The sequence below is a fragment of the Pituophis catenifer genome, unplaced genomic scaffold, assembly GCF_029215685.1.
Source record: "Pituophis catenifer annectens isolate HBS135680 unplaced genomic scaffold, rPitCat1.0.hap2 SCAF_8, whole genome shotgun sequence".
NCBI lineage: Eukaryota > Metazoa > Chordata > Lepidosauria > Squamata > Colubridae > Pituophis > Pituophis catenifer.
The window spans coordinates 83,037,785-83,107,367 of NW_027256888.1; the positions used below are offsets into that span (position 1 = coordinate 83,037,785).

The window sequence follows — 69,583 nt, forward strand, 5'->3', positions numbered from 1 at the left end:
CCTGGAGGAGACGGGACCAAGGACCCAGCCTCCCCATCCTCCCACCGGCCTTCTCCCCCTACAGAGAAGGCCAGGAGGTCTAGTCCAGCCCCCCACTCAAGCAGGAGACCCTGTGCCATTTCAGACAGGTGGCTGTCCAGGCTTTTCTTGAAAACCTCCAGTGATGGAGCCACCAAAACTTCTGGAGACAAGCCCTTAATTCTTCTCACCGTTAGGAAGTATAAGGAAATATTTGTATAGTTCTTGGAAATTTTGTATATGCCTGTTATGTACTCTGCTGTATATTACGGAAGGAAGGGAAGGAGAAAACAGAGAGAGAGGGGGAGAGAGAGAGGGGGGGAGAAGAAAGGGATGAGGGAAGGAAGGAAGGAAGGAAGGAAGGAAGGAAGGAAGGAAGGAAGGAAAGGAAGGAAAGGAAGGAAGGAAAGAAAGGAAAGAAAGAAAGAAAAAGCCTGGATAGATCTGCAGACAAGGCACTGTAATTTAACACCAGCTGTCTGCAATTAAAGTAAGTTCGAATCTCACCAGGCTCAAGGTTGACTCAGCCTTCCATCCTTTCTAAGGTAGGTAAATTGAGGACCCAGTTTGTGGGGGCAATAAGCTGACTTTGTATAAATATACAAAAGGATGAAGGCTATTGCTTAAAGCACATTGTAAGCCGCCCTGAGTCTCCGGAGAAGGGCGGCATATAAATCAAATTAAAAAAAAAATTTAAAAAAGGAAGGAAGGGAAGGAAGGAAAGAAAGAAAAAGGAAGGAAGGAAGGAAAGGAAGGAAAGAAAGGAAAGAAAAAGGAAGAAAGGAAAGAAAGGAAAGAAAGAAAAAGGAAGGAAAGGAAAGAAAGAAAAAGGAAGGAAAGGAAGGAAAGAAAGAAAAAGGAAGGAAAGGAAGGAAAGAAAGAAAAAGGAAGGAAAGGAAGGAAAGAAAGAAAAAGGAAGGAAGGAAGGAAGGAAGGAAGGAAGGAAGGAAGGAAGGAAGGAAGGAAGGAAGGAAGGAAGGATCAGCCCTCTGGAGTCAAAACATGAAGATGACCAGCCACCACGAAATCAAAATTCTGCCCTTTGTATGTAGACATCAGAGAATGAAGGGGGGACTTAATCAGGCAGGGTGTTTGGCTGCCTCTTGACCCTTTTAAACCCAACTCTTGTGGACATCCCTTTTATGGGTCTCCCTCCTCCCCAGGAGGTGGTAGGAAACTTCTCCAAAACAATTCAAGGACATCGGCCTTCACACCTTGTCGAGTCTAAATACCTGGAGGGAGCCCTTTTTCCACGCTCTGAAAATGATTGAAAGTATCTCCCCGCCTTCAACCATTCCCACCACACAGGAAGATGTGGCCAAGCCCCAACAGGGCAGCCCCAGAACCTGATGGAGAAGACCTAGAGCAGCCCAGAGAGGAGATACGAGCAGGGTCTCCGTTCTGTCCCAAGCAAGCGAGAAGGTTGTGGGACAGGAGCTTCCTGGTCCTGCTGGCTGCCCTGAGGCAAAGCCAGGCAGGAAAGTTGGTAGTGTAGGCCACAAGGTCATCTCAACAGACCTTGACTAGACAAATCCAATCGGCTTGTGGGACATCAAGGTCGCGTAAGGCTTGGAGACCAAGACACCCAGACTGGAGACACCAGAAGCAACCCAGACTGAAGTCAAAGCTGCTAGTCCAAGAATGTCTCATCTTTCTTGGGGCTTAAACTGGAAAGCTGCTTTTTAAGGATGAGGTCCTTCAAGATACAACATCAAAAACCCTTGGAAATAAGATTAACCAGTGGAACAGCTCGCCTCCAGAAGTTGTGGGTGCTCCATCACGGGAGGCTTTTAGGAAGAGACCGGACAGCCACTTCTCTGAAAATAGGTTCTCCTGCTTGAGTAGGAGACTAGAAGACCTCCAAGGTCCCTTCCAGCTCTATTCTATTGTAAGACATAATTTAAAGAAAAACAAGCTGCCCAATTTTGTACCTGCTACTTGTGATTTCTGTTAAAAGTCCAACGCTATTGTTCACTTATGTTTACTGTCTTCTTCTCCTATGTTGCTGAATCTTGAGCAAGTTCTTATTGGATATTTTCATTGCTCTCCCCTGCTTTTTCCACCTGCTTGGTCTTCTTGATAATCCTAACTGGGGACATCCAGCAGCAATGGGAGTCGGTCCGCTTGCTGATTGGCTGCTGGGGGCCCTCAGCAAAGCATTCACAATCCCCAGCACATCTGCAAGGTGAAGGGAAGGTGAGATTGTGACATCATGGGATGGGATGGGAGGAGGAGGACACAGACTGGGCCTTGCAAGCAACTTTGGTCACCATGAGATGATGGATGGATGGATGGATGGATGGATGGATGGATGGATGGACGGACAGACAGAGATGGACAGACAGACAAAGATGTTGAGACTCTACTCTCAACATCTCATGGAGATGTTGAGATCATTGAGATCTCAACACTCATTGAGAGTGCAGAGAAGAGCAACAAAGATGATTAGGGAGCTGGAGGCCAAAACATATGATGAACAGTTGCAGGAACTGAGCCATGGCTAGTCTAGTGAAAAGAAGGACTAGGGGGGATCTGATAGCTATCTTCCACTATTGGAGGGGCTGCCACAGAGAAGAGGGAGTCAACCTATTCTCCAAAGCACCTAAAGGCAGGACAAGGAGCAATGGGTGGAAACTACTCAAGGAGAGAAGCAACCTGGACCTAAGGAGAACGTTTCTGACAGTGAGAACAATTAACCAGTGGAACAGCCTGCCTCCAGAAGTTGTGAGTGCTCCAACACTGGAGGTTTTTAAAGAAAAGAATGGACAGCCTTTTGTCTGAAATGGTATAGGACCTCCTGCTTGAGCTCCAAGGTCCCTTCCAATGCTGTTATTCTGTATCAGGACTAGAGGGGTGACATAATGGCAGTCTTCCAATATTTGAGGGTCTGCCCCAAAGAAGAGGAAGGAGTCCACCTCTTCTCCAAAGCCCCTGAAGGCAGGACAAGAATCAACGGATGGAAACTAATCAAGGCAAGAAGCAACTTAGAACTAAGGAGGAATTTCCTGACAGTGAGAACAACTAAATAATGGAACAATTTGCCTCCAGAAATTGTGGGTGCTCCATCACTGGAGGTCTTCAAGAAGAGATTGGATAGCCAATGGTGCAGAATGATATAGTCTCCTGCTTGAACAGGGGGCTGGACTAGAAGATATCCAGGGTCCCTCCCAACTCCGTTATTCTGTTATGTAGGTCCTATTTCTTTAGAAAGTGTGTTGTATTTTACCACATCACTGGTTCACGGTGATCCTACGACTTGTGTTTGGAGAGGAGCATCCTCAACTCATAAAGGACAGGTGAACTTTTAACCCTGCAGACTACGCATCCCTCCCAGCTTCTCTTAACCTGCCCGGGTGCTCAGCACATCCATGTGTGCTCTGAAGGATCCCACCCACATCTCCGCAACATCCTTCCGTCACCAACAGGAATTGTTTTTGATGGGGTTGGTTGACCACAGTTGGTAGAAGAGCCATGGTGGCGCAGTGGTGAGACTGCAGTATTGCAGGTTAACTCTGCCAACTGCCAGCAGCTCGATCCTGACCGGCTCAAGATTGACTCAGGTTTCCATCCTTCTGAGGTCATGAGGATCCAGATTGTTGGGGGCAAGAGGCTGACTCTGTAAATCGCTGAGAGAGGGCTGTGAAGTGGTATATAAGTCTAAGTGCTATTGCTATTACTGTTGACATTCTGTAGATTGGTCTGACAGAGCCCATGGCTCACATCGCAGCTCTTAACTCACTTCGGCTGATCTCCAAATGCTAAACTGGGACGGACCAGGTTCGGACCAGATGATGCAGCTTTGACCTGTGGAGACCCACATTTTCTCCTCCAAAGAGAGGGACTCTGATGGACTCATCTCCCGGAATCAGGATGCTACACCACTCTTGACCAAAACAAACATTTTACTAAGTTCTTAGAGGGGGGGGGGAAACCCTGACGAAAAACAGTAGATGAAAATGCTGATCTTATTCAAACAGCCTGATTGAAAGAAAAACTTCCTAACATTTTACAAGCAGATAAGCCACTTTTTTACACCTCGCCCACAATTTCTCAAGTATGCAAAAGAAGAAGAGGAAGTTCGAGTCCATCTTGGAAAGCCGGAAGCCCCCTCCTCCTCCTCTTCCTCCTTCTCCTCCTCCTCCTCCTCCTCCTCCTCCGATAGCCTTTCATTTGCCAAGATGGACGCTCAGCTCTCTCTCCAGCCCCACCACAAACTGGTCGTTCAGGAAGAGCAGCTGTCCGTGAGGCAGGAACTTCTCCAGGACGGCCTCCGTCCGGTCGGCCTTCAGGAGCACATCGCTCCCCGTGGACAGAAGCTTGAGGTGCTCCAGCAAAGCGTTGCCCAAGAGTCTCAGGGTGCCCTCCGCAAGCATCAGGTTTTCATCGGGGTCACAGACCAGAGCAAACGCCAAGCCCTGGAGCCCCAACCAGAGCACCGTTTTGTCTTCAGAGAAGGGGTCTCCTGCGGGGAGGCGGAAGACCCCAAAGGGGGTCTCCTGGAGAGAAGCAGCTTCCTCGGGCAGCGGCTGGTGAAGGTGCTCGGAAGGACGCTTCCCCGAGAGGCTCAGCTGCAGCCTGCATGCCGTCTCCACCTGTCTGTGGACACAGAGGAAGACGGCGGTCACCATTTTGTTGTGGGAGGGGGCTTCCCTCTTACAGTTGCTATTTCAGAAGTGGGGAGGAAGAAGAGTTCAGAGGCAAGGACGTGAAAGCCCCTTCCTTCCTTGGTGGGAGGGGGGCATTTCTCACAGGAGACACCCACCCACCCACCCACCCCCACTTTGGAGAGCCGTGCCCTCCGAGGCTTGTCAACATTTTTATTAAAATCTTGCCCAGTTTTCAGGCTAAGCTGTTCTGTTCCAAGCAGTTGGGAACCCTGTCGCCCAGGTGCTTGAAGAAGGGAGAGGAGAAAAAGGGAAAGGAAGGGGGGGAGGAGAAGAAAGAGGGAAGGGAAGGGGAGAGAAAAGAGGGAGGGGAGAGGAAGGGAAGGAGGAGAGAGGATGAAGGAAGGAAAAATGGAAGGGAAGGAGGGAGGGAAAAATAAGAGAATAGAGGAAGGAGGGAGGGAAAATAAAGAAGGAAGAAGGAAGGAAAAAATAGAGAAGGAAAGAAAGATGAAGGAGGGAGGGAGGGAAAAATAAGAGAATAAAGGAAAGAGGAAGGAGGGAGGGAAAATAAAGAAGGAAGAAGGAAGGAAAAAATAGAGAAGGAAAGAAAGCTGGAGGAGGGAGGGAGGGAAAAATAAGAGAATAAAGGAAAAAGGAAAGAGGGCGGGAAAATAAAGAAGGAAGAAGGAAGGAAAAAATAGAAAAGGAAAGAAAGATGAAGGAGGGAGGGAGGGAGGAAAAAAAATACAGAATGAAGGATGAGGGAGGGAGAGAGGGAGGGAAAAATAGCGAAGGAAAGATGCTGCTACTTCAGAGTTAAGAGAAGCCGAAATCAGCCTTGGGACCACCATCCTCTTCCTCTTCCTCTTCCTCCTCCTCCCTGCAAACCCCACACTCTTCTAGCACTGATGATATTACCTAGTTGGGTCATGAAATGTATGCAAGAAAACCAGCAAGCTCAAAGAGCTCTAAGCGCAGTGTTTCTCAACCTTGGAAGCTTGAAGATGGGGGGACTTCAACTCCCAGAATCTGGGAGTTGAAGTCCCCCCATCTTCAAGCTTCCAAGGTTGAGAAACACTGCTCCAGGGAGACGATGGGGCGCAGCATCAGCTGCCTTTTGGCCAACAGCCTTGGGACCCCCAAAGGAAGGAGACCCCCCCCACGACCCCCGCCCGCCTTCACCTAGCCACCGTCCGCAGGCGCTCCTTCTCCTTCTCCTTCTCCTTCTCCTTCTGCGGGTGCGGGGCGTCTGTCGCCCCTCCGGCCGCGAAGACCCTGCAGAAGAGGAGCTCGGCATCCTCCCCGGGGCGGCCGCGCAACGAGTGGATCAAGAAGGCGCGGACCATGGTGGGAGCAGGGTGGGCACTAAGTGGGGGAGGGGGGGTTGGAGGAGCAGGGGAGGGGGCTGCAAGGCAAGAGAGGAGGAGGGGGTTACAGTCTGGCTGGGGCAGCACCTTAGACGCCCCCTCCCCTTAGAGGCGGGGGTGCAAAGCTGGAGGGGGGGGAAGGCAGAGGCAGCCCACCCCCCAAAGCAGAGTTTCAGGGAGGGGGGGGTTGCAGGGGGCGCCCCCTCCTCTCTGGCTCCCTCTCCCCCCTCCCCGATGCAGGACCCTCCCTGCTGGCCCCCGACGTGCAAGGGGGTCCCCTGTTGCGTGGGGTGGGGGCCGCAGCGGACTCTGCCGGAACGACCGTCGCTTTCCGCGGAGACCCGGAAGCCGAGACTACATTTCCCGACGCTCTACGCGCTTTGACCGGAAGTGGAGTTAGATCAGCTGGGAAAGCCCACGAGGAGGGCGGAGGGGGGGGTGAAAGTCTTTATCCGCGCATGCGTTGAACCTCTCAGCGAAAAGGGCGCGGCCAGGCGAAGGGGCGGGCCTGATTTCAAACGAGTGCCGGGGAATCTCCTCCAATGGGAGCAGAGTGGGCGGGGGAATACATCCGAAGGTTGGGACTGGCAAAGGCAGACCGACGCGGATTGGCCCGCCTCGCAGAGGGGGCGTGGCGCGGAGCCACTTCTTCTTTGGCAGGCGCAGGGGCCAAGAAAGGCGATATAGTCCTCGCTTTACGACCACAAGGGAGCCCAACGTTTCCGGTCTTAAGCGAGGCATTTAAGTGAATTTTGCCCATTTTACGACCTTTCTGGCTGCGGTTGTTAAGTGAATCGCCAGTTAAATTAGTGTTGTTAAGTGAATCCCTGCAGTTTAGTCAGCCACCCGGTTGTTAAGTGAATCCCATTGACTTTGCTTGTCAGAAGGTCACAGAAGGGGATCAGGCAGCGGTAAAAATCCGATTGGATCTATCCGGCTCGCGCGAACCAACAGGGCCGGTGGTGGGAGGCTCTGATCACCCACCAGGAGGTCATTACATCCGTTTTTGACCCTCTGCCTAAGTGCATTTCACCCCTGGGATCAGGTGACCTCAGGACACTGCGACCGTCATAAACACGAACCAGTATCCTAACAGTGAAAACAATGAACCAGCGGAACAGCTTGCCACCAGGAGTTGTGGCTGCTCCATCACTGGAAGTTTTTTAAAAAAGAGACTGGACAGCCACTTGTCCAGAAGGGATTAGGGTTTCCTGGCTGAGCAGGGGGTTGGACTAGAAGACCTCCAGGGTCCCTCTCAAGTCCATTGGAAAGGGGGAGGTGGCAGCCAACGGTGGAACATGGCTACCCCTGTTTTTTTCCCACTCCCCCTTGCAAAGGAAACGAGGCCAGTCCCCAATCTGTTCCATAACCTAGCAATTTATTCAACTCTCCGATTGCATCGGGCAACTCAGCAAGGAGGCATTTTTACAAGGAAATTCACATTGGGAGGTGGGGAGGGGGAGTTTACAAGTACATTTAGCAAGGGTCAGAAAGAGTCCCAGCAACAACCAGCAGTCCAATCTCTCAACCCCCCCCCAAGCAACCACCTCAATCCCTAATTGGGTTAAGTATCTGGCCTTTTTTCTACAAATCTGATCTGATTTCGGGCACTTGCGTGCTGAAATAATTAAGCCACCATTCAGATGGGGGGGGGCAGAGATTGCCACCATGTCCCTGGAGAGAGGGGGTGGGTGGGTGAAATCCTGGACACGTGGAGGATGCTGGGTTGAGGGGCTGGAAAAAGCTTTCCCCCCTGAAGTAAGATTGCTCATTTGCTCCATCGTGCCAACTGCTTTCTCCCACGAAACAACGGTGGAAACTCTCCAGGGCAAGAAAATAAGAGGCCTGATCCATGGAAAATGTCACACGGTCATGTGCCCGGAGACACTCCCCCTCCAAACAGCCACCCTGGCAGGCCTCGGTGCCATCACCTCCAAAGGAAAAACCAGGAACAGCTTCCCATGTTGGGTTGCATCGAACGGAGAGCACCCAACAGGCCTTCCTTGCAAGGAGTCAGAAAGCGCTTCAGCCCCTTCCACGGATTATGATGGCAACCCTCCTATGAAGCTCCAGAATTTTGACTATGCAAAAGAATCAGAGGGGTCTACAGCCATCTGGGCCCAGTTGACGCTTTCCAGATGTGCGAGCAAGGGCTCTGGAACGTCTCTGCAGCACATCTGGAAGGCCTGAATTGCTGGAGGCCCTCAACCCGATAGCAAAGGGGGAACTTCTCGGTGCAAGGCAAATATTTAGGAATTTGGGTTCACCCACTCCAGAATTATCCCCCTACCCCAAATTCCTTGCCTATTCTTCATGGACGCCCCCTCTTCCCACTCCAAAGACTAATGTATCCAGCCATTTTCTCTGCCCTCTCCTCAACCCTGCGATCTAGAATTCCTGACCCTTCCCTCATTGCAAATGAGTTTCACCTCTGAGATAAAATACTTTGCTTTTTTTCTCTCTCTCCCCCTTTCCATCCCTTCTGCCATGATTTCAAGCTTACCATAAATGAAACTCACACAGGCACATCTGGACCTGGATTGGAAAGGAAAAAAAAGAGAGAGAGAAACAAACAACCACCAAGAAACTAGCGTTGATTACCACCAGCCTGGTACTAAAATAGTGGTTTTCTTTTTGTCGGTCAATATTAAGAATCTTCCTTAAATAGGAAAAAAAAAATTATATTCTTCACTGTACGTTAACGGGAGCACCGAGTTCAAACTTGCCTCGAGATTTATTTATTTTTTTTAACATGAAATGCTGCACATTGAAAAAGGCTTTGAGGATTTAACTGTACTGGAATTCCGCTTCCAGTTAAAACGGCGACTCTCAAACTGGACCGCTTTGAGATGGGTGGACTTTTAACTCCCAGAATTCTTAAAAGTGGCCCATCTTGAGAAAAAAATCCAAACTAAAGACCCCGAGATGAAGATGGATGCACCGAAATTCACCGTAACTTGCATTTCAACGCCTATCAAAATAAAATGCCCGATTTCTCTCCCCGCCCTTACCTTAAATCCCCATCCAACTGACCTCCCCGCTACCCACACAACTGCAGAGACCGCAGGTTAAAAGAAACAAAACGAACCGGTCAGCTTCAAATAAACCGGACTATCCCCCCAAAAAGCTTTAAAGAGTTCGATCATTTGCAGGAATCGAGCCCTTCCTGTACAAATTCAGGTTTTGTTTTGTTTTTTAAATGTGGTGGCTCCTGTCTGGAAGCGTGCAACTGGGGGGGAGGGAGGTGGGGAGAAGCCAGCTTTGTGTTTGCCAGGGAATCATGGTTTATTTCTTTTGAGAAGTTCGATTCATTGTTTGTTTGAGCTTTGCAAAGGCTGGCGGTGAAAGGTCAGATTTGCTGGGAGGTCCTCTTTAGCAAATGGGAGGTTGCTTTGATGCCAAGGGTGGCAAACTTTTAAGCAAACTCGGCTAGTTGCCTTGCTGTTTTCCTTAAAAGCTAGCTGGACTCAACATGGAACCCAGCACAGATTCTCGCTTCTTCCGACTCTTCTCCGCTGGATGGGTGTTTCTTCTTCTTCCCCGCACAATTTTTCCAAGGGAAGCCACGCAGCGTTAGCCGTGCCACGGAAGCGTTTGTTAGCAACCCGGGAAAAACCACGCAAAACATTTTTGCACGGTCAAAAAAAGAGGTATAAAAAATGTCCCTTACCCCAACCAAACTCTTCCCTCCCCCACCCCCCCAAGGATGAATTGAGTCCCTCTCTTCCGATCTGAAGAAGTTTCTCTCTGAAACCAACTTGTACATCAACTTTGCTGCTTTGTGGGGGGTGGGGTCTGTTTTCAAGGAAGCCCACTCCTCACCCTAAATCTGGAATAAAGCTGAATAATCCCAGCTAGAGTCTTGGGGGGTGGGGGGGAGAAGCTCTCTTCCAAGTGGTAAACTGGGCGGATGGGGAGATTGAGCAAGAGAGGAAAAGACAATGTTTCTTCCATATTTTGGCACATTTTCAGCCTTTTTGAGTTCGACGGATTGAGGCAAAAGGATCCGAACGTTTGAAATCGAGGCTCGTTGGTTCTTGCTTCCAACGTGGATGCCGAGAGTGGAGGAAAGTTTGCTTCCAACTTATAATGGACAACTTTAAAACAATGGAGAGTCTCCAGGATCAAGGCTTGTCCTCCCAGCCCTGCCTCGGAGGCCAAAATAAAAATTACCAATATTAAAAACGCGTCCTTTCTTTCCAAACTGGCTCAGTTCCAGCAAATTATAGAAAACCAAGCTAGCTGACAGCTTTGGCTCCTCTTAATTCTTTAAAACTGGTCTGCGCTACTGTTTTGCCGTGGTTAGGTGGGGGGTGTGGTGTCTCTCAGTTCTTCCCCCCATCCATCCCGAGGCCTGCAAAGATCCCATGGCCTCCCCCGTCTGCATGCAAGCTAACACAGAGTTTCTCCCCACTGATCTGCCCCAATGAAAAGTGTCCCCCTCCGATGCTAAAGAAGCACTTAGTGAGATACTCAGGAATCTCCTTCCGTTTTAAGCAATCTGTACTGGCACAAAGGTTCCACAACCAGCCACAAACACACACACAAACACACATCTCCGGAGACACGTGGGAAAGATTGCACGCCCGCTGGCTCCCGCCTTCGTTCTTCCTTCGCTCGCCCTCAAGGAAGATGGGGCGAAAACCCAACGGGGGCACGTTCACGTCTGCTCACAACCGGGGTCCGCAACGCTGCGTCGCGAGGAAAGACGTTTCCCCGCAGCTGTGTCCTTTGTTCTTCCTAAAAGACACCCGAAGTTGATCGGAGGGAGGCGCGGATGGAGTCTCCGATTCAAGAAAAATTCCTGCTCAATTTTGCCGGAACCGAAACTCGCAGAGCGTTATTCGCAAAACTTTGCTGGCTTCCGGCGTGCTGGATGGAGCAGAACGACGCCATCGTAAGATAAGATAATTTACATCCTGCTCTTCGACCGGTTGCAAAAAATGGCGCTTGCCAAAAGGGACCAGTTCAACGTGGGGAGAGAAAAGATACTTCTTTAACCTTGCAGACATCCGTCCTGGGTAGGTGCAAGCCAGGATATGCTCTGCCCTGGACACACGACGAAGATGCCCCATCCAAACTTCCTGCCCCCCTCCCCCACCAATGCAAACTATTCCCCCACCCCACCCCCTGCTTCTTCCGCCCTTCAGCAGTTCTGCAGACGATTGTAGAGTTCTCGTTTGCTCTTCTCTCCGGCCCAGGTGCGGCTTTTCAGACGAAAAGTGCGCAGGTCCTCCTTGAAATCCTTGTGGTGCATCGGACGATAGTTCTGTGGGTCGCAGTGACTCTGGGAAAGGAGGAGAAGCAGACCAAAACATCAGGGGGGGGGGGCTGAAAACAGCAATACCACTTAAGACCGCTTCACGGTGCTCTACAGCCCTCTGTAAGCAGTTTACAGTTGCCCCCAACAATCTAGGTCCTCATTTTACCGACCTTGGAAGGCCGAGTCAACCTTGAGCTAGTCAGGATCGAACTGCTGGCAGTGGGCACAGTTAGCCTGCCATGCTGCATTCTAACCACTGGGCCACCATGGCTCTATCTGTCTGTCTGTCTGTCTGTCTGTCTACCTAACTAATCTATCTATCTAATCCAGGGGTGGGCAACTGTGGCCCTTTTACAACCTGTGGACTTCAACTCCCAGAATTCCTGAGACAGCTTGGCCAAGCTGTCAAGGAATTCTGGGAGTTGAAGTCCACAGGTTGTAAAAGGGCCACAGTTGCCCACCCATGATCTAATCTAGCATTTATCTATAGCGATATTATTTAGACTTATCTACCGCTTCACAGTGCTTTACAGCCCACTCTTAAATGGTTTACAGAATCAGCCTCTTGCCCCCAACAATCTGGGTCTTCATTTGATCAACCTCGGAAGGATGAGTCAACCTTGAGCCCATCAAGATTGAACTCCTGGCTCTGGGTAGAGTCAGTCTGCAATGCTGCATTCTAACCACTGTGCCACCACGGCCTATATCTCTACCTACCTACCTAATGTATCTAATCTAATCTATTTACCGTGTTTCCCCGAAAATAAGACAGGGTGTTTGTGACACTCATCACGCCGATGCCTCATGGAGCAGGACTCTGCCAGACTTGTGCCGTTAAACGCACGCACGGCAACACTGCCACGGGGTGCAGCCGCGAGCAGCAGGACGCCAGCTGTGTCGGTATGAGGAAGCTTGCAACAGTGCTGCTGTTCGTGCACGCAATGGCACAACAAACCTTGCAGAGTCCTGCTCCACGAGGCGGTGGCAGTGGCGGGACTCATCAGGCAGTGGCGGTCAGCCATTCGGTCGCCACAAAGAACAGGGAGGGGAGGGCATGTCCACCCCTCTTCCCCCCCCCAGCCTCACCTTCTCACCTCATGCTGTTTGCGCAGCCAGCAGAGGGAATAGCGGGATCGGCTGCGCAAGCATGTAAGTAATTGGGGGGAGGGGTTATTGGGGGGGGGTTATTTTAACGCATGCGCTGAAAAGCCCAATTGGGCTTATTATCCGGAGAGGTCTTAGTTTCTGAGAAACACGGTACAGTAATAGCACTTAGACTTATATACCGCTTCCCAGTGCTCTACAGCCCACTCTAAGCACTTACAGTCTATTGCCCCAACAATCTGGGTCCTCATTTTACTGACCTCAAAGGACACAAGGCCGAGACAACCTTGAGGCGGTCAGGATCAAACTAGTTGTAAGTTATAAACTGATTGAAAATGTCAACCCTACGGTCAACCTTCTTAGGAAAACCAGAGAAGGAATACAGGTACCATATTTCCCCGAAAATAAGACAAAGTCTTATATTAATTTTTGCTCCAAATGACACATTAGGGCTTATTTTCCAGTTAGGTCTTATTTTCAGGGAAATACGGCACTAAATAAATCCGTCTGGCTGACGATCTTAGCTGGGGTTTATTTTTGGGGTAGGGCTTATATCACGAGCATTTTGAAAACTCATGCTAGGACTAATTTTCCAGTTGGGTTTTATTTTGGGGGGGAAATTGTAGTCCTTGACTTACAACAGTTCATTTAATGACTGTTCGAAGTCACAACAGCACTCAAAAATGTAACTTATGACTGCTTATCACACTTACGACCATCCAGGGGTCACGTGATCACTTTTTGCGACCATCTGACAAGCAAAGTCAACCGGGGAGCCAGATTCACTTAACAACCATGCAACTAACTCATCAACTGCAGTGATTCACTAAGCAACCGTGGCAAGAAAGGTCGTAAAGTGGAGCAAAATTCACTGAACATCTGTCTTGCTTAACCACAGACATTTGGGGCTCCATTGTGGTCATAAATCGAGGACTACCTAAGGCCAAGCTGTCCCTTCTCCTGGCTTTTCAGATTCCCCCTTTTAAAGCTGCCACGGAGGGAAAATGAAGGTTAAAAACAAAAACTGATATACCAATGCGGGGAGCAGAAATTACCCTTGCAAGAAACTCACCTAATATTGGGGTCAGATTCATATTTTAATGCAGAAGATTCTTCAAATTAATATAACATTGAAAACAAAACCTTTATTTTTAAGACTAATGGACAAGGAATGTGGAGGGAAAAAATCTGGAACTTTGTTATTGAGAATTCTTTAGAATTCTTTACAAGCAAGACTGGAAAGAACAACGGAAAAACGGATAGCAAAAGCAGCGGAAATGGGAAAAGAAACTGTTTTAAGTAAAGGACAATAAGCAATAAACAATAAATATAACCAGTTGTGTTTGTTTCTGCTTGGCTTCTGACTTCGTGCTCAAGACGCAAAAACATGAAATTTTGACTTTGGGATTTACTGACCAGTTTAGCCGTTTGTTATAGAAATGGCTACTACTAAGTACGTAAAAGTAAAAAGTATGTAAAAAATAAAAATGCGATTTTACTTTGCATTTTATGGCCCTGAAAAAAAGATGGAAGTCAATGTTTTTTCCCCCTTGTTCCATTCTCTTCTCTTACCCTTCCTTTCCCTTTCCCATTTCCTTACCCTTCTCGTTTTAATTTGTATTTTATGTTATGATCATCTCAATGCATTTTTTTTTAAAAAAAAACCCAGCTCACCTGATATTGGGGAAAAAATTCCTTATAACCCCCTTTCAAAATGTAGAGCTCCGGGTAGTGGAGAGAGGGATACGCATTGCGACCGCGGTCCTTCTCCCGAACAAAACGGCACCTTTGGGGATAAAAGACAAGGAGGAATAGCCACAAAATACGCACAACACAACACAACACAACCTCATCACATCTCACACACACCCAGCCTTGTCCTCTGTTTCCCTGCAGCAGCCAGGGGAGGTTGGCAAAATACAGGCAGTCTTCGACTTACAACAGTTCACAGTGACCTTTCAAAGTTACGACGACACTGAAAAAAGGGACTTATGACTTGTTCACACTTATGACTTTTGTGGCATCCCTGTGGTCACGTGATCAAAATTCAGCTGACTCGTATTTACGACCGTTGCAATGTCCCGGGGTCACGTGATCCCCCTCTGCAGCCTTCTGACGAGCAAAGTCAATGAGGACGCCGGATTCACTTAACGACGTGGCACTAATTTAAGAACGAACGGTGATTCGTTTAACAACGGCAGCAAGAAAGGTGTGGTAAAACGGAGCCAAATTCACATGTCTCACTTAACAACAGACATTTGGGGCTCCATTGCAGTCGTTAAGACTTATAAGTTTGTTTAGTGACCGTTCAAAGTTTACAACGGCACTGAAAAAAGTGACTTAGGGCCGTTTTTCACACTTAACGACCGTTGCGGCTATCCCCGCGGTCACGGTGATAAAAAATCCAGATGCTTGGCAACTGGTTCGTGTTTACGACGGTTCTGGTGTCCCAGAGTGGGTCACACGAGCCCCTTGGGCGACCCAGAAAAGCGAATAGGGAAGCTGGGTACCGCTATGCGCCACGTTGCTAACTTGAGAGCTGCAAGCATGCACTTAACAGAGGCGCAAAACGGTCGCAAAATGGGGCGAAACTCACTTAAGAACCGCTGTCTCGCTTAGCAACAGAAATCTGGGGAGCTCAAGGATGATCGTGTGGTCAACATGACGGACGGAACAGTGCAATGCCATCTCTCAGCTTTTGCCATGTAGGGTGACAGAGCATGGATGGCACCGGGGACTGCGAACGCTCTGGGGAGACCCCCGGGCCGCAGTCGCTCTTCCCAGCGGCTTGTTAGCCTTTGAACCTTGGGGGTGCAACTGGGGCGATGCGCTGGGCCCCCCAAAACCAGCGGGGGGGAGGGAAGACTTACATCCGGGGCCCTCTTTCCGACGAGAACTCGCAGTGGAAAACCACAATGACCCGTTTGGCAGCATCCGAGGGCACAATGGGCTTCTTGAGAAGGAAGTCTTCCACGTCTTTCTCCAGGGGGAGGTTGACGGCACCCTGCGAAACCAAGCAGAAAAAAAGGGGGCCCTCATTTCGGAAGCTGCTCCCCAAATAGACCAGGGGTGGGGGCGGGGGGGGAAGGGAACGGCAGGGACTCTTAATGCCTCGTGGAGGACTGCAACTCCCAGAATTTTAAATTACTTTTTTTCTTGCCCAAATAAGGGAAGGGGAGGATTGTGGCTGAACAGTATCGCAAACAGGATTCAGGAGGGTAAATCTACGTAAACACCAGCACGGCAGGTTGGTTTTTTCTCTCCCTTTCCCCACCAGGACAATTTCAAAACAAAAATAAAAAAATAAAAAAAGCTCAACTCAAAATGTCCCAAAGGTGCTTTTTCAAGAGGCAACTGGACTTTCTGGTGAGTAGAGTAGAGTAGAATAGAGTGGAGTGGAGTGGAGTGGAATGTGGAGTAGTGTGTGGAGAGTAGAGTAGAGTAGAGTAGAGTGAATAGAGTGGAGTAGAGTAGACTGTGGACTGTACAGTGTGCAGTGTGGAGAGTAGAGTAGAGTAGAGCGTGGAAAGAAGAGTAGAGTGTAGAGTAGAGTAGAGTAGAGTAGAGTAGAGTAGAGTAGAGTAGAGTAGAGTAGAGTAGAGTAGAGTGTGGAGAGTAGAGTGTGGAGTGAGTAGAGTGTAGAGAGTAGAGTAGTGTGGAGTGAGTAGAGTAGAGTAGAATAGAGTGGAGTGTGGAGTGTGGAGAGTAGAGTGTGGCGAGAAGAGTAGAGTAGAGTAGAGTGTGGAGTGAGTAGAGTAGAGCTGGAAAGGACCTTGGAGGTCTTCTAGTCCAGCCCCCTGCACAAGCAGGAGACCCTCTACCATCTCAGACAAGTGACTGCCCAGTCTCTTCTTAAAAACCTCCAGTGATGGAGCACCCATAATTTCTGGTGGCAAGCTGTTCCACTGGTTAATTTTCTTTGAAGACGTTTCACGTCTCTCCGTCCTTCGAGGTAAACCAGACCAGGAAAGGAAAGTCACATAGGCCAAAAAAAAAAAACCGTTTTAGGGATCAGCATCTTGCAAATGCATTTCTCCCACCGACAAACCCTCCCCCCTTATCTTCATGTGACGTAAGGGGAGGATTATTGGTCAGCTCAGGAGTTAGGCTTCTTTTACAGGGAGTCCTCGACTTACGACCACCGCTGAACTGAGCCCAAACTTTTCATCACTAAGCGAGACAGTGGTTCGGTGAGTTTGGCCCCATTCTGCGACCTTTCTTGCCACAGTCGTACATAGTCGCCCTGAGTCTCCGGAGAGGGGCGGCGTATAAATTTAATAAATAATAATAATAAAAGTTATGAAGCTAGCAACGCGGTGGCTGAACGGATCCAGCTTGATCCATTGATTCTGCGTGTCCGGAGGTCGCAAAAGGGAAACCGCATGATCCCGTCATAAACGTGAGTCGGGTGCCAAGAGTCGAAAATTTTGATCACGTGACCAAGGGGATGCTGTAAGTGTGAAAAAGGGGCCATAAAACCCTTTTTTCAGCGCCGTTTGTAACTTCGGACGGTCACTAAACGGACTGTTGTAAGTCAAGGACTGCCTGTATCGGATCAATCTTGGTAGTGGATTTTCCTCCTGTCCTTCAAGGCCCTTCCTTTTGCCTCAGACACGAGGAGGGGGCATTTAGTCCCCTCTGGAACAAGTGTAACGGTTTTTTTTTTACGCTTCTCCTGCCCCGACCCAACTGGCTGGGAATGATAGGTCCTGAAGTCCAGTTTATCTCAAGAACCCCAGAGCAGTGTTTCTCTACCTTGGAAGCTTGAAGATGGGTGGACTTCAACTCCCAGAATCCCCCAGCCAGCGAAGCTGGCTGGGGGATTCTGGGAGTTGAAGTCCACCCATCTTCAAGCTACCAAGGTTGAAAAACACTGCCCCAGAGGAAGGCGGCGGAGGGGGGGGGGGTTGTGCCCATTTCTGGACCAGGTGCCAACCCGCCCAGAGGTGACCATCTTCTCTTCTGCCTCGTTCATGCCAACCTGCTCATTTGCGTTAAGAAGCCGCAGTTGGAGAACTAACCTTGATGTGGCCGCCTTCGTATTCATACGGGTATCGACAATCCACGATCACACAGTTTTCAATCAGGCTGTTGAACTGGCCATTAAGTACCGCCACCATCTGCGGGCAAAGGCAAGGTTTGAAAGAAGGCCACGTCTCAGATCTGTTTTGCAATAGGGGATTCTGGGAGTTGAAGTCCACCCATCTTAAAGCAGGCTGGCTGGGGGACGGGCGGACTTCAACTCCCAGAATCCCCCAGCCAGCATGCTTTAAGACGGGTGGACTTCAACTCCCAGGATCCCCCAGCCAGCATGCTTTAAGACGGGTGGACTTCAACTCCCAGAATCCCCCAGCCAGCATGCTTTAAGACGGGTGGACTTCAACTCCCAGGATCCCCCAGCCAGCATGCTTTAAGACGGGTGGACTTCAACTCCCAGAATCCCCCAGCCAGCATGCTTTAAGACGGGTGGACTTCAACTCCCAGGATCCCCCAGCCAGCATGCTTTAAGACGGGTGGACTTCAACTCCCAGAATCCCCCAGCCAGCATGCTTTAAGACGGGCGGACTACAACTCCCATAATCCCCCAGCCAGCATGCTTTAAGACGGGTGGACTTCAACTCCCAGGATCCCCCATCCAGCATGCTTTAAGACGGGTGGACTTCAACTCCCAGGATCCCCCAGCCAGCATGCTTTAAGACGGGCGGACTACAACTCCCATAATCCCCCAGCCAGCATGCTTTAAGACGGGTGGACTTCAACTCCCAGGATCCCCCAGCCAGCATGCTTTAAGACGGGTGGACTTCAACTCCCAGGATCCCCCAGCCAGCATGCTTTAAGACGGGTGGACTTCAACTCCCAGAATTCCCCAGCCAGCATGCTTTAAAACGGGTGGACTTCAACTCCCAGAATCCCCCAGCCAGCATGCTTTAAGACGGGTGGACTACAACTCCCAGAATCCCCCAGCCAGCATGCTTTAAGACAGGTGGACTTCAACTCCCAGAATCCCCCAGCCAGCATGCTTTAAGATGGGCAGACTACAACTCCCAGAATCCCCCAGCCAGCATGTCTTAAATTGTGGGGACTTCAACTCCCAGAATCCCCCAGCCAGCCTGCTTTCAGATGGACGTTCTCGAGAAGAACAGAACTTGATGGTCTCTCCTTACCATTTCTGGAGAAATGTACTTGAGATCTTGGTGTTTCCCTTCCACCGTTTGGAGGACGTAAGCCTAAGAGAGGAGAGCAAATGTGGCCATCGGTTGCCATGGCTACCCTGAGCCACCACAGAAGCCCCACCCGGATCCATAACTTGCTCCAGGGAGGAGACGTCGAGAGGGACCTTCTTCTCTGCCAATACCTTGGAGAAGTCGCCGATCAGCTCGCGCTGGTCTTGGTCCAAGATGTTGGCAATCTCCAAGGGACAGCAAGAACGAGACCGGACCAGCCGGGGCATCTAGAAGAACGGGACACGGGGACATCAGAGGTCCACTCTCCACCCAGCCCGAGATCCTCCACGTTGGAAGACCGAAAGGGTCCTTGCGACTTTCCCTGCCAAGGCTGACCCCCTGCCCTGATGGGGACCCCCGTTGGACAGCTCTCTTTGGAGAACCTCAAGCATTCCTCTTCAGTGGTCCTATTAAGGGTGTCCTACCCAGACGATGGAGATGACCCAAAAAAGGAGGTCATCTTAAAATCGTTCAACTAACTCCGGCTGCCAAAGGATTTGGAGATCTTTTAGCAAGATCCTCCTGGAAACAGAACTGGGATCCTGAAAGTCATGGCCTCCATGTTCCTTCTTGGAAGCCACCCACCCACCCCTTACCGGTTCCTCCGGCTTCTCCACAATAGGATTCCCGTTGAGGCTCTTCCGTCGCTTGGTGCTCACGGGGGTGTTATCTCTCTCCTGGGCCCGCTCTAGCCGCTTGAGGATGGGCCGGATGACAGTGCTCGGCATGGAGGGCGACCGGAAGAGTCGCTGGCACCTGGACCTCCCCTGCACAAAGGTTGGAGGAGGGAGGCAAGCAGATGAGGTGGAGGGCTCCAGTAGACGAAGGAGAAGGAAGAAGAAGAAAATTATGGTTCCCTGCACCCTCCTTCCACGTCTCTACACACCTGACTGAGTTCAACGTTTGTTTTCACCAGAGGCGCCGTTAGCAGGTTCTCCATGCCTGAAGGGAGGTCACCATCACCCTGGAAGAGGAAGGACAAAGAGGTCACGCCAGCAAGTAAAGGACATTGGGAAGGTCACGGCAGCCGAGGGGGACCCCGTCTCTTCATTCCCACGCCGTTTCTTGCTTGCAACGGGCGAGGAGGGTCCATCCATCCCCAGATGTTTACCACCACGTTCAAAATATTGACTTGCAACCGTTCGTTTTGGTGACCGCTCTAAGTTACAACGGCACGGAAAAAAGGGACCTGAGAACCGTTTCCCACAGTTACGACCGCTGCAGCCTCCCCGTGGTCACGTGATCGAAGACACTCGGCAACTGACTCCTATTTATGACGGCTGCAATGCCCCGAGGTCACGTGATCCTCTTTTGCGACCTTCCAGCCAGCGAAATCGATGGGGAAGCCAGATTCACTAAGCCACCTCACTTAGTGACGGAAGGCCCAGGGTCCCAATTACGGTTGCAAGTCGAAGGCTTTGTGGTGTATTTCAAGAGCCAGCCCATGTCCGCACAACGCCGCCCCACCTGCAGTCCACCAGGTGTCCTTCTGAGCAGAACCTTTACCTTCTGCTCCTCTTCGTCGAGGACTTCCAGAAACCCATCATCATCTTCATCGTTCATGAAGGAGGTCAAGGAGGAACGGCGGAGGTAGATCGGGCTCTCGGGATTGACATTCTCCTTCTGAGGGCTGCGGAACTGAAGAGCAAAGATCCATAAACATGGCTTTCCTTGGCTATTTCCCAGGCAATCACGTCGTCCTAAGAATGACTCAGCTGGAGCTCCACCATCTCTTACTGGCTGCAAAATCAAGGTGATTCAGCTGCGAGCTGCAGCCAAACCATGTCCCAGGAAGTGTTCCCAAAGGGGCTTTTTTCAAAAGGCAACTGGACTTCCTTTGTTTTTTCCTTGAAGAGGTTTCGCTTCTCATCCAAGAAGCTTCTTCAGTTCTGACTGAATGGACCTGGATGGGCCAGAACTGAAGAAGCTGTTTGGATGAGAAGTGAAACGTCTTCCAGAAAAATCAAGAAAGCACCTTTGGGATAACCGTGACCTGGATGATGGAGAATCTCCACAGATAGGTTCGAGGATGGTTGTGCCACGCTGCCTTGCGAATAGCCCCCCTCTCCCGACCACCCCTCTAAACAATCCTCTTCCTTTCTGGTAGATCTAGGGGGGGCTGGCCTGTTTGGGGGGTCCTGTCACACTCGCAATATATCCCGGGATAGGACCCAGGAAGTGGGTCTTCTCTGATGCTGCCCCCCCCTCTGAAATCTGGTGACCCCCCCCCCCAACACGTCTTCCACAACAGGTGAGGTTTTGAATAGCTTGCCTTCAGAAGTTGCGGGTTGCGTCATCACAAAAAGAGGCCGGACAAGGCTTTGTGTGAAGTGCTACGGGGGCTCCTGCGTCAGCCGGGCGCTGGACTGTTCTCTACGCTACAGTCTGTGTGTAACTTTGAGGCTTAAACCTGATTTTGCCGCCTGTTTTTCCATTCTCATCTTTAACAAGGCTCACTGTGCATCGTAACAGCAACCACGTTAATTTTCCGTGGTTGACTTGCCACTGTTAGGCCCGTGAGGAGTTTTGCGGAGAGTCCCATGGATGAAATGGGCCGTAAAGCCAGGAAGGCCTCTGCAGCATGGACGCATGCACGCACAAGCCACCCTGCCTGCCCCCAAAACCCCCTTCCTCTTGGACGGCCCACACTCACCATCAGCTGCGGGGCAGAATTTGGTCTCTGGGCGAAGGGAGCCCTCTCTCCCTGCCCCCCGGAGAACCTGCTGGTAGGTCGGGAGGGCTTCTTGAAAATGGCCCCTTCCTGTCCGAAAGAGGAAAAGGTCAGCGGCTCCAATTTTAGGAAGCCAGAAAATGTGGGGAGGGGCGAGGGAAAGGAGGGGAAAGGCCAGGGAGAGGAAGGGAGGGAGGAAAATGACGGAAGGAAGCAAGGGGGGGAGGGAGGGGGGGAAGGAAGGAGGGAGGGAGGAAAGGGAAAAGGTAGGAAGAAAAGAAGGAGGGAGGGAGGGATGAAAATGAAGGAAGCAAGGGGGGAGGGAGGGAGGGAAGGAAGGAAGGAAGGAGGGAGGAAAGGAAAAAGGGAGGAAGGAAAGAAGGAAGGAGGGAGAGATGGATGGATGAAAATGAAGGAAGCAAGGGGGGAGGGAGGGAAGGAAGAAGGGAGGGAGGAAAGGGAAAAGGGAGGAAGGAAAGAAGGAAGGAGGGAGGGTGGGATGAAAATGAAGGAAGCAAGGGAGGAGGGAGGGAAGGAAGGAAGGGAGGGAGGAAGGAAGGAAAGAAGGAAGGAGGGAGGGAGGAGAAAAGGAGGGAGGGAGGAAGGAAAGAAGGAAGGAGGGAGGGAGGGATGAAAATGAAGGAAGCAAGGGGGGAGGGAGGGAGGGAAGGAAGGAATGAAGGAGGGAGGGAGGGAGGAAGGAGAAAATGATGGAGGGAGGGAGGGAAGGAAGAAGGGAAGATAGGAAGGAAGGAAAGAAGGAAGGAGGGAGGGAGAAGAAAGGGAGAAAGGGAAGAGAAGGTAAAAGAGGAAGAAGACAAAGTAAGGTGAAGAGAAGCAGGGAAGCGGGGGGGACGGGACAGAGGAGGAGGGGGGAAGGGAAGGAAGAGGGGAGGGGAGGGGGAGGGCCCAGGCACAGGGCCTTCCCCCCACTTACATTCTCCATGCTGTTTGGGGCAGCCGAGTTGTTCTGGCCAGGGCCGTTGCATTGTTTGCAGTGTGAAATGTTCCTGAGGACAGGACTGGAGCCCAGCAGCCTCACCTGAGAAGGGAAGACCGGCAGGTGAGGGAGGCAGAGATGCAGCAGGAGACAGAATTGGGCAAAGGGATCAAGGGGAGGCCTCCAGAGCAGCAAATTTGGGGGCCCCCCCCCGTTGCTTTCTTTTTCTCTGCAATTCCAACAGGGAAGTCTCCAGAGACCGGATTCACTTCTCCAGCCAGGAAAATTTGCCTCGTCACCGATCAATATTACAGGTAGTCCTCCACTTACATCAGTTCGTTCAGTGACCGCTCAAAGTTACAACGTCACTGAAAAAAAAGGGACTTACGGCCGTTTTTCTCACACTTACGACTTTTGCAGCATCCCCAAAAACATGCGATCAAAATTCAGATGCTTGGTCCTAACTGGTTCCTATTTATGACGGCCGCAGCATCCCGTTTTGTGACCTTCTGTCAAGCAAAGTCCACGGGGAAGCCAGATTCGCTTAACAAACCGGGTTACTAATTTATCTGTTTCAGAAATTCACTTAACAACTGTGGCAAGAAAGGTAACAAATCACTTAACAAATGTCTCCCTGAACAACAGAAGCGTTGGGCTCAGTTGCGGTCATAAGCCGAGGACTACCTCGGCAACATTTCCTGCCACAAATAAAGCGAGGGGCTGCTGCAAACTCCCCGTTGCCGACAATTCAGCAACCCGGTTCTCCTTCCTGGAACCCACAACCCACAAGGGTTTCCACCAAGTTCCCAGAGACGCAGAGATCGAGTACAGGACTCTCCAACCTTGGCAACTTGAAGCCTGGAGGACTTCAACTCCCAGAATTCCCCGACTGGGGAATTCTGGGAGTTGAAGTCCTCCAGGCTTCAAGTTGCCAAGGTTGGAGAGCCCTGATCTAGTAGACATCACAAAGACATCAAAGGCACGATGACGGCGTCGTAAAGATGGTGTCACCTGCCGGGACATTTTGGGCACCAGGTACCAGTTCCGTGGAAGGAGTGTTTTGTGTGGTGCCTGCATCCCACGGATGTGGCTCTGTTTGTTTCCATGGACCGGTTTCGGGCATGCCACGGGCTGGGAATTGGGGACCCTCAGGGTAAAGGATCAAGCCCACCCCTCATATTGAGGCCTCTTTCCCCAGGTACCCCCGTTTTCAAATTAATTGGGAGATCGGTGTCACCCCGATTGCTGCCCAACCTTCTGCCCAACCCTTTGCAGAGGAAACATCAACCCTGTTTCCTCTGCAAAGCCCACCCAAAGCCCACCCAAGGGACCCGACCAAGAGGACTCAACCAAGGCCCAAAGAGAAGCAGCATTTACCGGCAAGGACTTGATTCTCCGAAGGGGAAGCGATTCCCTGCAGAGGAAAACAGACAAGAATTAGTATTTCCGATTCTCACCTGACCTCACCGGACCTCAGAAGGACACCCCCGTCCCCCCCAAAAAATCCTTCTGCAAGGACCACGGGATGATGGCTTGCTTCCCAGGTAGGTCAAGACTTGCGAGACCCTCAGCCGCAACCCTAATGATTTCCCCACCCCACTTCCAATAGATTAGGGGTCTGCAACCTTAAACACTCAAAGAGCCATTTGGACCTGTTTCCCACAGAAAAGAAAACACCAGGAGCCACAAAAACCTTCCTGTGCCTGACTATTTCTTGAGCGGCCACAAAACTAGCATCTGTAGTTGAATTAAACGTTCTGTTTTCTTCTGAAACTTTTCTTTTCTTGGATTTATCCGTGGTTGGCCTGCCGGGGGTTGAAAAGCTCAATAAATCATGTGCTGACAGGTGTCGCACATTGGCGGTTGTGACGCATATTTTGAGTGACAGGGAGCCGCAGCAAAGGAGCAAAGGCCTCAAGCTGGCCTGGCCTAAATCTTCTCCCCTTTTAAATATAAATTTTAAATACAAATTTTAATCTGTTTAAATTATGGGGTATTTTAAATTCAGCCAAATTATTTAATTCGTTTTTAATCTATTTTAAATTTTTGTATTTCTGTGTTTTATCTTCTGGCTGTTCACCGCCCTGAGTCCTTCGGGAGAAGGGCGGTATAGAAATTTAATAAAATAAATAAATAAATAAATAAAAGAGCCACATGCAGCTCCAGAGCCGCAGGTTGCTGACCCCTGCAACAGATCATACAAAGCCTGCTGGAAAGAAGACAAGGCCTTCGTGGGCTCACGTGTGTCATGTCGTGTTATGGTGGCGTTCTTTCCCCCCACCCCTTCCTTCTCTCGCTAAAGCGAAACTGAAACCGGGGCTTTTGAAAGGAAGAACAAAAAACCCCCTTTCGGTTTTAGGCAGCGAGCAAAAACGCTGAGGGATCGTCCGGTTGCAAACCACAGGCGCCAAATTTGAATTTTGAACAGTTTTGTGTCACACCCGACACCCTTCACAGCTCTCAGCTGGGGGAAAAATTAGTCATCCTCTCCTTGCAGAAAAAAATATTACATTTCTGGAGAAAATCTGTGTCTATTCCCAATCGCTTCCATCCCAAAATAGTGTCATCCAGAATACAGAATGAAGAGAGTCGGAAGGGACCTTGAAGGTCTTCCAGTCCAACCCCCTGGCTCAAACAGGAGACCCCAAACCATTCCCAGACAAATGGTTGACCAATCTCTTCTGAAAAACCTTCAGTATTGCAGCACCTGCAACTTCTGGTGGCTTCAGGAGCCTTGGTGGTGCAGCGGACTAAAGCGCTGTTAAGTAACACCAGCTGCCTGCAATTACTGTGAGTTCGAATGTCACCAGGCTCAAGGTTGACTCAGCCTCCCATCCTTTCGAGGTAAGTAAAATGAGGACCCGGATTGTGGGGGCAATAAGCTGACTTTGTATTTTAAAAAAACACCGCGGGGGGGGGGGGGGAAGCCCTACTAAGCAGGTATATACAAAAAGTATGAAGGCTATTGCTTAACGCATTGTAAGCCGCCCTGAGTCTCCGGAGAAGGGCGGCATATAAATCGAACCAATAAATAAATAAATAAACAAACAAACTGTTCCACTGGTTAATTGTTCTGTCAGGGAAACCTCTCCTTAGTTCAAGGTTACGAACATGCGAATGATTTTTTAAATGTTATCTAATTCTGGGTTTTATTTAATTGACAAAACTAAGTAATAATTTTAATTAGCAATTTTATGATGTTTGTGTGTCTATATTTTTCTTGACTGTACACCGCCTTGAGTCCTACGGGAGAAAGGCGGTATAGAAATATAATAAATAAATAAATAAATAAATAAATAAATAAATAAATAAATAAATAAATAAATAAATAAATAAGGTTGCTTCTCTCCTTGATTAGTTTCCATCCATTGCAGCACACAGCTGGCTCATATTTAAGGGATTGTCCACTAGGACTCTAGGAATATCTGTACCAGGGGATTGTGCTTTTTCCATAAACGGCTCCCCTTTGCACCCCCCTACCCACCACACACAAAAACACACACACGGCCCCCTCCCCACGTGCCTTCTGCTTGAAACTGGACGCAAGTAACTTCCTGGCCACCCCAAGCCTTGTTGATGCGAGCTCCCTCAGAAGGGCCTCCAACATCTGGAGATCATTACGGCATTTCTGAGACGTGACCCATGGAGATACGTACAAAATTACAACAGAGAGAAGGAAAAAAACAACCCTACGCTTGTGCAGGATCAGAAAAGTCACGAAGGACGCAAAAGTTTTGCAAGGGAGGAGCCTCGTGAACCTGGGGCGGGGAAAATGCCCCTTCGGTGTCCTAAGGCAGGGGTCTCCAACCTTGCCAACTTTAAGACATGTAGACCAGCGGTGGATTTCCAATATTCTTACCACCGGTTCGCCCCACGCGCATGCCTTCCACACATGCCACTTTGCTCGCTTGCGCACTTCCCGCACATGCGCCCAGCCTCAAAAATGTGCCTAAATAGGACGGCACAGATTGGGGGTGAGTGAGATTTCCGCTACCAGTTCGCTTGAACTGGTACGAACCGGCTCTGTCCTAAGGAGTCCTTACTGACCTGCTGGCCTCCATCTTTAAGAAACCACTGCAGTTCATGTCCCTTCCTGATGCCAACCCTCCTCCACCAAGGAGCTGAATGACTGCAGGCAGTCCTCGACATTCAACAGCTCACTTAGCGACTGTTCAAAGTTACGACGTCACTGGAAAAAAAGGGACTTCTTCCTCTATCCGCTCTCTTCAAGCTCTCCCGGGGCTGGGCCTCATGTGCCCCCCACCCTTAAGAGGCCTCTTTTCCTCTTGAGAACCTGCAGCTTAGAAAGTGGGGAGGGGGCTTCCGCCATCCCCCCACCTTCCCCCCAGCATGCTTCGCTGGGTCAATTCAATTCCAAAGAGCCACAACAAAGGCAGGAGTTCAAAAGGGGCCTCCATGGCCATTGCCCCCACCTGCATGCAAATGAGGGGAATGGGGGGGGTCCAGCCAGGCGCCATCTGTCAGATATAAGCCCCCTTGCATTCACCCCCAACCAACCATCCTGCCTCTCCCCCCACACACACAGCGAGAAGGGGAGCATGTGCACAAAACTCTCCCCAACCCTCTCCACTACTCAAAAATCAAAGTCACCGGGAGAAGCCCAATTCGTTTTAACGGCCACATGCTTCACTTAACAACGTGCAGGGAATCGCTTAACAACCAGGGCAAACATGTTGGCAAAAAAACAAACAAACGAGGCCCGCTTCACGAGAGACACAACTCGCTTAAAAGAACTTGTCTCGCTTAGCCACAGAGTTTCGGGGGTTCTCACTTGCGGTCATAAATCAAGGACCTCCTGTGGAAACCTTGGATTTGCCCTCCGGGCCGTCCCGTTTGCAAGGATGAAACGCAAAGGCCCCGGATTGCTCAAACTTCTTGGAAACGGGTTGTGCAAAGGATTTAAGCCCCCAAATCCCATCACAGCGGACAACAAAGCACCCTTAAGCCAGGAGCAATAAATAGATTAGGATCTCACATCCGAAACCCGACAAAAGGAAAAAAAAACTCTCCAAACAAGAAAAATTCCCACGAACTTCTCCCCACCAGCCTCACACCAACAACTCTGCCCATTTGGCTTCGGTTTCATCCCCTTCTTTGGCCCAGTTTGATTTCACCCTCCCAAACGAGCCATTTAAAACTACAGGCGGTCCTCGCTTTACGACCAAAGTTGAGTGCACTGAAACGAAGCAACTTACGACCGTTGAGCACACTTACGACCATCCCGATGCTCGGCAACTGACTCATATTTATGACGGTCACAGTGTCCCGGGATCGTGTGATCCGCTTTTGTGACCTTCTGAAAGGCAAAGTCAACGGGGAAGCCATATTCACTTAACAACTGTGTGACTAACTTAACAGCTGCAGGGATTCGCTTAACAACAGGGGCAAGAAAGGTTGCAAGATTGGGTCGGTCAGGTGAGGGTCTCGACTCACAGCGATCGTAATATTCTGGGTTCCGTTACCGTCATAAATCAAGGATCCTCTTTCCAGCATTGGTTGTTTTTATCCATTTTTATCATTTTCTCTCTTACGCTTTTAATGCCGTCAGGAGTCACTTCGAAACGAGACGGGCAGCAATTACGTTGAGTCAATAAATAAAATTAATCATAAATTTGGAGACAACAGATAAAACTTCCCCACGCAAATTCCTTTTATGTCAGTTTTAATGATACGTTTGTTCTTTCCTTTGTACATTTTATTTTTATTGTTAGCGTTTGAAGACGTTGGTTTGGGGGTTTTTTTTTTTTCTTCCTTTTGCATTTTAACTTTGGAAAATAATAAACATTTGTAAAAAATAAAAGAAATCCCTCAACTCCTACGTCCCCCAAACGCTCTCATTTTTGAAGAGAAGATAAAAAATATTGTTATATGGGCACAATACCCCACACAATTCCCGTGTTTACACAGAAGAGCATGCCGACTTACAGATCCTCAGGAAACATCTCCACATCTGGCTCCATAGGAGAGTCGGGGCCAACACCTGCACGACAGAAAAAGATGATTACTGGTAGTCCTCGACTTACGTACAATTCATTTAGTGACCATCCAAAGTTACAAAGCGACTTAGGACTGTTTTTTGCCACACTTACAACCGTTGCAGCATTCTCCCAAGGTCATTATTCGGACGCTTGGCCACTGGCTCGTATTTATGACGGACGCAGTGCCCCAGAGGTCACGTGATCCCCAGCCAAGTCAAGGCCTGGCTGGGGAATTCTGGGAGTTGAAGTCCGCAGGTTCGTCATGTCGCCATCGTTGCCCACCCATGTTTTAGAGCCGTGATGGCGAACCTATGGCACGTATGCCATAGGTGACACGCGGAGCCATATCGGTGGGCACGCGAGCATTGCCCTAGCTCAGCTGATTTTTGGGCCTTTGGGCCCACCGGATGTCAGGAAACAGGCTATTTCCGGTCTCCAGAGGGCCTCCGAGGGGGTGGGGAAGGCCGTTTTCACTCTCCCCAGGCTCCTAGAAAGGCTCTGGAGCCTGGGGAGAGTGAAGAACGGGCCTTCCAGTCCCACCGGGGGAATGGGGCCAGAGCCTCCGAGGGAATGGGGAAGGCTGTTTTCGCCCTCCCCAGGCTCTAAGAGTCTGGAGTCTGCGGAGGGCGAAAAACGGGCCTACTGGGCCCACTATGTCATCGTGTGCCAAAAGTGAGGGGAGCGCAAGGGTGTTGCGCACACATACGTGCGGGGGGGCACACTGAATTATGGATGTGGGCACGCGTGGGCGCAACCCCCCCATGCTCCCCCACGCTTTTGGCACACGACAGCAAAAAGGTTAGCCATCACTGTTTTAGAGGGTCTGTGATCATTGCTGACAGTCACTAAGAGACCCAGTCGTTAAGTCGAGGACTAGCTGCGTAGCCCGCTGAGATGCGGCAGACCCGGTTCGGAAAGCCATGGGTTCAAATTCAGCCCCACCCGTCTCGAATCTCACCTGAGTCGGTCGATTCCGAAGATACCGAATCTTGAGAGGTCCATTCCTTTCTGAAGTCTAGGTTGAGCTTCTTTTTCCTTTTGGGGGTGTCCCAGTCACTGCAATGCAAAGGGAAGGAGAATGGTAGTAGTGTGGTCTAAAGCACCCTGTTATTAAGACCAGCTGCCTGCAATTACTGCAGGTTCGAATCTCGCCAGGCTCAAGGTTGACTCAGCCTTCCATCCTTTCTAAGGTAGGTAAATTGAGGACCCAGATTGTGGGGGCAATAAGCTGACTTTGTATAAATATACAAAAGGATGAAGGCTATTGCTTAGCGCATTGTAAGCCGCCCTGAGTCTCCGGAGAAGGGCGGCATATAAATCAAATTTTTAAAAAAAAGGGGGGGGGAGGGAATTAAGATCACCCCACTAATTGCTAATTGGCCCCGATTCCTTTCCTTCCATTTCTTCCTGAAAGCTCGCTTCAAGAAACTTGCAATTAATATTTATTTTTTTCTGAGTTCTTCTCCTGGCTCTTTTCATTCTCCCTAGTTCATCATCATCATTATTTCTTTAGTACAGAGGTAGTCCTTGACTTACAACAGTTCATTTAGTGACTCTTCAAAGTTACATCACTGAAAAAAGTTACCTACGGCCATTTTTCACACTTACGACCATTGCGGCATCCTCAGGTGATCAAAATTCAGACCCTTGGCAACTGACTCGTATTTATGACAGTTGTAGTGTCATAAACCGGGGTCACGTGATCCCCTTTTACGACCTGCAGACCAACCAAGTCAAAGGGGAAGCCAGATTCACTTAACAACTGGGTTACACTAACTGAACAACCGCAGTTATTCACTTAACAACCGCAGCAAGAACGGTCATAAAATGGAGCAAAACTCACTTTAACAATTGTGTCGCTTAGCAATAGAAATTTTGGGCTACCTGTATTGGATTTAACTGAATGTTTTTAAACTTTTCGTGCCTAATGTTCTAATGCCGTGTTTCTCGACCTTGGTAGCTTGAAGATGGGTGGACTTCAACTCCCAGAAACCCCCAGCCAGCGCTGCTGGCTGGGGGATTCTGGGAGTTGAAGTCCACCCATCTTCAAGCTTCCAAGGTTGAGAAACACTGTTCTAATGCCTTTTTTTAAAATTCTGTCATTGTCTCGTTCTGTATTGATGGCCTGGTCAGTCGGCCGGAACGAGACAAATTTCATAAATTTAACAAATTGGACAAATGAAATTTGCATTTCCTGAGCCATACCCACCCAGTTTTTTTTTTTAGTTTTTTGGCTTTGTTAAAAAGGCTGGTTTATCTGAAACAAAACTGTCACCAGGAAGGGATGAATGATTAACCACCAGCCAGGTGGCTCGGAGAACAGCCCTGGCAGCTGATCCGATCATCGTCTCCGATTCAAGCCTGCCATGAGCCATTTCCCATGAATAACAGAGTAACAGAGTTGGAAGGGACCTTGGAGGTCTTCTAGTCCAACCCTCTGCTCAAGCAGGACACCCTTCAGTCTAGTGATGGAGCAACCACAACTTCTAGTGGCAAGCTGTCCCACCGGCTAATTGTTCTCACTGCCAGGAAAAACTCCCTTTCGTTCTAGTTTCGATCTCTCTTGATCAATGGATGAAAAGTGATCAAGGCGAGACCCAGCCTAGAAAGGAGGATAATAATTATTATTAAAATTATTATATTAAAAAATATTTAAAATTATTAATGAAAATAATAATTTCCTAACGGTGACTTATCAGTGGGAACAATTAATGGCTTCCAGAATTTATGGGTGCTCCAACACTGAAGGTTTTTTTTTAGAAGAGACTGGCACAGCGGTTTGTCTGAAATGGTATAGGATCTCCTCCTTGGGGTTGGACTAGAAGACCTCCGAGGTCCCTTCGAACTCTGTTATTCCACTCTGTGTCAAAGCAGGGGGGGGGAAAGGCTAGCGTTAAGACCCTTTTCTGGGTTTAATCATGGCCACTTGTGCTAACCAGGCTTGGCTGGGTTCACTCAACATGCGAAGGGGCAAAAGGGACTTCTTGGGTGATTCCCCCCAACACACAGACATCCATTTTTGCAAGAAAAAAGACTTAGCACTTGGAGCTCCCTGGTCAACCAAGGGGGTCCTTCCAGCCTTGTGTAGCAGCCCCTTCCTTCCTGAGCATCAGGCTGTGGGAAGGGGCCTCTCTCTCTCTCTACGCCACGTGTTGCAAGCACCCTCCACGCTCAGCCTGGCTCCCTCTCTTCCTCCTCACATTATGCAGAGAATTACAATAGGAGCAGCTGCTCCTGGGAGCATTCGTGCAGAAGGCCGGGGAGGAAGGGAAAAAATGCCAGAAGCAGGAGGAGGCCCTGCCAAAAACTGGCACTCAATGGGGAGGAAGAAAAGAGGGTCAGGGTTAAAGCCGCCTTTAAAAAACGCCTTTAAAAAGAGCCGATGGCAGCCTAACCGTTGCCGGAAAAAGAGGGGAGGGTTCAGAGAAGCTTCTTTGGGGAGTCCCCCCATCAAGACACACCCAACCCCAAAACGTACAATTCCCATCAGAAACCTCTTTCCTTAAAAAAAAATCTGCCTCCGGCCAGGAAAACAAAAATCTGAATTTGCCAACATGTGGAATAAATTCAAATGTGTGCTGCAGGCAATGGGAAGGCAGACATTCCAACAAACCAATCGCACCCCCCCCCAACTTTCTCCCAGCACAGGAATCTTATTGAGGGAGGGGGGGAAGGGAAGGGTCAGGGAGGGCAGCCCCCAAACAGGCCTGGCTTCCCAGAGGAAAGTGGCTGGGACCCAGAGCCAAACGCTCCAATGGAGGGGCAAGCAAAGCATATTTGCAGGCCGACCGGGGAAAACAGTGGGGCTATCTCCGGGATCTCCCCCTAGTCCAGCTAGACGTAAACTAGGATTCCCACATCCAGTGGCAGTTAAGTCTCTTGCTCCTGAGTAAGTGCACCCAGAAGCACTTCCCCCCCCCCCCCGCAGGCCCTTGCTCCCCAGTGCATGGCCTTGGGGTGGGGGGCTCCCACAATAGGGGACAAGGGTAGGCTACAGACCAAGCCATCCCAAAGGGTCAGGCTGCAAGGAGGGAACTGCTTGATGAGGGAAGGCTGGGGGGGGGGCTCCCTAGCTGCCCCCCTCCCTGTTGCTCCTTCCTGATCAGAGGCAGCCAGGTGGAAGGGAGCCCCCTCCCCTCAATTCAGCTTATCTGAGAGGCTCACTTCCAGCTGTGTATGTGGGGGTCCTTCCCACCGCAAAAGACCCCAACCCTTCCCGCTAGTGAATTTCAGTTTTGCCCTAACATGCCAAGGACTGCTTAGCCTTAGGGAAAGGCTTTGCCCCAAGTTTCTCCAACCAGAGGTTCCCCCCCCAAGTCAGAAAGAGACCCCCTGCAGCCTGCCCAGTAGGCTGATGGGGGGTCTTTTCTGCCCTCCTGGCCCCAGCATGGAAGGAAAGGGGCCCTTGACCTTGGCAGCACCTTTTGGGGGGGGCAAAGGCCAAGCATTTCTCCCACCCCCTGCAACCCCCCCCCCACCGAGAGTTCCTCCGGGCAGGCTGATAAAGCTCCTCCCCCCCCCCGCTCTGCACATCTGGAGGGCCGCGAATCTCCCCCTCCCTCCCGCGGGGCCCGGCCTGCCCTTCCCCCGCAAGCCTGACAGCCCAGCCCGCGTCCACATTCCTGCCGCCAAAGGATCCGCTTTTGTCCGCCCTCCTGCCCACGCGGTCCCGGTTCTCGCCCCGCAATCCCCCCACCCCCACCCGCGATGGGGGAAAGGAGGCATGCCGGAGAGGAAGAGAGAGAGAGAGAGAGGGAAAGAGGAAGAGAGAAAGGGAGGGGAAGGGGAATAGAGGGGAAAGAGGGAGGAAGCGAGAGAGGGAAAGGAAGGGAAGGCGGGAGAGAAGAGAGGAGGGAAAGAGAGAAAAGGGGAAAGAAAGAGAGGGAAAGAGGAAGAGAGAAAAGGAAAGAGAGGGAGGGGGAGGAGAGAGAGAGGGAAGGGAAGAGGAAGAGGGGGAAATTGAAAGAGAGAGAGACAGAGGGAAGGAGAGAAAGAGGAAAAGAAAGAGGAGAAAGGAAGGGAAGGCGGGAGAAGAGAGGGGGAAAGTGAAAGAGAGGGAGGGAGAGAGAGGGGGAGAGTGAAAGAGAGAGGGGAAAGAAAGAGAAAGGAAGGGAAGGAGAGAGAAAGAGAGGGAAGGAGAGAGAAAGAGATGGGAAGGAAAGAGGAAGAGAAGGAGGAAGAGAGAGGGAAGGAGAGAAAGAGGAAAAGAAAGAGGAGAAAGGAAGGGAAGGCGGGAGAAGAGAGGGGGAAAGTGAAAGAGAGAGAAAAGGGGAAAGAAAGAGAAAGGAAGGGAAGGAGAGAGAAAGAGAGGGAAGGAAAGAGGAAGAGAGAGGGAAGGAGAGAAAGAGGAGAAAGAAAGAGAGAGAAGGAGAGAGGGAGGGGGGGGGTCCTTCCTTCCTGCCTGCCCGCCCCGCTTTACCTGCCCAGCCCGGCCAGCTGGTCCATGTGGAGGGCCAGGTGGGTGACCGGGGACATGGCGGCGGGGCGGCTGCCGGGGAGGCCGGGCAGGGCGCGGGGCTGGCGGGCTTGGCGTCGGGGCTCCGGGGAGCGGGCGGGGGAGCCGGCGGGGTCCATGGGCAGAGCCTCCACGGGGCAAAGCGGCTCCAACTCCGGCTCCGGCTCTGCTTTGCGCCTCCAGCCCTGCGCGCCAAAGAGGCGAGCCCGAGTCGTCGGCGCGGGAGCTGGCCCGGCTCCTCCTCTCCCGGCCCGGCCCGGCCCCGCAGCTGCCCTCCCCTCCCCTCCCCTCCCCTCCCCCGGCCAGCCCCGCATTCAGATTCGAAAAATAACAGAGCCAAGAGGCGCAGCGCCAACCAATGGCTGCGCAGGCGGAGGAGGAGAAAATGCGCAAAACCGCAGCAGGAAAAGAAAAGGGGAAGGGGGGGGGAAGAGGAGGAGGAGGGGGGAGCACGTGACTGGCTTTTTTTTTTTTTGCACTGGTGGGGGGCTGTGCGTGCCCCCCCCAGCCTCCCACTCAACCCCCCCCCCCCCCCACACACACACAGAGCTTCCAGCTGCAACTTGCAAACCGAAATTGCCAAGCCGGAGTGGCTGGCAGCCTCTGGCTCTAACGGGAGGCCTGGCTGGGGGGGGGGGGGGAGGTGAAGTGTGGGGGGGGTCACATTGGAATTGGGGGTTTGTGGCCTGGCAGGAGGGGCGCCTCTGCAGCCCGTCAATCTTGGTCCCCTTGAAGAGGGTGGGGGGACTTCGACTCCCAGCGTTCCCCAGCCAGCCATGGGGTGGCAGAGCATTTTTCTGGGGAGGGAAGGAGGGGTCCTGATTCTTCCCTGAGCAACAGTAGGGTTTGTGTTGTTTCCCTTGGGGGGGGGCACCAAGTTTGGGGTCTGATTCTCAGCACTTTCCCCAATCTGGATTTAATCTCTCTCTCTCATTCTTTCTCTCCCTCTCTAATTCTCTTCTTTCATTTTCTCTTTTCTCCCTCTGACTTTCTTTCTCTCTCACATTCTCTGTCTCATTCTTTCATTCTCATTCTTTTTCCTCACTTTCCGTCTCTTTCTCTATCCTCTTTTCATTCTTTCTCTCATTCTTTCTCTCCCTCTCATTCTTTCATTTTCTCTTTTCTCTGTCTTTCTCTCATTCTTTCTCTCTTACATTCCCTATCATTTTCATTCTTTCTCTCATTCTTTCTCTCTCATTTTTTTCCCTCACTTTCCGTCTCCTCTATCTCATTCTTTCATTCTCTCTCTCATTCTTTCTCTGTCTCGTTCTTTTTCCTCACTTTCCGTCTCCTTCTCTATCTCCTCCTTTCATTCTCTCTCTCATTCTTTCTCTCCCTCTCTCATTCTTTCATTTTCTCTTTTCTCTCTGTCTTTCTCTCATTCTCTTTCTCTCTTTCATTCTCTATCTCATTCTTTCATTCTCTCTCATTCTTTCTCTGTCTCATTTTTTCCCTCACTTTCCGTCTCCTCTATCTCATTCTTTCATTCTCTCTCTCATTCTTTCTCTGTCTCATTCTTTTTCCTCATTCTCTGTCTCCTCTATCTCATTCTTTCATTCTCTCTCTCATTCTTTCTCTCCCTCTCTCATTCTTATATTCTCTCTCTCATTCTTTCTCTGTCTCATTTTTTCCCCTCACTTTCCATCTCCTCTATCTCCTCCTTTCATTCTCTCTCTCATTCTTTCTTTCCCTCTAATTCTTTTTCTCTTTTCTCTCATTCTCTCACACATTCTCTATCTCATTCTCTCATTCTTTTTCCTCACTTTCTGTCTCATATTCTCTCTCACTCTCTCTCGTGCACACACATACACAACCTATGAGTTTTGAACGCACCACTGCCTTCCAGTCCCTCTGCCCACCAAAATACCAACCCAAGCACGGTAATAAACTCAAATAGACAAAAGTTGTGATGAGAAAGGCAAGTTAAAAGAAAAGGGTGGGTGGGGGAAATCAGGATACCATCTGGCAGGGTGAGATGTGTGAACAAAGAGACTTTGGCCGCACAATCCCCAAGTTGCATTCTTGGCATTTTATGGATGATTTGCCTTCCGCTGCTTTCTGGCCACACCTCCCCCTGGATTTTTTTCTTTTACCTCTGGATGCCAGCACCTTCTCCGAAAACATGCTGAAAAAGGTGGAATAAACAAAGAAACACCTGGCCTGGAAAGGTAGACAGATGGAATATGTAAGTTTGATAAGGTCAGTTGTGGCAGGTGGAGAACTATTGTGGGTTGTGTATCCTGCAGCCGTTTGTGCAAATAAACAATGTGCTTTCAGTTTGTCCAGGATATAACACACAAATGTTCCACTATGTGGCAATTGCTGACTTAAACGCAGGCGGTCCTCGACATACGGCCACAATTGAGCTCAAAACTTCCCTTGCTAAGCAGGACAGCTGTTAAGCAGGTTTTGCCCCGTTTTACGACCTTTGTTGCTTGTTAAATGAATCACTGCAGGTTTTAGTAACTCGGTTGTTAACTGAATTGGGCCCGTTGACTTTGCTTGTCAGGACACAAAAGGGATCACATGACCCCGGGACATTGCAACCGTCATAAATATGAGTCAGTTGCCAAGTGCCCCAATTTTGATCGAGTGACTGTGGAGATGCTGAAGCAGTCGTAAGTGTGAAAAATATAGTCATAAATCACTTTTTTCAGTGTTGTAACTTTGAACAGTCACTAAATGAACGGTTGTAAATCAAGGATTCAATGTCAGCATGCCAAATCTACATGGCACGGGAAAATGGGAAATATGGGACATTTGTTTGAATCTCGGTATTGAATCCTTGGCCTGAAAATATCCAAGCAATTCAAAGCCTCAAGAGTTGAATGGCCAGAAATGAACTCTGATGGAACGAAAGAAAGTTCTAAATATACGGATAGTCTTTAGTCCAGAATACAATCCCTGGTTGTATAAACAGGAACAGGACCAAAATCACAGCCATTAATTGCAACGGGCAGTTTCCTGACTAAGTGCAAAGTGCAAACTCAACCCAATTCAGCCAACATCCTTGGTTGTATAAACAGAGGCGTAGAATCAAAATCAGGTGAAGTCTTAGTACTTCTTGATAAATCCTTAGTAAGGCCACACCTGGAATCCTGCATCCAGTTTGGGTCACCACATTACAAAAAAAAAAAAGGTTGAGACTTTGGGAAAAAGTGCAAAGAAGAGCAACTAAGAGGATTAAAGGCCTGGAGACTAAAACATACGAAGAACGGTTACATAAATTGGGTTTGGCCAGTCTAGTGAAGAGAAGGACTACAGGAGACATAATAGCTGCCTTCCAATATTTGAGGGAGGCCAACCTATTCTCCAAAGCACCAGAGGGCAGGACAAGAAGCAATGGATGGAAACTAATCAAGGAGAGAAGCAACCTGGAAATAAGGAGAAATTTCCTGACGGAACAATTAACCAGTGGAACAACCTGCCACCAGCTGGAGGCTTTTAAGAAGAGACTGGATAATCATTTGTCTGAAATGGTAGAGGGTCTCCTGTCTGAACAGAGGTTGGACTAGAAGACCTCCAAGGTCCCTCCCAGCTCTGTTTATTCTGTTCTGTTCTAATTTTCTATTCTATTCATCACTGGAGGTTATCTGAAATGGTAGAGGATCTCCTGCTTGAACCAGGGGGTTGGACTGGATGACCTCCAAGGTCCCTTCCAGCTCTGTTCTGATGGATAGGCTGTGTTTAACACCCCCGCTGTTGTTATTGCAGAAACTCTTGCAATGGCTCACATTTTCCATCCTGTGAGTGGCCAGGGCTGGGCCCTGGTTGTAGGTCAGCTCAGTCCAGAGGTCAGGTGTGAGACACACACACACACACACACACACACACACACACACACACACACACCTTGACGGGTGGGGAGGTGGTGGCTGCTTCTGAATGCTGGTTATCTGTTTGGCACCAGGCGCCCCACCAAGGGCGTCTCCAAGATTTTGGCAGGAGCATTATCACCCGCGGAGGGGCCGGCGGCTCCAGCCGGACGTGGCTGCAGAGAGGGAGCTAATCAGGGGTGCGTCATGGAGGGAGGGAGGGTCTCGCCTTGCCTGACAGGGATCAGGTTCAGGGTCTAGCAGGACCCTCCGGTGGTCCCATGCCAAGACACGGCCACCCCAAAGGGGTACATCGCTCTGTCTCATCTCTCTCTCTCTCTCTCTCTCTCTCTCTCTCTCTCTCTCTCTCTCTTCTCTCACACACACACACACACACACTTCTCCCACATAAATCATCTCACACACACACACACACACGTCTCTTCCTCACACACATACACCCCCAATGTCTCACATGCACACACATGTCTGACACACGTCTCTCCCACAGAAGCCTCTCACACACACATACGTCACTCCATCACGCACATACACATCTCTCACACATACACACACAAGGCTTTCAATGTATATACACACCTCTCTCACACGCACACAAGTCTCACTCACACATAGACATACATCTCAAATACACACTTCACACACAAGTATCACACACACTTCTCACACTGAATCATCACACACACACACGTCTCTCCCTCCCACACATACACAATGTCTTTCACATGCACACACGTCTCTCACACAGAAGCCTCACACACACAAGTCTCTCCATCGCACACATACACACCTCTCTCTCTCACACGTCATACACATTTCTCACACAAACACATCTCACATGACACAAGCCTCTCACATACACACCTTTCTCTTTCACACACATGCACAAGCCTTTGATGTATACACACATCTCTCACGTGCACTCAAGACTCGGTCACGCATACACACACGCCTCTCTGATAACACAAAATCTCACACACACACCTCGCACACAAGTCTCTACCCATGAACAGATTTCTCGCACACAGAAACACACCTCTCTCACTTCCATACAAGTCTCTCACACACCCACATTTCTCACACACATGGACACACCTCTCTCACACGTGCACAAGTCTCTTTCTGTCTCTCTCTCTCTCTCTCTCTCTCTCTCTCTCTCTCACACACACACACACACACACACACACACATACACACACACACACACAGAGTTGTTTTTACAATTGCCAAAAATGGCTGCCCTGGGGGGGAATTCACATCATAGTAAAGCCGCTTCTCATTCAGCTCTTCTAAATCGCTGCTGATTTTCTACAGAAAAGGGAGAAACGGGGATTGGGTGCTTAATCTGGAACATAATCCACTTTGTGAGAAATCGGAGCCCTTTGATAAGGAGCCAGATGTCTTCCAACGAATCGAACATCATTTCTTTCTAAGCAGCATCTGCAGATTAGAGGAAAATGGCTGCTGCCTCTAGCTTCATTAATCTCAATAATTAATCCCCATGCAGGGATTAATTATGTCTGTGAAATATCTCCAGGGGTTTCTTGAGTAAAGGGCCCCTGAATTTAATTTGTTTGATACCGGGAGGTTCTGAAGCGAATGGATTTTGGGGGCCCACCCTGTCTACACGTGAGAGAGAACCTGGGAAAAATGTGCTGGGCGAGGCAATTGCTAGGTATGACAAGCAGAGGCCTGCCTGCCTGCCAACATTTTGTGTTGCAGAGACACAAAGCAGAGGGAATAATGACAGGATGCAAGCGCCTGCTATGAATGATGCAGAAAATATTTTTTTCTTTTCTTTTCTTGAAGCCTGGGATTTTTCTGGCAGCCAAAGGGATTGTTGGCATCTACTGCAAATATATATATATATATATATATTGTAGGAAATGTAAATGAAAGAAACCAAGGACAAAAATGTCAAACAGATGCCAACAGAAAGTGCAAAAAAGAAAGAAGGAAAAATTTTCTCCTTCATCCCAGCAAATAAAAAAAAAACAATTTTAATAGCAAAATACAGCACAACCATTCTTCGTCCCGTAGTCCCCTGTCTTAATCAGAAAAATAAAATAATGTAAACTATATACAGGCAGTTCTCGACTTACAACAGTTCATTTAGTGACCGTTCAAAGTTAGAATGGCACTGAAAAAAGTGACTTACGACCGTTGTTCACTCTTAACAACCGTTGCAGCATTCCCGTGGTCACATGATCAAAATTCAGACCTTGGGCAACTGACTTGTATTTATGACGGTCGCCGTATCCCAGGGGTTACGTGCTCCCCTTTTGCGACCTTCTGACAAGCTGAGTCAATGGGGAAGCCTGATTCACTTAACAACCATGTGACTAATTTAATAACGGCAGCGATTCACTTAACAAATGTGGCAAGAAAGGTCGTAAAATGGGTCAAAACTCACTTAATGGCTGTCTAGCTTAGCAACGGAAATTTGGGGCCGGTAGGTCAAGGCCCACCTACTTTTTTTTCATATGTTTATATTCCCTAAAAATGCTTTAATCCTTATGGATGTTTCTGTTGGTTCCGCATGGATTCAAAACCAGAATAACGAAATAAAGCAGGTAGAAATTCAACAGGTGCAGCCCTGCTTAGGAAGAACTTTTTGCAGGGGCTGCTTCATCTGGTAGGGACATCATGGCAAGGTGCCCAGTCTTTCTTTTTATTTTTTCCCAAAGCAGTCTCTTCCTCTTGCTCCCAGAACGGCTGGGAATCATGGGCCCTGTCGTCCACGCCTGTGCCCACCGCTCCAGAGACCCATGGGTCCAGGAAGGGTCCTTCCACTCCTTCTCCCAGAGGGAGGGAGCCTCGGATGCCCACTGCTGCTAGGATGCACCGGTTGCCTAGCAACCCTGTTGTGGTAGCTGTGGTTGCTAGGAGCCGGAGAGAACTACGGCTCCCACAATGCCTCTCCTGAGATGGAGGGGGGGGAGTAGAGAGGCTGGGGTTGCCATGGCTGCCCATGCAAACAATATGGCCGCCCCTGGCGGTGCTGGCTAGGAAGAAGCGTGGCAGCCCCGGGCAGAGGCACCATGGCCCACGGTGACCTGGATGAGGAGAGTCTGAATGACCTCTACAGCTGGGTGGATGGCATCCCTCTCTCCCGCCCGAAGAGGAACATCACCCGCGACTTCAGCGATGGAGGTTTGGGTGGGGGGAGGGGAGGGGAGGGGGCGTGAGTTTTGGGAGCCCCCATCCCCAACCGGGCGCCCTCCAGAGATGGCCATTTTTCCTGCATCTTCTCTGGAGGGCACCCGGTTGGGGTTGGTTGGCCCCAACTGTTGCAGAAATCGGAAGCACCCTGGAGACCCCTCCCCTTTTAGCCGCCTGGGGTCCCTGTTCCCCTTCCACCCCCTACCAATATCCAGCCCCTTCCCCTGGGTCAGTGGATGGAAAGGATGGTCCTTGGGGTAGAGAGCTCTGCGTAAGCACCTGTGCAAGGAGGGTCTTGGCCAGTGGGGGTCTGCAGCGATGGGAAAGACCCCCGGGGGACCCTCAGGGGTTCTTGCAAGCTCCAGAGCCTCCGCAGGGGATGTCCTGGAAGAATTCGACAGGGTTTCCCAAACTTGGTTTATGGACTTCAAATCCTGGAATTCCCCAGCCAGGGTTGCCACTGCTGAGAATTCCAGGAGTTGAAGTCCACTCACCTTTCATGGCCTTTGAATTAGGACAAGGAGAGAGTGGGAATATCGTCCTTGACTTACGACCACAATGGAGCCCAAAATTTCTGTTGTTAAGAAAGACATTTGTTAAGTGAGTTTTGCTCCCTTTTACGACCTTTTTTGCCTCAGTTGTTAAGTGAGTCACTGCAGTTGATGAATTAGTAATCCGGTCGTTAACGTGAATCTGGCTTCCCCCATTGACTTTGCTGGTCAGGTCGCAAGAGGGGATCACGTGACCCTTGGGACACTGGGACTGTCGTAAATACGAGTCAGTGGCCAAGCCTCTGAATTTTGATCCCATGATACTGGAAAGGTCTTAACTCTGAAAAATGATCCTAAGTCATTTTTTTCAGGGCTGTTGTAACTTTGAATGGTCACTAAACGAACTGTTGTAAGTCAAGGACTAGCTGCACAGATATTTCTTGACTTACAACAGTTTATTTAGTGACCAGTCGAAGTTACAACATCACTGAAAAAAGTGACTTATGACCGTTTTTCACACTTACAACCATTGCAGCATCCCAATCGTCACATGATCAAATTTCAGACCCTGACTCATATTTATGACGGTCGCAGTGTCCCAAGACCACGTCATCACTTTTGCGACCTTCTGACGAGCCAAGTCAGTGGGGAAGCCAGATTCACTTAACAGTCATGTTCCTAACTGAACAACTGCAGTGACTCACTTAACAACGGTGGCAAGAGAGGTCGTAAAACGGAACAAATTTCACTTAACCACTGTCTCGCTCGGCAACCGTAATGGACAGATTCCGTTCCAGTTGTAGGTCAAGGACTTCCTTCTTTTTATCGCCCATCCAGTTCTGGTGGCCGAGGTGGTGAAGTTTTATTTTCCCAAAATGGTGGAAATGCACAATTACGCTCCAGCTAATTCCACACAACAGAAGCTCTCCAACTGGGCACACCTGAACAGGTCAGTATTTTACAGGTAAAGCCAGCGTTTGGAATCCCCCACCCCAGAATGATGGAGATTGGCTGTTGTCCATGGGGCCCTGCCTTGTAACCCTCTTCTCTGTGTGAATATTGATGTGAATATTGATCTACACGCAAGTAGTCCTTAGTTTTGTATATATAAAATGAGCACATATGTAAACGCAGGTCCTCGGGTTCTTTAAGTAATTGTTGTGGCCTGTTGGCTGCGGCCCCTCCAGCAACCGAATCAGAGGAGGAGGAGGAAGAGGAGGAGGAGGAGGAGGAGTAGGCGTGGGAGTTGGGGTCAGCATCAAGGCAACCTGGGAGCTCCGAGGGGGAAGAGGGAAGGGAGCTGGCAGAGAGAGACAGAGACAGGTGGAGCCTGGGCCGTCCGTCAGCCCTCAGATGGAGAGTCAAAGGTTGAGGTGGCTGATGAGGAAGAGGAGGAACAGCTGGGTCCAGTGCCTGACGTACGGATGCACAGAAGGCAGAGGAGAGGAGAGCAGTGGAAATCTATGGGCCGGTCCTTGGGACGGATGAGCCACTGCTGCTAGCGAGGCCCCACCCTAGCTCTGGGGATAAAAGGCAGATGAATAGATATGGCAGACTTTTTGCCAGGGCTGCTGGCGCTCCTAATAAATTGATTTAACTTCAGAGGGTTTGTTATGTTTCGGGAGCTGGGTCAGAACAGTAATGCTGAATAATATTCCAAAGTTTGTAAAATAGTATTGCCTAGATTTGAAAATACGAGAATGAATGATATATGATCCCCCCCACAACAAAGAGAAGCAGAGAGGGTTACGCTGATTTTTTTTTTTTTTTTGTATCCAAAGAAGAGAATATATTTAATTTTGTCTTTATTTTGAAACTGCTTCAGTGGGGAATGAAACTTTGATTTTGATTTTGTAAACTAGACACGCTCGTTTTTCTAGAGATGGCTTGTCCATGCTGTTGGGTAAAAGCAAAAAAGTTGCGGCTGTATTGTTGTCTGTATTGTTGTTACCTTCTACTGCGCTGTTCTTTTCGTTTTTTCTCCCGTTACACTACCTCCCTTCTTTTCCCCTCCCTCTCTTCTTACTTTGCCATGCCTTTTTTTTTCCTTCGTATTTTATACTTCGATAAACTAATAAAAAAGTTGAATGGGAAAAGGTACTCCTCGACTTACAACAGTTCATTTAGTGACCATTCCAAAGTTGCAACGGAACCGTCGTTCACGCTCGTTGCAGCATTTCCATGGTCACACAATCAAAATTAAAGACTTGACAACTGACTCATATTTATGACAGTTGCAACGTCTGGGGGGTGGGCCTGTAATTAATTACCTTTTGCGATCTTCTGAGAAGCAAACTCAATGGGGAAGCCAGATTCACTTAACAACCGTGGCAAGAAAGGTCGTGGACACAATTCACTTAACAAAGGACACGCTTAGCAACGGAAATTTGGGGTTCAATGGTGGCCGTAAGTCGAAGACTACCTAATTTTTTTATTATTATTATTCCCAGTGGGCCAAGATCTCTGTCGTATGGGAAGGGTCTCCATCTGCCTCTTTCTGGATGTGTTAAATCCTGAACACGCCAGTGACCAGAAAGGGGGTTGTGTGAGTGTTCAGTTCCTCTCCTCTTTTTCAGGAAAGTGTTGAGCAAATTGAATTTTTCCATTCCCGAAGACATCGTCCGGAAGATTGCGCAGTGCACCCCTGGAGTGGTGGAGTTGGTGCTGATCCCGTTGAGACAGAAGATTGAGGAGAAGCAGAAGCAAGCCAAGATGTCCACCAACTCTTACCAGGTCAGTAGAACGTGGACGAGGCGAGGGTCAGTTGAGCAAACGTTGACCTCTGATGTTGAACTCCCAGATTTCCCCAGCCGGCTTGCTTTAAGAGGGGTGGACTTCAACTCCCATAATTCCCTAGTCAGCATGGTTAAGATATATGGACTTCAACTCCCAGAATCCCCCAGTCAGTATATTTTAAGTTGGACTTCAACTCCCATAATTCCCAACCAGCATACTTTAAGATGAAAAACCTGAGAGATCTGGAAAACAAACCCAACGATATTTTTATTAAAAAAAAAAGTGTATGAAAAAAGAGGAAGGATTCCACCTAAATGGAATCTTCTTTACCAGGGTCACTCCTATTTGTTCCAAAGGGCTTGGAGAAGAGAACCCTCCCATTATGGACAGTAGATAGTCCTCAATTTATGACCACAATCGAGCCCAGAATTTCTTTTGTTAAGCGAGACCGTTGTTAAGTGAATTTTGCCCCATTTTATAACGGTTTGGCCACTGTGGTTAAGTGACCCCAGGACACTGCAGCCGTCATAAATACGAGTCCGTTGCCAAGCATCCAAATTTGGATCACGTGATCCTGAGGATGCTGCTACGGTCGTAAGTGTGAAAAGCGAGTCCTAAGTCACGTGCCGTTGTAACACTGAATGGCCGCTTAACGAAAGGTTGTAAGCCAAGGACTACCCATATCGTGCGGCGCAAGTCCTTCACGCAGAAACACGCAAACAGCTTTCAGCCTGATGTCTCACCTCTCTTGGTTTCGACCTGGATCTCCCGTAGAGGAGATCCCCACCGTCCGAGCAGGAGATCCATGGAGATCCACCCACAGGGATCCATGCCTTGAAACCAGGTGGCCCTTTTTCAGCCTCAAGACAGCAGGAGACGCGTATTTTAGCACTGGGAAGTCGTCTCCCAGGGCGGCCCCATGTAGAGACTGTTGCAGTAGTCAAGCTATGAAATAACCGGGGTATCAAGGACGGTCTGAAGGTCCCTCCCAATTGAGGAGCTCTCTGAATCCAGCCTGAAGGACTGATGGGAGGGGGAATAATGGCAAACGTACCCTCTCTCTCTCTCTCTCTCTTTTTTTTTTTCTTTTTCTTTTTACACCTCCCTTCCTTCCTCTTCTGCTTCTTTCCAGGGCCGGCCACCAACTCCTCTGGGCGGCTGCAGCCTTTGCTCCTTCCCGACTCCAGTGCCCCAGGTTTCTGCCTTTCGCCACCTTCCTTTTTACCTGCCTGGAGATACACCTTGCTGCTTTTCCTCTCTCTCTCTGTCTGTCTGAATCCAAGCCACGAGACAGGTGGGGCAGGGGGGGGGCGGTCTTGACAGATGCTGCTTGTTTTAAGGAAAAAATAAACTCTTCTTCAAAAGGGATGCTTCAGAGGGTCACACCTGGACCAGGCGTCTCCAAACTTGGCAACTTTAAGACCGGTGGACTCCAAATCCCAGAATCCCCCAGCCAGCCTGCTTTAAGATGGGTGGACTCCAACTCTCATAATTCCCTAGCCAGCCTGCTTTAAGATGGGTGGACTCCAACTCCCAGAATTCCCCAGTGAGCATGCTTTAAGATGGGTGGACTTCAACTCCCAGAATCCCCCAGCCAGCCTGCTTTAAGATGGGTGGACTTCAACTCCCAGAATCCCCCAGGCAGCCTGCTTTAAGATGGGTGGACTCCAACTCCCAGAATCCCCCAGCCAGCCTGCTTTAAGATGAGTGGGCTTCAACTCCCAGAATCCCCCAGCCAGCCTGCTTTAAGATGGGTGGACTCCAAGTCCCAGAATCCCCCAGCCAGCCTGCTTTAAGATGGGTGGACTCCAACTCCCAGAATCCCCCAGCGAGCATGCTTTAAGATGGGTGGACTCCAACTCCCAGAATTCCTTGCCAGCCTGCTTTAAGATGAGTGGGCTTCAACTCCCAGAATCCCCTAGCCAGCACAGAGAGTCGAAGCCCACAAGTCTTAAAGTTACTGAATTTGGAGACCCTTCACTGACCAATGCAGGTAGTCCTCGTCTTATGACCACAGTCGAGTCCACAATTTCCATGGAGACCACAATTGAGCCCCAAAACCCTAAGCGAAAGACTTGTTAAGTAAGTTTTTCCCCTTTGTACAACCTTACTTGCCACAGTTGTTAAGTGAATCCCTACGGTTGTTAAGTTAGTGACACGGTTGTTAAGCGAATCTGGCTTCCCCCTTGACTTTGCTTGTCAGGAGGCCTCAAAAGGGGATCACGTGACCCCGGGAACACTGCGACCATCATAAATACAAGTCAGTTGCCAAACGTCCGAATTTTGACTAGGTGGCGATGATGCAACGGTCATGTGAAAAAGTCACCTTTTTTCCAGCGCTCTTGTCACTTCACATGGTCACTAAATGAACTGTTGTAAGTCAAGGATGTTACCTGCCCTTGTGCATCGCATCACAAATCAAATTGCCACCTCTTGACAGGTCTTGACAGTATTTATTCTAGCATTGTCTGGGCGGGACAAGGCAACGCGGACTTCCAGGAAGAGCTCTCCAGGGTCCTGAAATCCAGGCGACACATACAGGCAGCCCTGGATTTACGACCACAACTTAGCCCCAAATTTTTGTTGCCAAGCAAGACAGTTGTGAAGCAATTTTTGCCCCATCTTACGACTTTTCTTGTTAAGTGAGTCACCACATTTAGAATATAGAACGTAAAATAATAGAGTTGGAAGGGACCTTCAGAATTGCGGCGTGGAAGCCCGTCACCTGGGGGGGGGACGAAACTCACTTAGCAACTGTCTCACTCAGCAACAGAAATGTTGGGCTCAATTGTGGCCGTACATCGAGGACTGCCTGAAGGGTTGGAAAAAAAACTGCTGCCTGGAAATCTCTGCTCTGGCCTTCAAGGCCCCCCCTCAAGACAAGCGCTTCCAGGTTTCCGTGCCTTCATGGGCTTTCCACGCAGGCCAGGGCACCGGTCTGTTTCTGTGACTTCCGTGATCTTGCAAGGAGACTCTTTCCAGAATGGCAGGTTGAGAAAAGCGCGGAGCAGGGAGGGAAAGAGGAGGGGGTCCGTAGCGTTCAATGTGCAAGCCTCTCTTCCTCTCTCTCTTGAAACAGGACCTGGGCATGCGTGCCATTGTGGAAGAGAACAACTACATGGAAACAGGTAAGGGCACGAAGAGCAAAGGTGGGCTGTTCTGACCCACCTCCTCCCCAAACACGACAAACCCTCTATAGCCGTAATGGCGAACCTATGGCATGTGTGCCACAGGTGGCACGCAGAGTCATATCGGTGGGCATGTGAACTCAGCTCCGGCGTGCCTGTGCGTGCTGGCCAGCTGATTTTTGGGCCTTCTGGGCCCACCGGAAGTAAGGAAACAGGCTGTTTCCGGCCTCCGGAGGGCCTCTGAAGAGATGGGGAAGGCTGTTTTCACCCTCCCCAGGCTCTTAGAAAGCCTCTGGAGCCTGGGGAGGGCGAAAAAATGGGCCTACCGGGCCCACGTGCCATCACATGCCAAAAGTGGGGGGAGCACGGGGGGGGTCGCGTGCATGCGCAAGGGGCAGGGGGCATAGGATTATGAGTGTGGGCACGCGCGTGTGTGACCCCCCCCGCACTCCCCCTGCTGTTGGCACGCGATAGCAAAAAGGTTAGCCATCCCTGCTCTATAGTTTGACGTGTTATCAATGATTCCTTTATTAGGAGCGCCAGCAGCCCTGGCAAAAAGCCTGCCATATCTATTCATCTCCACCCCCTGCCTTTTATCCCCAGAGGTAGGGTGGGGCTTTGCTAGCAGCCGTGGCTCTTCCGTCCCAAGGACCGGTCCATAGATTTCCACCGCTCTCCTCTCCTCTGCCTTCTGTGCATCCGCGTGTCATCACGCTGTTGTCATGTGACGTATCGTGACTTTAATACCCTTCGCTAAACTGGGGTAGGCATGGCCAGTGTGTGACACATCAGGCCGATGGGCCTCGTGTTTTGACACCCTTGGGATAAGGCATGAGGCTAGAAACCAGGAGACGGTGAGTTCTAGTCCTGCCTTAGTCATAAAGACAGCTGGATATCTTAGGAGGTGATGAGTTCTAGTTCCACTTTAGGCATGAAAGCCGGCTGGGTGATTTTGGGACAGCCATTCACTCTCTCAGCCCAACTCACCTCCACAGGGTTGTCGCCGTGGGGAAAACAGGAGGAGGAAGGAATATTAGGTAGGTTCGCCCACCTTGAGTTACATATAAAAGTAATAAAGGCGGGATAAAAATCTAATTAATAAAATTTTAAAAACAGATAAATGTGTGCAGTAGAAAGACCCCGAGGTGCCTCTTTAAAGGCTGAAAAGGGGGTCCGGAAGCAGGGAGAATGGAATGGAATGGAATGGAATGGAATGGAATGGAATGGAATGGAATGGAATGGAATGGAACAGAACAGAACAGAACAGAACAGAACAGAACAGAACAGAACAGAATAGAATAGAAAATAGAAAGAAAATTAGAATAGAATAAAAAATAGAAAGAAAATTAGAATAGAATAGAATAATATTAAATAGAATAGAATAGAATTAATCAAGAAGAGAAGAGAAGAGAAGAGAAGAGAAGAGAAGAGAAGAGAAGAGAAGAGAAAAGAGAAAATATGGAATGGAATGGAATAGGATAGAATAGAATAGAATAGAATAGAATAGAATAGAATAGAATAGAATAGAATAGAATAGAATAGAATAGAATAGAATAGAATAGAATAGAATAGAAAATATGGAATGGAATAGGATAGAATTAGAGTAGATCTGGAAGGGACCTTGGAGGTCCTCTAGTCCAACCCCCTGCTCAGGCAGAAAACCCTCTACCACTTCAGGCAAATGGCTGAGGAGTCCCTGGGGAATTCTGACTTATAGATACGTGTTGTAAATCATAGGTCTAGGCATTTGCTCCGATCAAAGATGTCTCTCCTGCTCTTACGGAGAGCTTTATTTTTTATACAGTTTTACCCAGGCAGATAAAAAGGCAGGACAGCAACAGTGTTCTACTTGGACAAACTATTCACCCCCCTCTCAAAGTGCCATCCTCTCTAGGTGAGATGAGATAATACAGATCAGAGCCAAAATGAGATCATAGGCATGAGCTAAGGCAGTGTGCTGCTCTATGACACTATGACCTTTGACCTACCTCTACAGCTATGGGGTGCCGAATGGGCTTTCTTGGGAGCCCCCTCCTCCTCCCCTTAATCTCTTTTTGGCATTTCACAGGCTACACTTCGAAGTCCATGCCCAACAGCACCGGAGGTTACACCAAGGACTCTCCTGCCTCAGAAAGGTGAGTATCTGAGGTTGCCCTCTTTCGAGGTGGGGGTCTTTGAACCCCTGACCCAAGAATCCAGCAGGTGGGGGGGAGACATTCGAGGGGCCACTTTTCTCCTTTTCTGCCCTATTCAATTGCAGCCCAGGGAAATCAGAGCTGCGAAATACAGGTAAACCTCGACTTATGGCCGCCGTTGAGCCCCAGATTTCTGTTGCTAAGTGAGATGGTTCTTAAGTGAGTTTTGCCCCGTTTTGCGACCTTTCTTGCCACCGTTGCTAAGCGAATCGCCACAGCTGTTAAGGTGGCAACCCGGTTGTTAAGTGAATCCGGCTTCCCCCTTGACTTTGCTTATCAGACGGTCGCAAAAGGGGATTGTGTGACCCCCCCCCGGGATGCTGCGACGGCCATTAAGTGTGAAAAACGGCCATGTCACTTCTTTCAGTGCTGTTGCGACTTCAAAACGGTCACTAAACGAACAGTTGTAAGTCGAGGACTACCTGTAAAGCAGGAGGCAGGCGAATGTCCTTGAGGGAGAGACAGGCAGATGAAGACGGAGGGACGGCTGGTTTCTGCACAGCTTCCCAGGACTTCTTCCAGGGAAAGCTGGTGGCAGATGGAACTCCTTGCCACTAGATGCCTCTAAAGTCGGTTTCAGGCCGTTTCATGGAAGCGAAAAGAGCCAGGCTGAGATGTCTATCAAACATCAGGAAAGGAGAAAATGGCCGTCCTTCTTCCTCTGACTGGAGAATCTTGAACTCGGTTCCCTAGGATGAGGAAGGGGAAGCTCTGCCGGGGGGGGGGGGTCTTCCCTCCATGCAATGGGGTGGAAGTCCACAATTTGGGGGACGTTCTGCTCCCTATAACCGTCTTCCACTTGCAGGGGTCTGAAGGGACAGACGGGCTACCCGGTGCCTCTGCAAACGGATGCCAACCTGCGTCTGCACCTGGCCGAGCGGGAACAGGCCCTGCTGGCTTCCCAGGAGACCATCCAGGTGAGGCCAGGATGCATCCCACCCGGCACCCATTGATGGCAAGGGAGCTTGGCTCAGCCACCTCCCTCTCCCCACATCTTGGGGGTTGCCCGGCCCTCTCGGCTTCCCCATGCTGGCTGAGGGCAGAGACTTCCGGAGGTCTCTGCGGGGACAATCATCCCAACAGAGGGAGTGAAAGTGACGGGAGAGCGGCAGTCGGGTCTAGTGGTTAAGGCACCAGGTGTTCTGACCCAGCTCCCCAAACACGACAAACCCTCTGAATTTAACTCAAAGATTCCTTTATTAAGAGCGCCGGCAGCCCCGGCAAAAAGTCTCCTTCTCATCGCAGGCTAACAAGTCTGTCCATCCGGAAGATGAATAGTTGTCTGTCCCATCTGTTCATCTTGGCCCCCTGCCTTTTATCCCCAGAGATAGGGTGGGGCTTTGCTAGCAGCAGTGGCTCTTCCGTCCCAAGGACCAGCCCATAGATTTCCACTGCTCTCCTCTCCTCTGCCTTCTGTGCATCCACGCATCAGGCACTGGACCCAGCTGTTCCTCCTCCTCCTCATCAGCCACCTCCAGACCTGGGGGCTGTTGACTCTCCATCTGAGGGCTGACGGACGGCCCAGGCTCTGCCTCTCTCCCTCTCTCTCTCTCTCTCTCTCTCTCTCTCTCTCTCTCTCTGCCAGCTCCATTCCCTCTTCCCCCTCCGAGCTCTCAGGTTGCCTTGATGCTGGCCCACACCTCCTCCTCCTCCTCTGATTCGGCTGCTGAAGGGGCCGGCGGCCAACAGGCCACAACACCAGGCTTGAAAGTGGGAAACAGGGAGTTGTAGTCCTATCGCGTGACCAAAATTCAGACACTCGGCCACTGTCTCGTATTTATGACGGTCGGGGTGTCCCGGGGTCACGTGACCCCCTTTGGCGACCTTCCAACAAGCAAACTTGATGGATTCGCTGAACAACAACCCTTGTGATTAATCGCAGGGATTGTGGCAGGGAAGGTTGCACGACGTGGGGCAAAACTCATTCCTCAACCGTCTCGCTTAGCGACGGAAATGTTGGGCTCATCTGTGAGGAGTGCCCGTATTAGCCAAATCCTCCCTTCTTTCCCCGTGGAGGAAGAGCTCTTGGCCAAGAGTTGCCTGGATGGTTAGAAAGCAGCATCTCATGAGGAAGGAGGAAGGGCCCCTCAGGTTTTCAGAGGCCACGGGGGTCTTGGGTCCTTGAGCTGCTGCTTCTGAGGAAAGAATAGAATAGAAAAGAATGGAATTGGAACAGAAATAGAAATAGAAATAGAAATAGAAATAGAAATAGAAATAGAAATAGAAATAGAAATAGAAATAGAAATAGAAATAGAAATAGAAATAGAAATAATAGAAATAGAAATAGAAATGAAACAGAACAGAACAGAACAGGATAGAATAACAGAGTTGGAAGGGACTCTAGAGGTCTTCTAGTCCAACCCCCTGCTCAGCCAAGACCCTCTACAACCTCTTAGATTCTGCAGATGAAAATCCGTCGACTGGAACACCTGCTGCACCTGAAGAACGTCCGGATCGACGATCTCTCCCGGCGCCTGCAGCAGGCGGAGCCCAAGCGGAAGTGAAAGGCCCCGTCCCAGCTGTGCTTCTCCAGACCGTTTCCACCCATGCCGGGCTCCCCCACCCCCGGTTCTTTGAATGCTCAGCGCTTTTCTCTGCAGCCCACCAGCCCGGCTGAGATGTTGGAAGAAGACCCTCCGTGGAGGTCTTCTGGTTTCAAAGGGGAAGCCTTTGCCCAGCCAGCGGCCCCAGCCCGGCCCAGGAGAGACCGTGCCCAGAGGAAAGAAGGCCGGGTGACGTCCAGTCAGTTGGCCACGTTCTCCAGGAGAGCCCAGGAGAATCCAGGCCCCTCCAGTCCCCGTCTCCAGGCACCATCATGTCTGCCTCCTGGAGTTGCAGGAGATCCCAGGAAAAGTCCTCCTGCTTGTATCTGTAGCCCACCAGGCAAGGAGGCCATGATGATGGTTGAGATGAGCTTTCTGGCATCTAAGGAGAACATCGGGAACGGTAGAATCCTTAGCCAGGATTTCCCCAGATTTGGCTCTCTTGGGAGGCCAGAAGTTGGCTTGGATTCTCAGCCTCCTGTTCCTGCTCCCCACTCCCTTCTAGCACTGATGATGTTAGCTAGTTGGGTCATGAAACATCTATGGGAAAACAACCAAGTTCAGAGAGACCCCAGGACCCCACACCAGTCCTCCCCCCCCCCCCCTTTCTTCTGAAGTTCTTCTGAACTTTCCAAGCCATCCTACCTGCTGTTCTCCTTTGATGATGACTCCGGGAGAGAGAAGAAACCCTCCAGGATGGCTGAGGGTGGAGTTATGGGCAGCCAGGAGGACCACAGAGTTTGGTCCTTTTCAAGATGAACTCTTGAGCTCCATCTACGGGAGGAAAATCCTGGCTGGGGGTGGGGGTGAGCAAGAGGTATTATGCCCTCCCTAGGAAATGCACCCCCGCCCAGCTAATACAAGGATTCAGGAATGTCCTTCTCCAGTGGGGTGAGGTCCCCCTACCATTCCAGGTTGCTTCTGGCCAGGAGGCTCTTTCTAGATTCCCTCTTCTCCCTTCCCCACCATCAGATACCCAAGCCGGTCCCAGGACTATCTCGCTTTTCCCAGTTCCAGCTCAGCCGGGGAAGGCCTCCTGGAGGCATCTCCTGAGCTTTCCTTCTGAGGTCCATCAAGGTGAGCTTCAAAGCTTTTGCGTGACCTCAGCTGCCTTTCTCGAATCTTTGATCTTGCATGCACAATCCCTAACACAAACCCAACGGACCAGAACCCCCCCCCCATCCCCGTTCTGGCTTCCTGCAGGCGAGGGAGTGTCTTGTGAAGACACAGACTGAGGTGCGTTGAGTGGCCATGAGATGAATCAAGGCATGTCCCAGAGAAGATGCTGTTCCCCCCCCCCCTCATCCCCAACTCCCCTCTGTAGAGCTCAGGAGCAAAATATGGGGCGGGAGTGACTGCCCGTTTGAGCCCAAACTGTGGTTTTTGAGCCTAAGTGTGCTTTTTCACACACCCAAATTCACACAGTGGCTCTTTTGATCAGTGCCATTGCTAGGAGATGACCTCCAGAGAGCTGACTCACCCTTTTCTTTGCCTCCCCTTTCCCTGAATCTCCAAGATACGAGGCGGTCGCTTCCCATCTCCACCTGGAAACCTAGAGGAGAATTTGTGTGTGTGATGCGGTAGTGGGGTAGTGGGCTAGAGCGGGGTCCAACATCTGGACCATTAAAAGTGCCTTAGAACGCTGTGTACAGAGCGAGGAGGCCGCAAGCCTTTGACCCAGGCCCCGTTGGTCAGGACTTGCTTTGATCTTGGCCATCTCGGTCCTTCTCCCGACGTTGTTCTCCTCCTGCTTCCCAAAGGCCCCCCACTGAGAAGCTCATCAACCCAACTGAGAAGCACCTCCGGCAGGAAGGGACCTTCTCACGTCATCCTGTCATCCTCAGCACTATCCAAAGGACCACCTTGCTGAGGTGCCAGCACGAGGTGTGAACGTTCCCACAATCGTTGTCGAAGCTCCTGCTGCACAGGAAGAGAAGGGGTGGGGTGGGGTGGGAGGGAGTCTTTGGAAGAGAGGAGATAATAGCCCATCTTACGAAGCTTCCTTCCCCAATCACTTGGAGAAGTAGGTGCGTCCTGGGGGGAGCTGAGAATTAAGTCATTCGCTTTGGGGGTCTTCACGAAGATGAAATGAGGAGGGGTCAACATACATTGGAGCTCTGAGTCATTCCCTCAAAGCAGAAGATCTAACAAGGTGTCCCTCTGCTCTCTTGTAGGACATGGCCATGTAGACCTCCAATGGTGATAGTTTTCAAATTGTCCCATGATTTCCTCCTGGGATACTGGATTCCTCCCCACCTCTGCTCTAGTGCCTTCTCTACACATTTGCTTCCACCGGGATCTCCCGTGGATCCGTGGGGCTTAATTCTGTCCATTGCTCCCACGTAGCCCTGATTAAAGTATCGCCAGGTGCCTTCAACTGACTTCTCTTGGCCCAACGTAGGTTTTAGGGGTTGCCATGCAACTCTCACCATTTGGCCTTGGCAATTCAGGGTCCGGCCAAGCTTTGGATGACTTCTGGGGTCCCTGCCTCTCTTCCGATGGTCTTTTCCTGTGACGGGACGGACTGAGTGGGGTCTGAAGGGTCTCTGTGAAGAGCCCAGATAGTACAAATCTTCAGCCAGGCATGTTTGTGCAAAGAAGAAAGAAGCGAGGCTACCTCTTGAGAAAGGGACTGGCTTATGCTTCTAAATGCTCATTTATCCTGGCTAAGCTACTCCGGGGAGATTTCTGGGGGAGGGAGGAGGGAGGGAAGCTCGTGTCTCGAGCTTTGGCACGTGCCACAAAACAAAACAAAACAAAATAAGGTAAACAAACAAACAAAAGCCAGATGGTGTAATACCCTGAATTGGACAGCAGAGGGCGGCTTTAGCTGAGTTTACCGATTGGTAAAACCTCTTGGCAATGCAGTTATGGGGAAAATTAGCTGCTTTTGTGTGGGGCCAGCACTGTTTTTCTGTACGATCACGGCGGCTTCCTTCTCTAAAGGTAATTTCTGTCTGCTTTTCAGCATTAAAGACTTTAATCCTCCCTTCCGTCTCTCTTTTTTTTTTTTTTTTTTGCGTGGTGGTGGGGGAGTCCAAAAGTGGAATAGAATAGAATAACGGAATCGGAAGGGACCTTGGAGGTCATCTAGTCCAACCCCCTGCTTAGGCAGGAAACCCTATACCAGTTATGGCTAACCTTTTTTTTCCTCAGGTGCCAAAAATGCGTGTGCACGTGCATGCGTTCCCACACCCATAAAGCAATGCCCCCCACGCACGACCGCCCCCCCTGCGCATGGGCGCACAACCCCCCCTGCACCGTGCCATCCCTTGCGCAGGTGCACATGACCCCCCCCCCCCCCCCGTGCCCCGTTTTGGGCCTAGCAGGCCTCCCTGAAGCCTCCGGAGGCTGAAAATAGCCCGTTTCCAGACTTCCAGTTTTTTGCCCTCCCCGGGTTCCAGAGGGTTTCTTGGAGCCTCCCGGGAGGGCAAAAACAGCCTCCCCTGGCCGTCCGGATGCCAGAAATGGCCTGTTTCCAGACTTCCAGTAGGCCCATTTTTCACCCTCCCAGAGCCTCCAAGCGAGCCCTGTACTTACCTGGCATCCAAAACGGGTCGCATGGAGACTCCTGGGATGGGCGAGGCGGGCATGGGCAAGTATGCGTGTCTCCCGCATGCGTGGCAGAGACCCAAAAATCAGCTGGCCGGTGGGATGCGCGAGCGGTGGAACGGACCTAGGGTATCGGTTCACATGCCCGCAGAAATGGCTCTGGGTGCCACCTGTGGCACGCGTGCCATAGGTTCACCATCACGGCCCTACACCACTTCAGATCAATGGTTATCCAATCTCTTCTTAAAAACTTCCAGTGTTGGAGCATCCACAATTTCTGGAGGCAAGTGGTTCCACTGATTAATTGTTCTAACTTGTCAGGAAATTTCTCCTTAGTTCTAGGTTGCTTCACTCCTTGATTAGTTTCTGTCTACCCTGTTTCTCCCAAAATAAGACATCCCCTGATAATAAGCCCAATCGAGCTTTTGAGTGCATGGTAATAAGGCCAAGCGGTTATTTCAGGGTTCAAAAAAAATATAAGACAGGGTCTTACTTTTGAGGAAACACAATATAGCTACTTGTCCTGCCTTCAGGTGCTTTGGAGAATAGCTTGACTCCCTCTTTTTGGGGGCAGCCCCTGAGATTTTGGAAGACTGCTGTCATGTCTCCCCTGGTCCTTCTTTTCATTAAACTAGACATACCTAATTTTTTTTTTATTATTTGATTTATATGCCGCCCTTCTCCAGAGACTCAGGGCGGCTTACAATGCGTTAAGCAATAGCCTTCATACTTTTGTATATTTATACAAAGTCCGCTTATTGCCCCCACAAACTGGGCCCTCAATTTACCTACCTTAGAAAGGATGGAAGGCTGAGTCAACCTTGAGCCTGGCAAGATTCGAACTTACTAATTGCAGACAGCTGGAGTTAAATTACAATGCATTAGTCTGCTGAGCTATCCAGGCTTTCTGCAACCGTTCTTCATATGCGCAATGTCAAATTAGCATCCATCTATGTGGGTCAGACTATTCCTTGAAATGTTCCTACCTCCCCTCCCTTGTTCTTTTCAGTCCTGCATCCATCTGCTGAGTGTGCAAATCGGTCAGGATCACTGTGACCTCCGAAAGCCTGAAAGAATGTTTTCTGAGCAACGCCCCAGAATTAGGAGACAGGAGGCTAAAACACACAGTTGCAGGAATTGGGTATGTCTAGTTTAATGAACAGAAGGACCAGGGATGACATGATAGCAGTCTTCCAGGATTTGAGGGGCTGCCCCAAAGAAGAGGGGGTCAACTGATTCTCCAAAGCACCTGAAGGCAGAACAAGAAGCAATGGATGGAAACTAACCAAAGAGAGAAGCAACCTAGAACTAAGGAGAAATTTCCTTGAAAGTTAGAACAATTAACCTGTGGAACAACTTGCCACCAGAAGTTGTGAATGCTCCAACAGTGGAAGTTTTTAAGAAGAGATTGGACAACCATTTGTCTGAAATCATATAGGGTCTCCTGGTCGAGCAGGGGGGTGGACTAGAAGACCTCCAAGGTCCCTTCCAGATCTGTTATTCTCTTATTCTTGTTGGAGTGATGGAACGCACAATTGTGAACATTAAACCCTTTCCAGAAATAGTCTTTTTTTTAAGTTTTTTTTTATTTTTTACACTATCAGACAAACAAACATACAATATTTCTTCTGAACAGAGTATTGGCCAGTTCACCAATTTATATATTCCCTTTTTGCCATAGTATTTATTCTCTCTAATTTTTTATAGACCAATATTACCCTTCATCCTAACCTCTAATCTTAATAAAATTCAATTTTTCCCTTCGCATCTTTAAATTAAACCCCTTAAATTTGAAATCTCACAACATAATAATCCCTTAATATAATCGCTGGTATTTTCCATTCTCAGCTATTTCAAAATAATACAATCCAACATCTTAATAAAAGTCAATTAGTTATGTAGTATTACAATCATTCATTTCTTATAACAATAATAAACCAAATGGCTTTATACCATACATGTCCTTAAATCTTAATTTTCAATTACTTTGTCAAATCTATGTATTCCAAATAAATACAATCCAACATCTTAAAATAGTCTCGTTTTTGAAGGAAAGTTTACGTTTGCCTCTCCACTCCTCTGTCTCGCTGTGGTGAAATGACACCGTGCAAGTATGAAGCCATCTGGAAGGCATTTAAAGCGAAGAGCAGTTTCTTTGGAAGGGACCACAATTCTTCCTAGTCCCCCACGAAGCACGGCCAGTTGCCAAGCATCAGATTACAAGTGGGAGCATCAGGAAGTCGAGTGCCTTGCCCATCTGTGGACGTGGGCAGGCTCCTGCGGTGAAACTTCATCCTGAAATAGGGCCAATTAGGTCTGTCCCACCCACTCGCCCACCCCCCCAGAAAGCGAAGTATGCAGGGAAAAGCAAGGACATCAGCAATGTAGGTTAGTCCGCTCTATTGCGTTTCCCCCGTAGCTACCTACGGTTGTGAAAAGTTGGACCTTAAAGAACCAAAACAAAACGAAATCCAATGGGGGACAAAAGGGAGGTTCTGCATTTAGGCAAGAAAACCCAAATGCTCAGGTACAGGATAGGTGGTACCCTATCTAATTTTTGTTACTACCGGTTCTGTGGGCGTGGCTTATTTTGTGGGCGTGGTTTGAAGGGTCATGTGACAAGGGTCATGTAAGAGCCTTGGTAGTACAGTGGTCTAAGGCACCCTGTTATTAAGCTGGTTATTAAGACCAGCTGCCTGCAATTACTGCAGGTTCGAATCTCTCCAAGGCTCAAGGTTGACTCAGCCTTCCATCCTTTCAAAGGTAGGTAAAATGAGGACCCAGTTTGTGGGGGCAATAAGCTGACTTTGTATAAATATACAAAAAGGATGAAGGCTATTGCTTAACGCATTGTAAGCCGCCCTGAGTCTCCGGAGAAGGGCGGCATGTAAATCAAATAAAAAATAAATAAAAAATTCTTTAGGATTTAGCAGAGGTACTGGTCTACCAGGCTTTTAACTGCTTGCAGAGCTGTATCGGTCTACTCATTTGTTTTTTGAGGCATTGGTCTACTCATTTGTTTTTGGAGGCACCGGTCTACTCATTTGTTTTTGGAGGCATTGGTCTACCACCACACTGCCTTTTAACACTGATCAGCTGTAGGGCGGCCCTTTGAAGTCCCGCGGCAAGACTTTAAACAGTTTTTTCCCTTCTAGCCAATCAGCTGGGACTCGGGAGGCAACGAATAGATTGGAGGTGGGGCCAAATAAAAGGTAAGAATAACGCGGCGGGAGGGGAAGGCCCAGCTCCCGAACAAAGAGAACCGGTTCGGTGATGTCATATCGTCACTGCTACCGGCTCGGCCGAACCGGGCTGAACCGGGAGGAACCCACCCACTGGTGGTACCTGGCTCAATGGTAATCACTGTGAATGGGATCTTGGGAGTCTTGATGAATGACCGCTTAAATACGAGCCAGCCGTGTGCGGCGGCAGCCAAAAAAGCCAACGCAGTCCTAGGTTGCATTAACAGAGGGATAGAATCAAGATCACGTGTTAACACCACTTGGTAAGACCACACTTGCAATCCTGCATCCAATTTTGGCCACCATAATATAAAAAAGATGTTGAGACTAGAAGGAGTGGGCCAGGGCCCAGTACTAGGCTGCGGCCTTGGAGGTTGGGGCCAGTGGTGAAATCTGAACCGGTTTGCTACCAGTTCGCTGGCCGCACATGTGCACTGCACAGCAAACACACGCTGTGTGTGCGCGCATGTGCGCTGCGCACCATAAGGAGGCTTGGAAAGGTAAGTAGAACAGTGAGGGGGGGATCAGCTGTGCCACACGATTTAGTTTTACTAGAAAGCAGGATTTCCAGCTTTCTAGCAAAACTAAACCCTGCAGCACAGCTGATCGTCGGAAATACCGGTTCGCAAGAACTGGTAGCTTTTTTTTAACTACCGGTTCACCCAAACTGGTAGTTTTTATCACTACCAGTTTGCCTGAACCGGAGCGAACCGGTAGCATTTCACCCCTGGTTGGGGACCCCCTAAACTAGAAGACCTCCAAAGTCCCTTCCCACTCTGCTATTTCGTTATTTTTTCTGCTAGTTTTTTTTTTTTTTTTTATGAGCAGAGCACTTTCCAGGGAACGAAGCGCACCTCGTCCCGAATCCAAGCCGACCCACTCAGTGAATGCTGGCTCCAAGGATCAGGGCTTGTTCCCAGCTGCTGCTTCTTCCACTTGCAATAGAAGCAGAGCTCCTGGCTCCGAAGGCAAGTCAGGGCCCCCGAGGGACTGCTGCCCCCTGGCCTTTCAACCCTTTGCTGGGATTTCAGGCCCCAAAGTTCCCAGTGGGGCCCGGCTTTTGCCCCAGCGCAGCTGGGAATCCCTAGTTGGGGAAAAAGCCTTGCTAAGCAACTCAAATGTCAGATGACTTCCTGTCTCTGCCGTCCCTTCGTTGCCATGAAGCACAGAAAAGAGGTTGAATCTTTGGGAAAAGCGCAGAGAAGAGCAACTAAGATGATCAAAGGCTTGGAGACTAAACCATCCGAAGAACGGCTGCAGGATTTGCGTTTGGCCAGTCAAAAAAAAAAGAATTAGGGGTGACATGATAGCCATCTTCCAGTATTTGAGGGGCTGCCACAGAGAAGAGGGGGTCAAATTATTCTCCAAAGCACCGGAGGGCAGGACAAGAAACAACAGATGGAAACTCATCAAGGAGAGAAGCAACCTGGAATTAAGGACAAACTTCCTAACAGTGAGGACAATTAACCAGTGGAACAGCCTGCCACCAGAAGTTGTGGGTGCTCCATCACTGGAGGTTTTTAAAGAAGAGGCTGGACAGTCACTTGTCTGAAATGGTAGAGGGTCTCCTGCTTGAGCAGGGGGCTGGACTAGAAGACCTCCAAGGTCCCTTCCTGCTCTATTCTATTCTAAAAGGATGCTACCAGCCACTGCAGCCACTGGCTCCCAGCAGAGAAGCTTCTGGGTTCCTCCATGAAGGCGAGGAATGCATCTCCCCCTAATGTACTAATGGATGGGGTGGGGGTGGGGGTGGGGGCAGGAGTAGGTCACAGCTGGTCAGTCTCCTTCTACTTCTTCTGGGTTACCAATCTTGGTCTAGCCTGCCTCCTTCACTTTTGGTCGCCATGATATAAAAAAAGAGGTTGAAACTTAAGACAGAGTGCAGAGAAGATGATTAGACAATTCGTTTATGGTACCAAATCCTGCGTTGGACTGAAACTTCTTTGATCTGACTCTTGTCTTGGTTGGTGGCTTTGCCTGCTGTTCACTGAGGTCATTCTCAGAGTCCATTACCTCTCCTTCCTTCCTTCCTTCCTTCCTTCCTTCCTTCCTTCCTTCCTTCCTTCCTCACTTTCCTCTCTCTTGTTCTTTCTTTCTTTCCTTCCATTTTCCTCTGTTTTCCCTTCCTTCCTTCCTCCTTCCCTCCCTCCCTCTCTTTCTCCTGTCCTCCCTCCCTCTTGTTCTTCCTTCCTCCCTTTCTTCTGTCCTCCCTCCCTCTTTTTGCTGTCCTCCCTTCCTCCCTCCCTCCTGTCCTTCCTTTTCTTCCTTCCTCCCTCCCTCCTTCTCCTATAATCCCTCCCTCTCTTTCTCCTGTCCTCCCTCCCTCCTTCTTGTCCTTCCTTCCTCCCTTTCTCCTATCCTCCCTCCCTCTTTCTCCTGTCCTCCCTTCCTCCCTCTCTCCTGTCCTTCCTTTTCTTCCTTCCTCCCTCTCTCCCCACTCCCTCCCTCCCCCTTCCTTCCTTCCTTTGTTCCTGTCTTCCTCCCTTCGCTATTTTCTCTTTTCTTTCCTACCTTCCGCCTCCTTTTTTCCTTCCTCCTTTCCTTCTAACCCCCCCCCCCACTTTCTTCCACCAAGCACCGCTGTGTACATCACATTTCCCCCTTACGGCCGTATTCTTGAATTTTAAACGCTTGATTGCAAACGGCTTCCACGTTTTGCAATAACAGGAAGCGGAAAAAGCTCTCTGAAACAGGCCTAGGTCAGCAGCACAGCCAGGGGCGGAGAAGCAGCAGGCCCTGAGACTGCTTCCCTCCACACCCCTCCAGCCCACCCCGAGCAACGAGCAGGTGTTCGAGCAAGAGGAGGAAACTCAGGGAAGCCCCGGACTCTGTTTGCAGTTGAACGTGGCCAATAAAAGAGAATATTTGCAGCTCAGAATTGAAAGGAGTCCTTGGCGCCCTCTTGCTTGTTTTCTGGCAGACGTTTCATGACCAAACTAGGGAACACCATCAGTGCTAAGAGGGAGTGGCGTTTGCAGAGTGCAGAACAGGAGGACGAGGAGGATTGTGGGCAGCGGTTATTTATTTATTTTTATTTTATTTTAAATTTATATACCGCCCTTCTCCCTGAGGACTCAGGGCGGTGTACAGCCAGAATTTAAAAACATAAAATACAAATATTAAAAAACAATTAAAATATATATAAATTTGGCCCAAAATTAAAATCCACTTACCTTCGCTAAGGGTTTGGGAACGGGAGCGTGCGCAGAATGGAAGGTAAAAAAACGGGACGTAATGCCCAGTGGTGGGTTGCTCCCGGTTCGCACCGGTTCTATAGAACCGGTAGTAAAACTGGCAGGAGGCGCTGCCCACCGACCCCGACGTCACCAAAACACTTCTGCGCATGCTCAGAAGAGCGCACCCGAGAGAGAACGAACTGAGCACACGCACACGGCCCCATTGCAAACCGGTATTAAAAGTAAGTAGAACCCACCCCTGGTAATGACGTTCCGGTGGGTGGGTGGAGTCTCCTGCCACCGGTGCTACAGGTTCGGCGAGCTGGATAGAACTGTGGGGGGGAGGATTTCACTGCTGATTGTGGGGTCCTAGCTGAGCTTGGTTTTCTTGCAGACATTTCACGACCAAACTAGATAACCTCACCAGTGCTACTGGGAGGAGTGGACTTTGCAGGGAGGAGGAAGAGGAGGAGGAGGACTATGGGGTCCTCGGTGTTCCCTGAACTTGGTGCTTTTTTTGCAGACGTCTCATGACCCAACTAGGGAACATCATCAGGCTCAAGGTTGACTCAGCCTTCCATCCTTTCTAAGGTAGGTGAAATGAGGACCCAGTTTGTGGGGGCAATAAGCTGACTTTGTATAAATATACAAAAGGATGAAGGCTATTGATTAACGCCTTGTAAGCCGCCCTGAGTCTTCGGAGAAGGGCGGCATATAAATCAAATTAAAAAAAAAAAATCAGTCCTTTGCAGAGTGCAGGACAGGTGGTGGAGGGGGGGGATCCTTAGTGGTCTCGGAGCTTTTGGGTTCTCTTGCAGACGTCTCATGGCCCAACTAGGGAACATCATCAGGGCTACCGAAGGGAAAGGCTTCCCAGGGGAGGGGAGAGGGCGGTGGGGGCCATCCAGAGAAAGTCCAGTGGGGGGGGAGAGGCTGGAGATGAAAGTCAGCTGTCCCTCCCCTCCCCCCCCTCCTTTTGCAAGCCGCCCGGCCAGTCCGGAGCGCTCGAGGCGGCGCAGCGCCAACTCCCGGCCACGCGCCCGCTTTGCAACAGTTGCTCTCCTTCCCGCCCTCCCATTGGCTGCGCCTCCCGCCCTGGGCCACGCCCCTCCGCCCGCCCACAGCCGCGGCCAATCAAAACACGCGAGGGGTGGGTGGGCGGGGCGGGGCGGCGGCTTCTTTGTTGCCGCGGCCAATGGGAAGCGAGGGGCGGGGCGGCGCCTTCCCTGCGGAGCCTGCCCGGCCGCGGCTGCCCGGAGTCCCGCGCCAGGCCGGCGGGAGGAGCGGGAGGCTCGGGAGTGGCGGCGGAGACGGTTCCCGTCCGGCTTTTTCCCTCCCCGGCTGCAGCGAGGTGAGTCCAGCCTCCGAACCCCGCCTCCCTCCCTCCCCCCGCGGCCCCTAAACGGGGGACTACAAGTCCCATCACTCCCAGCCGCCCCAAGGGTGTGGGGGGGGGCAGCGGACCCCTCCCGGTTTCCCCTTGTTAAAAAACCCGGGCTTGGGGGTGCTGCGAGGCGGGTGTCTCTTGCCCTTCTTCCTCTGCTTGGACCCGGGATCACCGCGTGGTGCGCCGTCCTTTCCCATTCCAATGCAGCTGGCTTCTCCCGCAGGGGCTGGGGGGGGGGGCGGCCCGGCTTCCCCCCACCCCCCCACCCCGCCCTCCTTTTGCAACCGGGCGCCCGCGGAGCCTCCCTTCGGCTTTGGGATTTCTGCCTTGGGGAGGGGAGCTGCATTAATAGGGGGAGAGGGGGGGCAAGGGAGCCCCCCTTTTTCCTGGCCCCACCCGGCCTGCTGCTCTCTTGCAACCTGCAATCGCAGCCTCCCCCAGACAAAAGTGGGGGGGGGCAGCCTGAGCCTCCCCAAACCAAAGCTTGGTGCATTGATGCAGCGCGGGGGGGGGGGGGGCGAGGGGCGAGGGGGTGTGTGGCTTTGTTGTCGGATTTAAATTCCCTGGGACGGTCTGGGTGCCCCCCCCCCCCGTCCCCACTGCAGCCCCCCTTCTTGGATTGCAGAATATACATTATATTTATACATTCAATGTATCTGCCGTTGGGATGAATGATTGGCAGCAGAATTGGCTGTGCATTTGATTGATTGATTGATTGATTGATTGGGGGGAGGCACTTTCAAGACCCCAAAGCCCCCTCTCCACCTCCTTCCACAAGCAGCCCCATGGCTGCTTTCGTGGCGCCAGGGCGAGGGGCTTCCCAGCTCCTCCGATGCCCATGGGAAGGATCTGGCTGTCTTCCGCAGAACTGGTACTACAACATCCATCCTGCCCTGCCGGCATGGCCCAGGGTGATGGGCAGCGTGTGTGTGACGGGTCGGGGTAGCTTTAAGGAGTATATCACAACTTTGATCCAACCTAGATGAAATTGGTGGAGCACTTTATATATAGGGTGAGGGAGAAGGTTTTGTGGTTTATTGATTTGCCGTATGTCCTCTGTTTATTATTTTGATAAATAACTCAAGGCAGCAAATTCCTCCTGTTTTCCCCATAACAACAACCCTGTGAGGTTAGCTGCACCAAGAGGGAGAGCTCAAAATCACCCAGCTGGCTTTGGTGTCTAATGTGGGACTAGAACTCACCGTCTCCTGATGATTGGCATAAAGTTACCCAGCTGGTTTTCTTGCCTAAGGTGGGACTAGAACTCACCGTCGCCTGGTGATTGGTATAAAGTTACCCAGCTGGTTTTCTTGCCTAACGTGGGACTAGAACTCACCGTCGCCTGGTGATTGGCATAAAGTTACCCAGCTGGTTTTCTTGCCTAAGGTGGGACTAGAACTCACCGTCGTCTGGTGATTGGCATAAAGTTACCCAGCTGGTTTTCTTGCCTAACGTGGGACTAGAACTCACCGTCGCCTGGTGATTGGCATAAAGTTACCCAGCTGGTTTTCTTGCCTAAGGTGGGACTAGAACTCACTGTCGCCTGGTGATTGGCATATTGAATTCTAGGGTATAGTGCAATATCGGGTTTTCAGTTTCAATATATAGAATGTAAAGGATGTATGTTTGTGTTTTTATTTTTATAGTTATAATGTACACTGAAGACGGCATTTAATTTTGTTGTATCAGGTGCAATGACAATAAAGTAAACTCAACTAAGCTACCCAGCTAGTTTTCTTGCCTAAGGTGGGACTAGAACTCACCGCCGCCTGGTTCCCAGCCTGGTCTCTTCAATCCCTGTGCCAAACTGGCCAGTGGTGGGGGCATCATTACCCCAGGGACCTGGTGCAGGTTGGTCAATAGGTATTTTGGGACTTCTGGGTCTCGGGTGGGGCTGGTCCAAGGTCACCCAGCTGCCATCCATGGCTAAGGAGAACCGCAACTGGGTTTCCCCGCACCTAGCTCATCTCCTTCACCCAAGGCACCAGGTTGGCGGGAGAAGCCTTCAATTCCGTAAGCCAGGGTTTCTCAAGCTTGGAAGCTTGAAGAGGGGTGGACTTCAACTCCCAGAATCCCCCAGCCAGCAGCGCTGGCTGGGTGATTCTGGGAGTTGAAGTCCAACCCTCTTCAAGCTTCCAAGCTTGAGAAACACTGCCCTAAGTGATGAGCTTCGTTAAACTTGCTTCGTTATTTCATTTCATTTTCATTTTGTTTTATTTCATTAGTTTATTTCAGTTCATTGTTTTTTTCCCCCATTCCATTCCATTTGATTATTTCATTTCATTATTTGATTATTTCATGTATCTTTATTTTATTTATTGCCTTTTATCTTATTTTATTTAATTGACATGCTGCCCACCTCACTATCCAGTGACCCTGGGTGCCATTTCTCTTGCAGATTGGCATCTGGCGATGGGCTGCCCCCAACATGGGGGGGGTGTCTTCAGGAGCCCCCATTCCCCCCCCCCCCACAATATGAAAGTAGCCAGGTCCCTGGGAGAGCCCTCTAGTGGTGGCCACTGCTTTTTCTTGTGGGGATGAGTTCCCCAGGCAAATTGTCCTTACTTAGGGATTGTTATGTGTGTTGGACCTGATCTTTGGGTGTTAAGTGAATTTCGTTGTATGGGTATACTGTGTATAAACGTACAGTGACAATAAAATAATAATAATAATAATAATAATAATAATAATAATAATAATAATAATAATAATAATAATAATTTTAATTAATAACAATAATAATTTTAATTAATAACATAATAATAATTTTAATTAATAACATAATAATAATTTAATTAATAAAATTATTATTATTATTATTATTATTATTATTATTATTATTATTATTATTATTATTATTCTCATGGTCTCTTCATTCTTGAACGTTCTAGAAGTTTCTCCCTGCCGCTTTCTCCAGGCCAGGCCCGATTTGATGGACCTCAAGGTCCTCTCCCTCCTTTTTCCTAAGCCTGCCCCATGTTTATCCCAGAGTTGGGATGGTGGTTCTGCCCTGGAGGACAATTGAGGAGTAGAGACACCCATTGAGCGATCGCCGTAGACGGGGCCTCTGCGGAGATGATCTCGTGGGACCCGCTTCGTGGAACGGAAGACGTTGCCTGGGAAAACAGGAGCCCCAAACTCTCTGAGGGACCCTTCCCATTTCCCCAAACGACAAGAAAGCAGTAGAATTTTATTCATTTATATGTTGATGTCTCTGGAGTGTCTTCGTCTTCCAGGTCTCCTGATTGTCCCAAAGATGCTTTTTCCAAAAGGCATCTGGGCTTCCCTGGTTGTTTTTTTCTTGAAAAGGTTTCGCTTCTCATCTAGGAAGCTTCTTCAGTTCTGGGTTAGGGTTGAATTGAAGAAGCTTCTTGGATGAGAAGCGAAAGGTCTTCAAAGAAAAACCAGAAAGTCCAGTGGCCTCTTGAAAAAGTACTTTTGGGACAACCAGGACCCTGGATGACTGAGAATCTCCACAGGCTTCCCTGGTTGTTTTTCCTTGAAAAGGTTTCGCTTCTCATCCAGGAAGCTTCTTCAGTTCTGGGTTAGGGTTGAATTGAAGAAGCTTCTTGGATGAGAAGCGAAAGGTCTTCAAAGAAAAACCAGAAAGTCCAGTGGCCTCTTGAAAAAGTACTTTTGGGACAACCAGGACCCTGGATGACTGAGAATCTCCACAGGCTTCCCTGGTTGTTTTTCCTTGAAAAGGTTTCACTTCTCATCCAGGAAGCTTCTTCAGTTCTGGGTTAGGGTTGAATTGAAGAAGCTTCTTGGATGAGAAGCGAAAAGTCTTCAAAGAAAAACCAGAAAGTCCAGTGGCCTCTTGAAAAAGTACTTTTGGGACAACCAGGACCCTGGATGACTGAGAATCTCCACAGGCTTCCCTGGTTGTTTTTCCTTGAAAAGGTTTCACTTCTCATCCAGGAAGCTTCTTCAGTTCTGGGTTAGGGTTGAATTGAAGAAGCTTCTTGGATGAGAAGCGAAACCTTTTTTTTAAAAAAAGACAAAACCCCAAGAAGATCCAGAACCTTTGGGATATTTATAGACGGGGGGGCCTCGACTTACAACGGTTCCTGTGGTCACGTGATCAAAATTCAAACGCTTAGCAACTGACTCATATTTATGACGGTCACAGCGTCCCGGGGTCACGTGATCCGCTTTTGCGACCCTCTGATGAGCAAAGTCAGTGAGGGAAGCCAGATTCACTTAACAACCATGTTACTCACTTAATAACAGGTTCACTTAACGATGGCAAGAAAGGTCGTAAAATGGAGCAAAACTTAGTCACTGTCTCGCTTAGCTGTTTTCGGAGTCGTTGGGCGTCAGAGGGAGAGCAGTAATAATACAATGACTCAGGTGCCAGAGGATTCTTTCCGTCTCGGCTCAGCCTTTGGCACACCGGGCACCGGTTCCCCTTTGCTGCCGGAGAAGGTCGGCTGCAGCAGCCCCCCCGGGGAGAGGGGTGTGTGGGGGGGTGTTAGGTGGTGCCCAGGGCTGTCGGTCTAAAACGGGAGTGCCAGAAGGCGCCCTTCTGGATCCGTGGCAGAGACAGCAGGCTCCCTCCTGATGCCAGTCACCACCCGGGCACCCGTGTGGGCACCCTGGCATTTCCGAGGGGTGGGCGGGGGGGGGTTTCGAGCGTTCTGACTTGGGGAGCCTGTTGGACAAGCACCTGGCTGGGGGAGCCTTCGCCTGGGCTGGCTTCTCTTGCTTCCTTTCTTCCTCCTCTCCCTCCCTCCCTCTCTTTTCTCTTTCTCCTTCCTTTCTTCCTCCCTCCTTCTGTCTTCTTCCTTCCTTCCTTCCCTCCCTCCCTCCCTCCCTTTTCTCTTCTTCCTCCCTTTCTTCTGTCTTCCTTCCTTCCTTCCTTCCCTCCCTCCCTTTTCTCTTCTTCCTTTCTTTCTTCTTCCCTCCTTCTGTCTTCTTCCTTCCTTCCTTCTTCCCTCCCTCCCTCCCTCCCTTTTCTCTTCTTCCTTCCTTTCTTCCTCCCTCCTTCTGTCTCCTCCCTCCCTTCCTTCCTTCCTTCCTTCCCTCCCTCCCTCTTCTCTTCTTCCTTCTTTTCTTCCTCCCTCCTGTCTTTCTCTTCCTTCCTTTACTTCCTCCCTCCCTCTCTCCCACCATTTTTTCTTTCTCCTTCCTCCCTCCCTCCCTCCTTTATCCTTTCTTCCTTCCCTTCCCTCTTCCTTTCCTCCCTTTTTTCTTTCTCCTTCCTTTCTTCTTCCCCCCTGTCTTTCTCCTTTCTTCCTCCCTCCCTCCCTCCCTTCTTCCTTTCTTTACTTCCTCCTTCCCTCCCCTTATTTTTCCTCCCTCCCTCCTTCTCTGTACCTACCCTCCTTCCTTCTTTCCTCCTCCCTCTCCTTATTTTTCCTTCCTCCCTCCCTCCCTCCCCTTATCTTCCTCCCTCTCTCCCTTCTTCCTTTCTTTACTTCCTCCTTCTTTCCCTCCTTCTCCTTATCTTCCTTCCTTCTTTCCTCCCTCCCTCCTTCTCTACCCTGCTTAGCTATTCACACAAGGCACTGACATATCCCCCCCACCCCACCCCAGCCCCCCGGAGCGTTGCTACTATGATGGGGGAAATGGCTGGAAGAGGCTTCTGACTGCAGGAGGAAGGCTGGAGTAGCAGGAGGCCAAATGCAGGGAGAGCATGAAAAGCTGTGTGCACAACGCACATTTCCCTCTTCCCCCCCCCCCCAAGGGCCCATGCCCATCGCCCTGTTCACATCACTGGAGAAGTCTTTTTGAGTGGAGTGACATTTACTCCTGGCCAAAATGGGGGTGGGGGACACCTCAGCCTTCAATGCTGAGCTTTGGGGACGTCTTCAAACGGAGCCTTTTACTTCTCTGCGCAGAACTCAAAACATTTCACGGGTTTGGGCTATTCCCATCAAAAGCCGTTTCCAAGAAACCTCCCGATTCGACGGACGGCACTACAGACCGACTGGATTATTTTTCCGAACGTCCTTCCTTTATTGCAAGATCCTCGGCCCTTTGGATCAAGTTAATCCACCTAACTGTTAATTTTTTTTGTTGAATTGATAGAAACCGAACCCTCTTAAATCTGGTTGCAATCTTTTGCAGCCACCGGAGACGTCGGATTTCTGGCTGGGATCGGGGGGGAAAAAAATATATTTTTTTGCACATAATCAGCGGTATTCTTGCTCTTCTTCAAAGATATTTTTGCTTCTTGCAGACCTGATAATTTAAACCAGGGGTCTCCAACCTTGGCAACTTTAAGCCTGGAGGACCTCAACTCTCAGAATTCCCCAGCCAGCAAAGCTGGCTGGGGAATTCTGAGAGTTGAGGTCCTCCAGGCTTAAAGTTGCCAAGGTTGGAGACCCCTGGTTTAGATAAACCCTAATCCTGGTTTACCTCTTAAGACTTCTTTCCACGGTGCAGTCAACGTGCAATCGATCCGTTTAAATTCCTTTTTTTTTGGTGGCTGCATCTCTTTATTAAAAAAACAACAACAGCGGCCCTTTAAACCACAGTTTAA

General features: G+C 49.9%; 3 protein-coding genes across 4 annotated transcripts in view; 2 read left to right on the forward strand and 1 right to left on the reverse strand.

The window, feature by feature from the left end:
* Positions 1-3,902: 3,902 nt before the first annotated feature.
* On the reverse strand, positions 3,903-33,842 carry CDC25B (cell division cycle 25B). Of its 2 annotated transcripts, none has more exons than XM_070948107.1 (15): positions 33,613-33,842; positions 29,152-29,249; positions 28,141-28,195; positions 23,572-23,608; positions 22,192-22,296; positions 21,237-21,344; positions 20,090-20,221; positions 19,470-19,547; positions 19,180-19,350; positions 18,715-18,810; positions 18,524-18,586; positions 17,381-17,479; positions 15,232-15,363; positions 5,808-5,947; positions 3,903-4,614 (listed from the first exon to the last, which is right to left on the reverse strand). In XM_070948107.1, the coding sequence occupies exons 1-15, from the start codon at positions 33,765-33,767 to the stop codon at positions 4,185-4,187; spliced, it is 1,899 nt and encodes a 632-aa protein (XP_070804208.1). In that variant the 5' UTR covers positions 33,768-33,842; the 3' UTR covers positions 3,903-4,184. The 2 variants fall into 2 exon arrangements, with proteins under 2 accessions (XP_070804208.1, XP_070804206.1); XM_070948105.1 differs by lacking the exons at positions 3,903-4,614; positions 5,808-5,947 and adding exons at positions 11,132-11,279; positions 14,034-14,145 and having other exon boundaries at positions 15,230-15,363.
* Positions 33,843-40,525: 6,683 nt separating this feature from the next.
* On the forward strand, positions 40,526-51,700 carry SPEF1 (sperm flagellar 1). Its single transcript, XM_070948882.1, has 8 exons — positions 40,526-40,637; positions 41,975-42,086; positions 43,714-43,870; positions 45,006-45,068; positions 46,953-47,001; positions 49,070-49,136; positions 50,002-50,113; positions 51,593-51,700. Exons 1-8 carry the CDS (start codon positions 40,526-40,528, stop codon positions 51,698-51,700), a joined length of 780 nt encoding a protein of 259 aa, XP_070804983.1.
* An 11,294-nt stretch (positions 51,701-62,994) lies between these two features.
* ADISSP (adipose secreted signaling protein) overlaps positions 62,995-69,583 on the forward strand; it is a 29,240-nt gene continuing 22,651 nt past the window's right edge. Inside the window, exon 1 of the mRNA XM_070948502.1 lies at positions 62,995-63,060. The gene's annotated coding sequence lies outside the window, so the exon portion shown is untranslated. The remainder of the gene's footprint in view (positions 63,061-69,583) is intronic.

What these genes read in the sequence shown, in the direction of transcription:
- CDC25B (XM_070948107.1), bottom strand. Translation starts at nt 33,767, where the DNA reads ATGGACCCCGCCGGCTCCCCCGCCCGCTCCCCGGAGCCCCGACGCCAA. An exon ending in CAGCTGGCCGGGCTGGGCAG is followed by an intron (nt 29,250 to 33,612) that starts GTAAAGCGGGGC and finishes TTTGCATTGCAG; the next exon opens with TGACTGGGACACCCCCAAAA. An exon ending in ATTCTGCCCCGCAGCTGATG is followed by an intron (nt 20,222 to 21,236) that starts GTGAGTGTGGGC and finishes TTTGCTCTTCAG; the next exon opens with TTCCGCAGCCCTCAGAAGGA.
- SPEF1 (XM_070948882.1), top strand. Translation starts at nt 40,526, where the DNA reads ATGGCCCACGGTGACCTGGATGAGGAGAGTCTGAATGACCTCTACAGC. An exon ending in AACTGGGCACACCTGAACAG is followed by an intron (nt 42,087 to 43,713) that starts GTCAGTATTTTA and finishes CCTCTTTTTCAG; the next exon opens with GAAAGTGTTGAGCAAATTGA. An exon ending in TCCCGACTCCAGTGCCCCAG is followed by an intron (nt 45,069 to 46,952) that starts GTTTCTGCCTTT and finishes CTCTTGAAACAG; the next exon opens with GACCTGGGCATGCGTGCCAT.